The following is a 62,932-nucleotide window of genomic DNA, read 5'->3' as shown; positions in this document are numbered from 1 at the left end:
GACACCCTCCTCTCCAACGCTGGTGGAGGGGGACTTCTATCAACACAACAATATCCATCAGCGTGACAACCACCATCATTTGCCATTATGGATATCGCATGTCTGACAGGGTGGGGTGTCAAACACAATATGAAAAGGATACGGAGGTTAGGTTACACCCTCAGATGCGAAACGTCAAGCGGCGGGGCTATTAGGCAAGCGTCCAACTCCTTCCTTCTTCCTCCTGTAGCTATCGCTCAAAACAGTTTTCACCTCGCGTCGCATCGTGCGTTTTGAGAGGCCACAGGGGTTTCATCAGCTCTGCAACACACACACACACACACACACACACACACACACACACACACACACACACACACACACACACACACACCCTCCTGAGATCAGCTAGGCTGGCTTGCTTGCTTGCTCTCCCCATCAGGTACAGGGCGACGAGTACATTGCAGCCATGAATTAAACATGGGAGCCCGTCGCGGAGAGTAGGTGACAGAGAGATGTTTGGCAAAAAAAGTGTGTGTGTGTGTGTGTGTGTGTGTGTGTGTGTGTGTGTGTGTGTGTGTGTGTGTGTGTGTGTGTGTGTGTGTGTGTGTGCGTGACAGACAGGATGTTGGGTAAAAAAATGTGTTTGTATGAATGTCTGTGTACCTTTTTGCCATGCTCTGTTGCACACAACATGTACAAAGATGAGGGCCAGAGTCTCCTAATTCACCACCGGCATGTCAGATCACATCAGCAGCTGACTTTGGGCCATATCCCTCAACTTCCACCTGGAGATGGGGGAGCGGGATAGGAAAGAAAAAAATTGAATTTGTCAACAGTGTCTGTCTGTGTATGGTGTAGGAAGAGGGACCTGAATATGAAATGCTGGAGCAATATGGATAGTCATTCAAGAGATTGCACTAAGTTGCAGCGTTTAACGTGGCCAATTATTGGTGAACCAACAAGAATATCTCAGGGTCATCTCAAGTGCAAAAGAGCTGCTGTTAATGTAGATTGAACCATGACCCAAATAATATAGGCATTTTTCTTCTATCATTAAAAAAAATCTGAGGCTGTGGGTTGGGACAGTGACACTGTGTAAAACAGGGATGTTAGTATGTCCCTATAGGTTCTAGAGACATTTGAAGTTCTGTCAGGAAGTCAAGAACCAAGAGACATAAAATGAATTATCTTTTACTGAATTAATTTTGGTTTAAAGTGGTCATACTGGTTAATGATGGTTGCCTGGCTCTTGCCCGACCTGTAGTTTCATGCAGCTTCGTGAGCTCTGCTACTAAGTCTGGGAGACTGTAGCAGGATTCCATTTCTCCAGTCAAAAAATAATCAGAGCATTTAGAATTTGCTTTTAATGTAGCCTGTTTTTGAAAAGGATACCAACGCATACCTTTGAGGTGCTGGTTATGGAAGGCCTACTCGTCAGTCATAAGCTGAAGAAGATCGCACAGTCTTTTTATTGTGGATGCCAGATTCTGTCATGAACAATGTTTCGGCCAACAGCCTTTTTCTACGTTTTATTGTAAACTGTATCATGACAATTTGTTAGGCGTCAGCTCACTGGTTTTCTGAGGTCATGTGTCCCAAAAGAAAGCCATCAAGCAGTAATAAACATCAGGGAACTAGAAATGCACTCAGAGAGTGCAGACCTCCACAAAGGAAGCTGTTTGATAGAACATTTGACATTACACCCCAATTTTTTCCCAAGTCTTTCTTTTTTTGTTTGCTTTTCAACATAGACTAAAGCATTTCATTTGACAAAATCGATTTTGTTTTTCCTACGCACTAGTTGTTGTTTCCCCAACCTCAGTTTAGTTTAGCCCTTTGGCTAGAAAGAGAATTATGTAGCAATGAAAATTGTAATTTTTTTCCAAGTCAACACTGCAATCTCCTGCAAACCTAATTCCTGTATCAAGTTTAGAGTCACAAGGTTAATGGCTTCATTAGTCTACAAATCACCACCCAGGGCGGCGTAAAATGCAACCTGTCTCAGTGTGCCATCCTTTGCCATTTACTCTGCCGAAAATATCAAATTACGACAAACAGATTAGCCACAGTTAACAACATTCAGCAGTGCATTCAGCAATGATTCTCCTGTGCTATTAATAATGTTGGCTGTGCTGCTAGCAGTGATTACCTTACTGCAGGTGGGAAACAGGAGAGATTGAGCGTCAGGTTTCAATGGGGTACCTAACCCTGTATATCATCGAACACTTGTGTCAGTGCCCTGATGGTTAGTACATAGTGCTCACAGTGCACTGGGGTCTTAAGTGCATAGTGTCATGGAAAAGTCTGAGCAGGCAGTGACTGGTGAGCATAGCAAAATATTGGTTGGCTACTGTTTACAGTGCACAGTGTGTCATGCTTGTATTTACATTTCCTTCATCCCAACTGGCAACTAAACGCCTATATAGTTGGTTTGGCATGAAAAGGTTGGTGTCTCAGCAACATTACCTACAGTATTAGGAGACTGTTGATCAAACTCTTCTACTGAACTGAACACCACGTTTCTTCCTTTTCATTATCAATATGCCGACCGTTTAGTGTGTGCAGTGTCCATCGTTCAAGCACTGCATTTTTCGCCGTTGTTAGGGCATCATCCGGGTGCTTTCAGTGCACTGAATTAACTGAAATATTCAGCATGAGCGCCCTACGCACTGAAACAAATGCTGAATCTCAAAGTCAGGGAATTTGAGATTCAAACGCCCAGTGATTGCTAGGACGTCAAACGCCCATCAATGCACCATTAATCGACCTCGACCTTCCTCATTCACTTTCATTCAATTGTTTTGCTACTTCTGTCCCATGGTCAGGAAGTAGGGCGTGACTTAGGTGCCCCATATGCATGAATGGCGTGACGTTTTCCATGTGCGTTACACCCTTTTTGGGGGGAAAACATTGGGGGTGGGAGCCAATGCAAGTCAATTGGTGGTGTTGGGAAAGAATAAACGAAAGACAAGGACCTGTAGGCTAGCGTTAATCATGTGCAACATGCCAAAAACACGTTGTGTCGCTGGCTGTTCAAATAATTTAGCCAAAAGCATGGCTGAAGCATGGACAGTGTTCATTTAAGCTGGGCTTACACTGTGCGACTTTTGCCCCGATTTTGACCTGATTTGGCACTCGCACGACTTTTTGAGAGTCGGGCCGACTTCTTGCTCAATCGCAGGTCAATCGTGAGTCTCGCATCGTGCAGTTTACATGGGGTAACGACAAGCGATTTCACCTCACGATCGTGCAATCGCAGGGTCGCAAGAAAATCAAAACAGTTTGAAATTCTGGTCGTGGCTCGTGCGTAAATCGCACAGTTAAAGCAGTGCTACGACCTGATTTGACACTTCACATGCACAAATGAATAGGGCCGTGCGATTCGCTGTTGGGAGAGACCTCATCCCCACCTCAGGTGCGCATGTTCCCTCCTCTGCAGACCGGGGAAACATGCCTGTCGCATCGTACGGTGGAAGCATTTCACTCGCATCCGACTGTCGGCTCGTGTAGTGTGAGGACGTAAGTCGTGAGCGGTGAGCTTTTAAACAGTGAAATTCCATCGTGCAGTGTGAGCAGCAGCTTAAGACCCACGAGTGAAAATATCGCACAGTGTATGCCCGGCTTTAGGGTAGCCGATGTAGCATGTAGTTAATGAGACATTCGGCTTGCTTTCCCCCACAAACGGGCGTAATGCACATTCACGAGCAAAGTACCTGGATGGCCGTTCATGCCCCATATGTGTCAGGTTTTAGTAGTTCAAACCAGATATTGTTATTGTTATTATGCTTTCATTACTTTCGCACATGCATGATGAAATGTGTTTAACTTGTTGCACCCAGCCATAAGCAACCAAAATGTAAACCTGTGGTAGTTCTGCCAGGAAGACTCAAATGTCATGTTTTGCACAGCCGATCAGCGGCTGCCACTTCTATTGTAATGACGTGTCTAACTAAATAAAGACACAGCTTGGTCCAGGTAGACAAAGACACAGCTTTTCTTGAAATCAGAATGTTTACAATGACACTAGGTGAAGTGATAGTCTGTGTTTATTTCGGGACATTTCATCTCATCATGCAGACTTTGGGGTCTATTCCAAGAGAGCCCTATCTCACGCCTTTCGTAAAGTCTTCACGAAAAAAATAGAGTAATTTTCGTGGTGCTTTCACGTTATTGCCCGCCTTTCGTAAAGTCTTCACGAAAATAATAGATTAATTTTCAGGCTGCCTAGGCTATTCACTTGAATTGCCCCACTGATGCTATGAGTATCCAAACGTCTGCAGGGGCGGGGAGGGGGTGCTGACAGACAGAGGTGGAACGTAACTAAGTATTTTTACTTCGTTACTGTACTTAAGTAGTTTTTTCTGGAATTTGTACTTACTTGAGTAAAAATAAAAATGCAGACTTTTACTTTTACTCAATTACATTTTTTGACAATTACTTGTACTTTCTACTCCTTACATTTCTAGGAGAAGACTTTGTTACTAGTTACATTTATCCTAGGTTTTCCTGTTGTGTTTCGTGGATATTTCAGTAGCCTCAGCTGCGGGCAGGGAGGCGGGACCAAGCCCCTCTTCCAAATTGACACCCAGACAGAAAATATACTTTTAAAAACATTAACAGGACTCCATAGTCATGTTCAAATAGAACCGAAAACCGTTGCAGACACTTTTTCCTATTGGATCAAGTAGGTAGACATGGAGAAAGACAGCCATTGCGTGAGTAGGCCTACTTGTACTTTTGTACTGAAAAGTACATTTAAAAGTTAGTACTTAGGACTTTTACTTAAGTACGTTTTTGGGAAACAACTTTTACTTTCACTTGAGTAATTTTTTCGCAGGGTACTTCTACTTTTACTTAAGTACACAACTTCAGTACTTCTTCCACCTCTGCTGACAGAACACTGCTGATACACTCGGGACTCACTAATTCGACGCCCTTTCGGTACTTACCTAACCCTAACCCTAACCCTAACCCTAACCTAACCCTAACCCTAACCCTAAACCCTAACCCTAACCCTAACCCTTATGTCCCCTAAACCTAAACCTAAACCTAACCCTAACCTTAACTCTAACCTTGACCCTAAACCTAACCCTAAATTGCTTGTTTGAAATGTTTGATTACCATGTGACGGTAGGCTACCGAAAGGGCATCAAACTAGTGGGTCGCTAGGCAGCAGTTGGGCAATTCAAGTGAATAGGCAGCGTGAAAATTAATCTATTATTTTCGTGAAGACTTAACGAAAGGCGGGCAATAACGTGAATGCACCACGAAAATTACTCTATTTTTTCGTGAAGACTTTACGAAAGGCGTGAGATACGGTTGTCCAAGAACATGAGGACTGTTCCACCAAAAGGTGCTAGCTGCAAATCTGAGTTCAAGTCGCTAATCTGTGCTATTTTTTGACAGATATCATTTGTCTTGCTAACATGAATCTCAGATGAGTTACTCTGGTAACGTATACTTACTTAGGCCTTTAAATTAATATAAGAGAGAAAGATATGTCAAACCCCGTCCATCCAATGCAACGGAGTGTGCTCAAAATTCGGTCCCCTAAGGGGGCGTTGTTCCTTCTTTTTCTTCTCCTTTTGTGGTGTTTGCACCAGACGTGCGCTACCGCCATCTACAGCGCTAAGGGGACTCCATTTATTCTCAACCTCAAGACTTAGGTCTCCTAATGGGGCGTTCACCCGACATCTCATGGATACCAGAAAAGAACCACCCTGATTTATCTCTCTCTCATATACTTAATATAATATACTTAATATACTCATATGCTAATTATCTGATGTAGCCTAATGGTAGATGAGCCAAACAGTGAAATCACTTGTGTTGAGAACAGGCAGGAGGAAGGAACACTGTACTGTACATGGAAATAGGTAGGAAGGCACTGTAGCCTACTGTGCTCTATTTACAGCTGTCTCAAGATTTTTTCACCAGGTCAGCCATGCACACTAGAGCATTAAATGGATTGATATAACAGGTCAAATGGAGAAGAAAGGTTTTTTTGTTACATTTGCTCAGTTTTCTTGATAAATACCTGTACAGTTGTGTGATAACCCAGCATCTAATCATGTTCAAAATGGAATGTGGAAAAGGAATGTTATTAGCTTTGTTTGTTAGACCTTCTGCTGTTTATGTTGCACACATTCCACTGCATGCCTTGAATAATATGACTATTGATAATAATTGATCCTTGTAGAATTGAATTGAAATAAATGTTGTCTTGTTTTTGCCATAGTGACATGAAAGAAAAATAACGATGTTGTTTTTCACTAGTGAAACTGACACCTATTGAAACCTGACAACCTAATCTCCTCTTTTTCCCACCTGCAGGATCTTAAATCACTGCTACCAGCACAGTCAACATTATTATTAGCACAGGAGAATCATCCCTGAATGCACTGCTGAATGTTGTTAACTGTGGCTAATCTGTTTGTCGTAATTTGATATTTTCGGCAGAGTAAATGGCAAAACATGACACACTGAGACAGGTTGCCACTGCATTTTACGCCGCCCTGGGTGGCAATTTGTAGACTGATGAAGCCATTAACCTTCTGACTCTAAACTTGATACAGGCATGAATTAAGTTAGCAGGGGATAGAAGTTATGAGAGATGGGGGGTACACTTTCTACCAAACTAAGAAGTACAAAACTACTTGAGAAAAATGCAGTTGTTCAGTTGATTTTTATGTCACCATGATCCCACAAAAGGTTTAATGAACTTGTCTCCGTATTCCTTTCTGATGTCCAAAAACACTGTATTTTCTGGCGGGTTTTTTTCCCAGACAGTGAATTATGCCTAGCCTATAGCTTTTCATCTGGGAGGGGATATGTATGACTGTGATATGCGTGTGTGGGTGTGTGGGATTTGCATGCAATTGTGTGTGGTGTGGTTGGAATACGGGTGTGTGGGTATTTTTTGATTATAGGCTACTCTTCCAATATCATTTATTGCTTTACTGACCAAGGACTGATCATTCCATTGTACTAGTTAAAATAAGAAACAAAACAAATAGATGATTTTTTTAAAATACTGCAAGTGCAACAAGCCAGTGAGCTGGTATACACATAAGTTGGCATAATATTGGCTGTGAAAAGCAGCTATAGACATTTGTGCATGCTTTATTTACATCTTAGACACGTTTTGAAGTGTTCATTGAGTCATTGCCCATGACCAAGTTTTAATTAATTCCAATTCCACAATGCTGAAATGCATTTATTTACACAATATCATGAGCTTGTTCAAAAGCTCCACCTTTAAATAGGATCCATGCATACTGTTGTGATGCATAACAATAATATATTAATATTAATAATGACTGCCTCACAAGCTACTATCTCTCACATAACATCCATCCAGCGAATTCAGAATGTGCTCAGGTTTTTTATTTGTTTGAAAACACAGAACAAGATACAGACATGCAAAATGTGATAAATCGATCTAATCCAACACAACCAAACAATGCTGTGACTGTCACTGCTGTTATGAGATGTTAAGTGTAGTTTTAGAGAACTTTTCTGGTTGGAAGCTTTTCCACAGTCACATGATTGCTTCCAGCATGAATTCCCCTGAAGTGTCTCTGAAGATTACTTTTCTGAATGAAACCCTTTCCACAGTGAGAACAGACAAACCGCTTTTCCCCTGTATGGGTCATTTCATGTCTCCTGAGATCACGGGTAGTACGAAAAGATTTTCCGCAGTGACTGCATAGCAATGGTTTTTCCTCTACATGACTTTTGTCATGGGTCCACTGGTGTGCAACAAGGGAACGTTTACGGTGAAATCCCTTTTGACACACAGAACAATGAAATGGCTTTTCTGAATGGATGATCTGGTGGCTCTTGAGTAAATGCTTCCAGCTAAAAGCTTTTCCACAATCAGAACACTGATATGGTTTCTCTCCAGAATGGATCATCTCATGTGCTTTGAGTCGGGTCTTATCAATAAAGCAATGTCCACATTGACAACAACGAAAGGGCTTCTCGCCTGAATGGATGACCTGGGGACCATTCCATCATTGGCGCTGAATTCAGCGGCGCTTACGAGCAAAAGCGGAGTTTCAACTAACAGCAGCTGAAACTTGAGGCAGACGCCGTTCCACCACTGAGGATCAGCTGCGTCTTGGCTAGTTTCACTTCAGCCGCGCTCATCAAAGCTGGCGTTGCGCTCGTGCACGTTGTACATGGGAAGTCCATATCGACGATTGTCGAAAATACGATCATGTTGTAGACTCGGGCATGGCTTTTCAAATCAAGTCTTTGTCAGAGATGTCAGGCGCCTACCTGTAGGCGAGCGGTAACGCAACCGCACTTTGATTGAGAGACCAGCGTTCAATCCCCACCATGCGTAATGACAGATCATAACTCAGTTATCGAAGCGAGAGTCTCGTCCTAACCTCGACTGCCATCATTTCAATGCGCAAAAATAAAATGATTGTGTAGCATGTGGGATGTGTAATCAGAGGAGTATGTTCACAACATTGGGAGATTGGCCTTCTGGCTTTTCTTTTTTTTTGCCTTTACATGTCTTACCTGTGGGTTGGCAGGGCGGGGTGCTAGGACCCAGGGGAAAAGTGGGCAATGATGCATCCCTCACAGCAGCGTAAATTGCACTTCCGGGTTGACCCAGGTAGCTAGACAATTAGACGCTAGGTTTGGCACCTGAGCTCGTTTGAGCTACCTGGCAATTGCTTGCCGTTTGTGCGCTGCTGGTTATCGTGGCAGTGGCGTTGGAGATTTGGTTGTGTGTGTCAACTTAAAGCCACTGGGCAAGCTCTGCTTGTGGGGTCCAGTGGAGATGAAGGACCTTTCAACTCCTAGCCCGCTCTGCCGTACCCATTGAGGGTTAGAGACGCATGTTACTGTTGGGGGCGGGGGGACACCGCCGTCTTTTCCCTGGTTTGTTTTGTTTTGTTTTGTTTTGTTTTGTTTTACTACGAGCTCTTTTAGTAAGCAGGAGGTAGTGAGTGGCTTGTTTTGGGCCTACGCAGGTGTGTACGTTTTCTCACTTTGTGCTGTCTGGCACGACTGGCTCCGGTCATCCACTCCTGGGGCCAGGAGTGAATCACCGGAGACCAGTTGGTTGGCTCGGTTTCATTGTGTAGACTTATTGTGGCGGTGTTGACTCACCTGAATTAGTGCATAATCTCTCATCTGATTGGTTTGATTTCTGAGTATCGCTTCACTGTGAAATATCTTGTGTGCTGTGATTTTCTATCTCTTTTTGAGTTATTTACTTTGGATTTATTTATCAGTTTGGCGTTTTATTTAGGCCTCTATATTTTTCTTTGTGTTTGATTTGCTGTGTGGTTGTTTTTGTAGTTCACAGTGTTGTGATTATTCATTTAAATATATATATTAAGCTAGGCCTTCTCGGTGGCATCAGGCCTCAGCCTTCTGGTTTACACATAACCATCGCCTACTACCTTGTGGAAGCTTGTGTGTGAATATCTAGTGAACTGTACTTGTCCTCCTACCTGCCTACCTGCACCCTTTTTAAAGAAAGACTTGATGTGCAAGGAGAAAATAAAGAGAATCATATGTATTAACAGCTGTGTCCTCGTTCCTCATCCAGAACCTGTCGGGGGAAAATTGTGTATTAACACCTGGGTTGTCTCACCCGTTAACGAGACTGGCGTAGTCACCTTTTAAAACCTAATCAAGTAAAGGTCTGAAATCTTAGGAAACTCCTCTCTGCTACATTTGGCGTAGTCGGCTAAGGATGACCTCTGAGGCACAGCTGTTGGTTTAGAGCTCGTGGTTCTTATTTTTTTTTGGGTTATTTGTTTTTATGCTGGGGAAAGACGGCGGTTGCCCCCTTACAGCGGACACCACAGTTCCACGTTGCAGCCCAGGAGAGAAGCACTATGGAAGGACTGTCTGAGTTGAGGGAGATGGCAGCGCATCAGCGAGGGCAGCTGGATGTGCTGTCCAGGTGGCTGGGTATATCGCAGCAACCTCAACCAGAGTCGCAGGAGGCCAGTTTCACGTGCTGGCGGTGTGGGCAGCCGTGTCATCTTGCAAGGAACTGTGACGAGCCGCGGGTTCATGCTGGGACGCAACCCTCGCCGACACCCTGGTCAAGGGGTAATGGGCGGGCTTCCACGCGCCGCTCAACCAGAAGACAGTCACCAAGGGGGCCGGAGAATGGTCCAAACAGTGGGACTCCAGACTCAAGGAGAATGTCCACGTCTATCCAGCCCAGTGTGACCCCATCCTGTGTTCTCCATTGTCTAGTTGTGTGTGTATGCATGTGTGTGATGGTGTTACTCCAGTTGCTATTTAGCAAGTGATAGTGTGTGTGTGTGCGTGTGTGCGTGTCTGTGTGTGTGTGTGTAGTGATTGTATGGCATGGCAATGTAGTGGGGTGCATACTGCGTGGCACCGGGACGGTGCCATTTCAAAGTGGGGATGTATGTAGCATGTGGGATGTGTAGTCAGAGGAGTATGTGCACAACATTGGGAGATTGGCCTTCTGGCTTTTCTGTTTTTTGTTTTTTACAGGTCTTACCTGTGGGTTGGCAGGGCGGGGTGCTAGGACCCAGGGGAAAAGTGGGCAATGATGCATCCCTCACAGCAGCATAAATTGCACTTCCGGGTTGACCCAGGTAGCTAGACAATTAGACGCTAGGTTTGGCACCTGAGCTCGTTTGAGCTACCTGGCAATTGCTTGCCGTTTGTGCGCTGCTGGTTATCGTGGCAGTGGCATTGGAGATTTGGTTGAGTGTGTGTCAACTTAAAGCCACTGGGCAAGCTCTGCTTGTGGGGTCCAGTGGAGATGAAGGACCTTTCAACTCCTAGCCCGCTCTGCCGTACCCATTGAGGGTTAGAGACGCATGTTACTGTTGGGGGCGGGGGGACACCGCCGTCTTTTCCCTGGTTTGTTTTGTTTTGTTTTGTTTTGTTTTACTACGAGCTCTTTTAGTAAGCAGGAGGTAGTGAGTGGCTTGTTTTGGGCCTACGCAGGTGTGTACGTTTTCTCACTTTGTGCTGTCTGGCACGACTGGCTCCGGTCATCCACTCCTGGGGCCAGGAGTGAATCACCGGAGACCAGTTGGTTGGCTCGGTTTCATTGTGTAGACTTATTGTGGCGGTGTTGACTCACCTGAATTAGTGCATAATCTCTCATCTGATTGGTTTGATTTCTGAGTATCGCTTCACTGTGAAATATCTTGTGTGCTGTGATTTTCTATCTCTTTTTGAGTTATTTACTTTGGATTTATTTATCAGTTTGGCGTTTTATTTAGGCCTCTATATTTTCCTTTGTGTTTGATTTACTGTGTGGTTGTTTTTTTGTAGTTCACAGTGTTGCGATTGTTCATTTAAATATATATATTAAGCTTGGCCTTCTCGGTGGCATCAGGCCTCAGCCTTCTGGTTTACACATAACCATCGCCTACTACCTTGTGGAAGCTTGTGTGTGAATATCTAGTGAACTGTACTTGTCCTCCTACCTGCCTACCTGCACCCTTTTTAAAGAAAGACTTGATGTGCAAGGAGAAAATAAAGAGAATCATATGTATTAACAGCTGTGTCCTCGTTCCTCATCCAGAACCTGTCGGGGGAAAATTGTGTATTAACACCTGGGTTGTCTCACCCGTTAACGAGACTGGCGTAGTCACCTTTTAAAACCTAATCAAGTAAAGGTCTGAAATCTTAGGAAACTCCACTCTGCTACAATTGCATCATCTAAGTTGTTTTAATTTTATCTTTCAGAAGAATTTATTTTATGATAGCAGGCAAGACTAGGTAAAACGTTAGGCAGAGATAATTGAATCATTGCAATACAAACTCCAAGCGTAGGCATCTGCAAGGTGGTTGTGAAGACGTTTTTTTATTGCCTATGTTGAAAATAGCAAAGGTCTACATTTAAGGTAGACCTAGGCCTATTGGTAGACCTAGTGCTTGACATCAAATGAAGCCACAAAGGGACATCAAAGGAGAGAATAGGCAAAAATATGTTATAAAGTTTTTATTTCTAACATGTCGCCACGCAGGACTTGAACCCGGGACGACCACTTATTACGCAGCGCACCTGCCCACTGTGCCATTCATGTCTTCAGTATTATGGAGGAATTGTCCGATATTGTGTTAGTAAATCAACACTATAAATGTTTTTAAAAATGTGCAGATTATCATAAAACCCGCGAAATGAAAGACAATGGTAACTATTGTAGTTTTTACTGGCATTATCACATCATAGACTATTAAAATAGAGTGACTGGTTCGCTTTGATCTCGTAAAATGATGCGGAACGTGCCCGTTGTGACAGCTGTTTCCAGGTTCATGTTTTATGCAACACTGATTAATTTAGCCTGGTGTTAAACCTGGGAGCTACCAGGTTAACGTTGGAGCATAAATTACCGTGGCAACTCAGCTGAGTTTCAGGTTAGCAAGGCTGATGGAACGGATCTCTGTCTAAAAATAGCTTAGTTTACCGACTTGAGCTCGGATTTGGGGTTACCGCCGTTGATGGAATGGTCCCCTGGTGCCTCTTGAGTTCCACCTTTTGAATAAAACATTTTCCACAGCTGGAACACTCAAATGGCTTTTCCCCAGAATGGATCATCTCATGTGTCTTGAGACAACCTTTGCGACTGAAGCTTTTCCCACATTGAAAACATTGAAATGGCTTTTTTCCTGTGTGTGTTGTGGTATGTCGTTTGAGCTCCGAACTATATCTAAACAGCTTTCCGCATTCGCCACACTTATGGGGCCTGTTGTCGTGATGTGTTTTTTGGTGATGCACAAGTTTTGAAGATGACTTTTTTCCTGTGTGTGTTGTGGTATGTCGTTTGAGTTCCGAACTATATCTGAACAGCTTCCCGCATTCGCCACACTTATGGGGCTCGATGTTGTGCGGTGTTCTTTGGTGATGCACAAGTTTTGAAGATGACTTTTTTCTTGTGTGTGTTGTGGTATGTCGTTTGAGTTCCGAACTATATCTGAACAGCTTCCCGCATTCGCCACACTTATGGGGCCTGTTGTCGTGATGTGTTTTTTGGTGATGCACAAGTTTTGAAGATGACTTTTTTCCTGTGTGTATTGTGGTATGTCGTTTGAGTTCCGAACTATATCTGAACAGCTTCCCGCATTCGCCACACTTATGGGGCCCGATGTTGTGCGGTGTTCTTTGGTGATGCACAAGTTTTGAAGATGACTTTTTTCTTGTGTGTGTTGTGGTATGTCGTTTGAGTTCCGAACTATATCTGAACAGCTTCCCGCATTCACCACACTTATGGGGCCTGTTGTCGTGATGTGTTTTTTGGTGATGCACAAGTTTTGAAGATGACTTTTTTCCTGTGTGTGTTGTGGTATGTCGTTTGAGTTCCGAACTATATCTGAACAGCTTCCCGCATTCGCCACACTTATGGGGCCCGATGTTGTGCTGTGTTCTTTGGTGATGCACAAGTTTTGAAGATGAGGGAAAGGTTGTAGAGCACTGGGTGCATTTATAGGTCTTCCTGTCCAGTGAATGCTTCCTGTGCTTGGAGGGCAGTGTCAAGTGTCTCTCCATGTCTCCTCTTTCCTTCATATCCCAACTTCTGATAGGCTGGATTCTTGGATTGATGCCTGCCATGACATAAATAAGGAATGTTTGAAAAAATGTGTTTAGTGTATTGTTCATTGCCCTTGTGTTCCTTCAATATGGCACCACATGCTTCAGGGTGATTTCATGTAGTTGGAAGACCTCATAGATGAAACAGAGCAAACCAAATGCAACTAGGGGGCTAGTCTGGTACTGGTTTTTAAATATAGTTTTTATTTTCATCCGTTTATGGATAAAAATAAAAACTCCATTGCGACAGGGGCGTTTTAGCCTTTTAGCTGGAATATATTTAAATCCAGAGTTTTGAAAATCAGTATTCGAAAACTCTACGAGTACACCAAAGCATTTTCAAAATATCTGTATAGGCCTACGTGTAAACAGCTTCTCAATGCTAAAACATAAATATTTGGGGAAAAAAACAGTGGCAGACACTTAACTCCTTCAGAAGCAACAATTCACTTCAGCCCTCAAGCTGATCATTAATATTTCACACCATTACAACTTCAAGATGTCAGTGTTTTTCATTTGTAAGCACTTAAAATACAATGACCCACATACTTACAGCAGAAATGATTTGTCAACACTGGTGTCCCTCCCCCATCCCTCACATGGAGTTGTTTTTTTTCTATTCAGTGGTACTAGAATTAAAACCAGTAACTAAACTGCCTTTGTAAACTCTAATAGTGCACGTAGAGTGAATGTGTGCTTTGGAAATGAAATTGACTAACCACATGACCTACCTGTTGCAGGACTAAAGCCATCATCTTCCTCCTCTTCTTTTTTAATAATCACAGGTATTATCTCAAATTCTTGGTGTGTAATGGTTGATGGCACATCCTTTTCAGTTTTAAAGCTAACTACTTCCTCCACCTGCTCATTTGTCTGAAGAGGACCATATAGGTAGTCACCAAATTCTTCTTCCTTCCTCTCTTTTTTCAGCAGCTGGGCTGACATTTTATATTGTAGAACACGAGTAAATATTAATATATTAAACCAATGAATCATCAAAAACAGCTTCTTGTGACCTGTCTTGTGACCTTCCTTCTCCCTCTTCTTCTTGGTTTTATAACTGATTAGACATCATCTGGTCTATTACCATCACCTACAGGATGATTAATTCAATTAGCATTCCATCAATCTCTTGCCTGTAGCAATCACCTGTCACACTGGTTGTGAGAAAGTTTTTTTTCTGAATTCCTTTTCCTGGGTCAGGTTAAAATGATCAGTGTCCAGGAACTGCTTACTGTTTTTGACAAAGAGTAGATAAACTGGGCTGAGATCTCTAGGTAGAATTAAGTGAAGCTTACAAAGGCTTTCAACATGTAGCGACAGATGGACTGTGTTGAGAAAGTCAACTTTATGAGTCACTTTAGATAAAAGCGTCTACTAAATGTCATGTAAAAATGAAAGTCCTGCCATTGCCTATTGCTCACAGGTGATAACAGCTTCACAGGTTCACTAATTACATCATTGATAGGGGTCAGCTGGTTCATTGAACTGGCAGGAACAGGGAGTTTACTTTCTGCATTCGAGCATAACCCACGGCCTCTCGTGGCTTATTGCCTAAATTCCTGTGTGCTTGCCTGTCTGGATTCCTTCAGTTCCGTTGAGTTCACAACATAACAGTTGTTGATTTTATCCCCCTAAAACACACTGTCCTTGCAAGCCCCTAGTTTTGGTTTTGACCTGCCTCAGGTCACTGCAATAGCATATAAAACACATGGGGTCCCGAGAGGTATGAAATTCAGAGTTTTGACAAGCGGGAGTCAGTTGGTGATGTGATTCGCATACATTGAAATAGTTGGCAATGGCCTTCTGTTCGCTAGAGACACAGAACCACTTCATAACAAGCAAAGATGATACGAATTACATTTACATTTACCACACTTTCTGTGTTCCTGGAACTAGTGGAACTATGTCAGTGTGTCAAAGGCTCCATGAATAGCCATGTGTAAAAACTGGAACATTAAGGTCAATGGGATTGGCTGAACTCTTATTTCCATGGCTGGCCGTCCCTCAAGCCTAGGTGACCTAAGCATGCACATTAAAGATAAGGTTACTAGCCTAGGTGTGGTCATAGACTCGGATTTGAGCTTTGAGCCTTACATCAACAAGATAACAAAATCTGCTTTTTTCCATCTTAGAAATGTCAACAAAGCGTGCGGCATGCCCCCCCGACAAGACGCTGAGAAACTTATTCATGCCTTTGTCACCAGTAGGCTAGACTACTGTAATGCTCTCTTCTCTGGTCTCCCAAAAAATTAATTGACAAATTGCAACTCATTCAAAATTCTGCGGCAAGAATCCTAACAAGAACCAGAATGAGAGAGCACATCACTCCTGTCTTGGCAGACCTGCACTGGTTACCTGTCTCATACAGAATCGACTTTAAGATTCTGCTGACAGTATTTAAAGCATTAAATGGACTTGCCCCTAGTTATATCTCTGACATGCTCTCTTTTTATGCCCCTGCTCGAGCTCTCAGGTCCACTGATGCCAAGCTGCTAAGGACCCCCACCCCCCGCAAAAGAAGATTGGCGACGCCGCGTTCATTTGCTATGCGCCCAAGAGATGGAACGCCCTCCCTATCGAGATCCGATCAGCCAGCTCCGTCGACTCCTTCAAGAAGCAGCTGAAGACCCACCTCTTCATCCTTGCCAACTCCTAGCTGCCAAGGCGTCATAGTGTCCCAGCTGCCGCAGCGTCCTTACTGCTCACAACCAGCCCTGGCAGGGGGCTCCCCTAGGTGGCCGCTGGTCTCTGCCTGAGGTTTCTTCCTGACTATAGGGTTTTTTTTTTCTCAGACCTCACTGAGCTTTTTTTCCCCCTACAAACTATGATTCAAGCGAAAGGGAGTTTTTCCTCACCCCTGATGCCACCAGGGGCCGCATCTGAGTGCCCAATCTCTGTGTGACTATCTATGACTTATGCTAGGCCCAGCCACTATGGACCTTACGCATCTAAGAATCCTGGTCCTAACCTACGTTGACCTTATGACTCTACAATCTCTATCTAACTCTTCTTCCTCTGCCTTCCTGCTATTTCTGCCTCTCCTCTATACCTCTCCTTTTAAATCCATCTCTAACAATGATGCTTTTTCCCATTTGTTAAGCACTTTGAGTTACATGCCTTGTATGATACAGTGCTATACAAATACAATTATTATTATTATTATTATTATTATTATTATTATTATTATTATTACACAGGGTGTGCTTTCCAATATGCAACCTTGCGTCCTCCACTTGTGCTTATGGCCTCAGCCCGCCTCCTGGCCCCGTCTGGGTGGAGAAAACAATACAGTTTCCCCGCTGTCAGCCTTGCCAAAACAATTTTGGAGGACTATTCTTCATTCACCATCCAGTTTGCAAATGAGAAAATGACTTTACAATTGAGCTTTTGCGAGATATTGAAATATAATGCTGTTGCCAGTGATGTCATCACGACGTCTTACTTCCTGGTACGAGGTCGAGTGAAGGACGCAAGGTTGCATATTGGAATGCAACCCTGGACAGCCCTTATTAGTGTTGATGGAAGAGGTTTGTATGGAGTCCTTTGCTTTTGATCATTAATGAAGTTAGTGGCTAAATGTGCCATTAGGCCAGTAATTTTCTTGCAGTCTCGTGGCGAGTGCCCTTGCGACTTATGGGACCGTTTTCAACTGCCCGCTAGAAATAAATTAACGCCTCTTATTGCTATTATCTGTTCCATTGTTGTCGTTGCAGTGGCTGCATAAGTCTGTGGGGAGAAAGAACTATTTTTAAACCCTGTTAAATTCACAAAGGCGAATAATTGCATATCATTTGCTCTAATTGATGTCAGGAGAGAGAGATACAATCATCAGAGATCTGATCTCAACCTCAAGATTAGCATACGATAGAAAACAAAGCACAAAACAAACACTTTCTAATGACGACAAACACAATAACAACAGTAATTGTCTAAAAAAAAGACCAGTAGCTTAACCAAATGAAGAGCTATTTTGTTTTAATCTGATGTTACATGTATGACAGCATCAGGAAAATTGGAACTGAGTTAATATTTCCATAGCAAAATTTAATTCAAACATTTAAACTGTCGAGAGAGAGAGAGAGAGAGAGAGAGAGAGAGAGAGAGAGAGAGAGAGAGAGAGAGAGAGAGTTAGTTACAGTGGCACTGCTCACGATTCAATTCGATAACGATTCGGGAGGTAGCGATTCGAGTCTACGATGCATTGCAATGCATAACATTTCTACTGAAAGCAAAGCAAATTTTTCATCAGTCATGATGAGGCAATACAAGCAGTCAGACACTGAACGGCATTTTATTGGCTGTTTTCTGTATTAGTCTTACAGTTTTCAATGCTTCGAAGTGCTTTCATTTAATTTAACATCTACTGCTCCGGAAATATCCACAGAAGTAATTGAAACTTGACAAAATATGCTGCATCGATTATGGCACTTGTGCGTGCTTTTGTGTGGGTGTGGGTGTAGGCCTATGTGTGTGTTGCAGTGTGTGTTGACTGACTGAGAGCCCCACCACTTATCCTATCCTATATCCTACACTCTCTGGCAGAGGCTCTGCCTGACAAGCTCCAGCCTGACTTCCCTTCTCCTTGGAGTCGCCGGGGACAACAGGAACAGACACCCATGTGGCCAGCAGAGCAGTGGGAATAGAGAGAGGAGACGACTGCTGACATCCTCGCCACTCCTGGCTGGTCCCAATCCCCAAACAGCTTCGCTCAGTGTGTGTGTGTGTGTGTGTGTGTGTGTGTGTGTGTGTGTGTGTGTGTGTGTGTGTGTGTGTGTGTGTGTGTGTGTGTGTGTGTGTGTGTGTTAGACAATCTGTGGCTGTGTGTGTGTGTGTGTGTGTGTGTGTGTGTGTGTGTGTGTGTGTGTGTGTGTGTGTGTGTGTGTGTGTGTGTGTGTGTGTGTGTGTGTGCGCGCGCGCGCGCGCGCGCGCGCGCGTGTGTGTGTGTGTGTGTGTGTGTGTGTGTGTGTGTGTGTGTGTGTGTGTGTGTGTGTGTGTGCGTAAGCTTTGGGTGTCTTGTCCACACAGTATGTATGGCAGTGAGTTAGTAGAGAAAGGGAAAGAGAAAGGAGCCGCAAAAAATCACAACACTTATTAAAGTAATATCTCCTGGACTGTCTGGCAAGCTGCCTTCTCCCACACAGCCTGAAATTGTGCCGCTCCTGCTGCTATGAGGACGGTTGAGTATGTCACAGCTATTGTCTGGGCACCAAAAAAAATGTGCTTTCTTGTTGGAGCTGATATAGGCGTGATGGTGACTCACTACCTGTGTCAGATGAGCCAGCCACAAGTGGAGAGAGAAGTTATTTTTTTGCCTTTGAGATAACTTTTTAAAATATATTTCATTTTTTGTGTTTTCTCTTTCCAATGAGTAGCCCCTTGCAATGCTGCCTGCCATTCTCGCAGTAATCGCCAGCAGGGCCACTGACAGCTTTGGCTGGGCACGGGACAAAGTCATCTGAAAGGGCCCCCTCACCCAATACATGCAATGTAATAACGACCCAATTCTGGGCCCCCCTTCTCCCAGGGCCTGGGACAACTGACCCCTTTGTCCCCCCTTGTCAGCTTCCCTGATCGCCAATTACGGAGCTCCGGCAGTAATTTGGGTAGCGACTCAAAGTTCAATTCTGAAAGTAGCTGACACCTGACTCCACCGTGGCTTTCTTGCTCCTCTATTTTCTGTCTTGTCCTCTCCTCTTCCTGCATCTCTCTCTCTCTCTCTCTTGCTGTCACTCCCGCTCTCTCTCCTTCTCCTTTCCCCTTCTTTCCTCTGCTTTCACGTGTTCTCTTACTATCTTTCCTTTCTGTCCCGCTCTCCTCTAATTCCCTCTCCTCTCCCCTCCCAATCTCCCCTCTCTCCCCCTCTAACTCACTGCATCTCTCTTCTTCTTTGTGCTTCCCTTTCTTTCCTATTTACTTTCTCTTACTCTTCTCTCCTCTCTCACTCCCTCCCTCTCGTCTCTTCTCCTATATTATATCCTTCTCAACTCACCTCTCCGCCACTCTCTCTCTTCTCTCCTCTTCTCCTCTCCCTCTCACTTTATCTTTTCTCCTGCTCCATCTCTCCTCTCCTCTCCTTTCCTCTTCTCTAACACCCTCCCTGCCTCTCTGCTTACCGTTCTGCTTTGAGCTGCCACGTTGGAGTCTTTTGCCTCCAAATCACTTGGCTCACCCAGCTCCCGGCTCCCCTCCACCTTTACTCTCCTCTCCTCTCCTCTTCTCTCTCAATTTCTCTACACCTCTCCTCTCCTCTCCCCACCAACTCCACCTGCCTACCTGCCTGCTGCTCTTTGAGCTGCCTTCATGGCGCTTGGTTCCTGGCTCCCCTCCCCTCCACCACCTCTCCTCTCTTCATCTCATCTCCTCTTTTCTCCTCTCCTCACCTCTCTGCTTTGCCTGCCTGCTTGCTTGCTTCTCCCACTCGGAGCTGCCTCCATGCACGGCTTCTCTCTCTCTATCTCTCCTCTCCCCTTTACTCTTTTCCTCTCCTCTCCTCTCCTCTCCTCTCCTCTCCTCTCCTCTCCTCTCCTCTCCTTTCTCCTCTTTCACCCCTTCTCTGCTCCAACTGCTTGCCTGCCGCTCCACTTTGCACCGCCTCCGTAGCACTCCCAGCACCCCTTCACGTCCTCTCCTCTTCTCTCTGTCTCTCTCATCTTTCCTCTCCTTTCCTCTGCTCACCCACTGCCTTTCTTCTCCTCCTCTCCTTCTCCCTTCTGCTCCACCTGCCTGCCTGCCTGCCTGTTTGTCTACCTGCCGCTCTGTCGCTCTGCTTCGAGCTGCCTCCGTGCATGGCGCTCGCCTCCCTGCTCGCAGCTCCTCTTCTCTCTCTCATCTTTCCTCTCCTTTCCTCTGCTCACCCACTGCCTTTCTTCTTCTCCTCTCCTTCTCCTGCTCCGCCTGCACTGCCTGCCTGCCGCTCTGTCGCTCCGCTTCGCCTCCCCTCTCCGCTCGCTTGCAGCTCCCCGGTGCCACTTCCTCCCTCCCTCAAGGCCATTAGCTGTGCCTGTGACAGGTGGGGATGAGGCATCGTCCTCTCATTCAATAACAGGCTGTCGCTGGTGGCAAAGGCCTGCACTTGAGCTCTTTTAAATTAGGCTGATGGATCGCGACTGCACGTGGCAAAACAGATTTGCCCGCGCGTGAGGAATGCGCCAGGGCGCCGCCCGAAATGTGGTTTTGATAACAAATGTCACCGCGGGTGCCAAAAAGTTATGGTAATGATTGTAGGGTAATAAAATCAGCATCTATCAAATCAGTGTGTGCGACGGCGTACACACATACACACACACACACACACACACACACACACACACACACACACACACACACACACACACACACACACACACACACACACACCCTTTCGCTCATGCAGCTGCGTGGGCCGCTGCATGCTGTACTGTATCTCTCTCTCTTCCTCTCTTCCTCTCTTCCTCCCTCGCTCGCCTGCCTTCTCAGAGGTGGCCCAGAGCACTGCGTGCTACTGAGGATGACCTCTGAATGGCCTATTACTCTGCTCATATTGTTTTCCATCAGCCGGGAATGAATACAGAAGAAAAAAAAACAAGAGAAAGAGAAATAAATAAAAACAAATACCAACAGCGCTCGGCAACCGCACGCACAGGAAAGAAGCGAGTGAGTGAGTGAGCGAGTGAGTGAGTGAGTGAGTGAGTGAGTGAGTGAGTGAGCGAGCGAGCGAGCGAGCGAGCGAGCGAGTGAGTGAGTGAGTGAGTGAGTGAGTGAGTGAGTGAGTGAGCGAGCGAGCGAGTGAATGAGTGAGTCAGGGAGTGAGCGAGGGAACTCTGATTCTGATAGCTGCAGGAAACATTTAATAAGGAGGCAAGAAGCACCCGGGAGGAGGCAAAAGGATGCCACGGAACAGAACAGAACAGATGTATTGAGCACAGGTGTTTAAGTATAATGCTCACTAAGTGGCACTATAATGGGGGGCATGCAAATGCAGATTGTTTTTGTTTTTGTGGGTTATTTTGTTTTGTGACAAGAACTCTGCAAAGAGAGAGAGAGAGAGAGAGAGAGAGAGAGCGCGCGCGTGTGTGTGTGTGTGTGTGTGTGTGTGTGTGTGTGAACAGGGATTGAAAGACAGTAAGAGAGAATGAGAGAGGGATGAGAGATACATAGAGAGGGGAGCGTACTTATGATCCCCGGGTCCTATGTTCCCCTGTCTTTGTATGGGAGCGGGGAACATATAGGACCCTTTTTCTAAAAAGCATTGTATGCCTATGTTTCCAAGTTTTCAAATTGTGCCCTTCCCAAAACCATCCCTAAACCTAACCTGTCGTAATGCAATGTTTCTGAGTTTTCAATTTGTGCCCTGACCAAAACTATCCCTAAACCTAACCTGTCACAGTTGCAACAGCAACCTGCACTTTGCCGTGTGGCAGCAGTCTACTTTGAAGCAGTGGGGAACATAGAACCCTTTTTTGAAAAAAGGGTCCTATGTTCCCTGGTAGAGGGGAACATAGGACCCGGGGAACATAGGGATGACCCCAAAGAGAGTGGTAGAGTTACAGTGGGAGACAGATACACACACAGACAAGCAGAGGGAGAGAGAGAGAAATAGAAAGAGCAAGAGAGACATACACAGACAGACAGAGAGACAAAAAGAGAGAGCTATGGGGTGGTATGATGCAAACAGACGCCAGATGAGAGGGAGAGAGAGACGAACTGTACACAGACAGAAAGGGAGAGATAGAGAGAAAGACTGAAAGAGAAACTTGCATAGACGGAGAGAGGCGTGAAGGGAGAGATAGAGAGGGCGGATGAGAGGATGTATATGAGTGATTCTACGATTCCCCTACGCTTTTGGCAAAAGCAAAATGTCAATTATCAGTATTTTTTTTTCAACTAAATGACCTAGATGTTTACATAGTGTATATATTTAAGTTTCCAAACAAACAAATTGCCAAGCTTAATCTTAAATCATTTGATAAATACTCAAATGAAAGCGAACATTTGCTTAATTATTTTGTCAACAGTGTTATGGACAAATACTATGTCATTTCAAACATATATAAAAATACTACAGAGTTGAAACAATATATGTTTGAAAGTGCTTATGTCCCTTAGCAGTAATGTTGTCATTAATCTGTGCAACTGATATAGAAAATGTGATTGTTGAGCTTCATAAGTAGGATTTTATGAGTCACTGTGATACAGACTGACACATTTTTCATCATAAATCCCTGTAACGTCTGATTTGAATATAGTCACCCTCCTTACACAAGACTTCCTTCTCCAGAGTTAATCCCTAGTGTATGTTCATAGGATTTTTCCAACACATAAGGGATCAATAGCGCAAAAACACTTTCAAAACAGTCAACGGTGTTACTCAACTGTGTTACGGTCAACAGTGCAGGGGAACAAGTCGGCACTTTTTTAGGAGAAAAAAACAGAGCAGACAAACCCATCTCCCTAGAACACAAATTATTTTGTTTGTTTGTCTGTCAATATGGATATAAATTGGAAAAAACATACTCCTCCTCAACTGTCATCAGTGTTGCCAGATTGGGCTGGTTCCCGCCCAATTGGGCTGCTTAGGATGGCCGTGTGCGGGTAAAAATGGCATCTATCAGAAAAACCTTCCCACTGCCATATAAATCAATAGAATTGGGCGGGTTTTTAGGGCGGATTTTGATCATTTTTTGAGCTGGAAATCATCAGCCTCATCTGGCAACCCTGACTGTCATACTTAATTGTAACACCATTGACGGTAACACCGTTGACATTTCAGCCATTTTTATGGTGTTGTGCTAACTGAGGACCTCAGAAGTTCCACCACAACACCTTAATCAATTCACGTATCTGTATGCTTTATCTGTGTTTTTCTACATGTGATTTCTAATTCAGATTCTTATGAATATGTTGATAACACAGTTGACAGGCAATTTTCCCGCTATGAGAACATTAAAAAGAATGGATTAAATTATGGAAGGATGGAGCTCAAAATTTACCAAAAAGTCTTCCCGTATCCTGCCAAAGAGGTTATGACATCACGTGATGTTATTCGTATGGCCTAAGACCAAACCATTACTGATTTATGGAGGAGGTTTCAGACCGTGACACGGTTAACACAGTTTTCGTGGACACACACAAAATGGCAAATTTCATGTATAATGGAAAGGACAGTGGTCTTTCTGACAGTTTTGTCATATTGTGATGATTACTGTGAATCAACATTTGCAATCGTCTTGGGCAAAACAAGTTTCTTTACATGCTAATATGAAGACTGAATCTGACATTGGGAAAACAGGACGGCATGAAAACGCCCAAAACCAGTATTAAATATTCATTCTTGCTGAGGGAAATAATGCTATGTCAACACTTTCTGTATTATATGAAAGATAAATGTTTTCTAATGTCCAAAACATCATTGGATGCAGTTAATAGTTAGTGGAATTGCCAAATAAAATCCACGGACTTAAAAGTGTAGGCGAATTAGAGAATCACTCCCATGTATCCATCATTTGCATTGACGTCACAATATTACGTAATCGTTTTTGCTGGACGGCAGAAGTACACATTCGTACATAGGAATTATGCAGACGAAGACAACTTTGACCATAAAATACCAAAGAAACACGCAGTGCTTGTATTTTTTTTAAACGGGATATGTACCTGGCGTTATCAGGCTATGTTGGCCACTGTGGATGTGTTCAAATCATAGATTTATTCAAATGTATTCTGCTCCACTAGGTGGCATAACCGGGACGGGTGGTACGGGAAACTGGGGGAAGAAGAGAAAGTTGTTGCTTGCTTCCAGCCATGAACTTACTCTGCCTGCGATGTATTTTTTTTATCCCGTGTTTATTTTCTTCAGTTAAGTTGTGAACTTAAACCAAACCTCTGCATTGGCAAAATACTAGCACCTTTATGCACCGTTTCTTCATTGGTGGCTGGGCACCGCGGAGGAGTAGGGTCTCGCTGCGGACTGCAGCGGGATATCTCTCTCCCCCCTCCTCCCTCTCCCCCGCGGCCCGCGCTCATATCCCTGTCGGCCATAGTCACATTACAACGGCCGCCGGTGCATTAGTACATTTTTACAGAAAAAAGACATAGGGACTAGGGGGTTGTAAAATGTATACATAAATAACTTGTTTTGGCTGTTAAACGTGTCTTTAGGCACGTAAAAAGTAAGTAAATCACTCTAGAAATCTGAAGAATGCTTACTCAGCAAAACCATCAGTTTGAGTTTGGAGAAGAAATTTCAAAGAAGGCGTCTTGTGAGAACGTGAAGACATGTAAGTTGACTAACTTTATGATATTTATTGGTACGTGGTGCACAACAACCTGCTGGGGACTGATAAACTTGTTAAGGGCAGATTATAGTTTAATCGTCGGTAACTGTCGTTCTCAATTGCACTTGAATTAGAACTAGTGAAAGTCGGCCTTGAAAGCTAAATAATCTAGCTAGCTCATGGGTGAACGACAAATCATAGCCAGTCAACGGTGCTTTAAATGTCACATATCAACACTAATGGCTGTTTTTCGATCATTTTTAGTATATGGGCACTAATAATGCGGACACGTTAATACAACAGAACCGTCATGCATATTTGTACAGAGTGCTAAAGAGGTAGCTAAGCTGATTAGCAACTTGTGGCTCCGTTTTTTGTTGACTGTTGTTGGAGTATGTCCAAGCGTTTCCTTGGATCATTGCTTTTTCAGGAGTAGACGAGAGTGCACGAAATGAAAAATACACCATCTGATAAACACGCTGGGAGGGAGAAGGGCTAGCTTCACTCTTTCGTGATGTGAGACACTCGTTTAAACGTGATGAGAGAACCTTGCTTATGCTGCCTAACCTGGTCTTAGGTTGTCATGTCAAACCTGTCATTCCTAGTATTTTCTTGTCATCACAGTATAAATCTATTAACACATTTATTTACAGAAACCACTGCAGTGAGGCTTGACATGATTATTCCTCATTCATTGCCTGGTAATACAGTGGAGGAACTTTGTAAGACTGTCTGGTAATTATTTTATTTTATATTCTGCATGTATTTATTTATGTATGAAGTGAAATGACTACCATGCTAAAGATGCCACCCAACTGCACAACATGTATATTCCCATAACATCTCCATAACCAGTCCACACTTCTGGTGTGAGACTAACACCTGAATAAGATGGGCTTACCCATAAAATAAAATATATGTCATTCTTTCTTAAACCCATGCACATCCTAACCACAAATAAGATTATTTAATTCTTAATTACTTAGACTAAAGGATAAACAGTCATGGGTAAGTTAGAGTCAGATTTGTACCCTGAGTGTTGTCAGTTCGATTAACAGCTAAATTGGAGAGGGTGATTATTAACAAGTGCTCTCCCCATTCCCCACCATGCGCATGGTACCATTCTGCTGCAATGCTCCCCTTGGGCACCAACTGGGCTGCAGCATTAATGTCATTTCAATGTGTGCGGTGTCATAATGACGATTGGACTTTTCCATCGTGTCTTTACATTTTTTTCTCTCTTTTTCTAATCCTCTCTCCGCAGCCAGCCTGCCACCCTTCCCAGCCCTCACCCAAATACATCACAAGATCAAGGTGATCAGTTGCAGCATTTGCATAGTATGAGGGAGTAATGCAACCAAGTGATCAATGTATTGAAAAAGTATGCATACCAAACTCCATTTGGCCCTTATACTTATTAATAGTAATTCAGTGTAACGTGTTATACAGAATCGCTGTGTCTCAGATGGCGCACCTATGCACCTTGAGCACAATGTTTCAGTGCATAACCAATATGGGGTGCCAGGGGTGTCAAAGTCATTGCCTGAGGGCCAAATTCGGTGTGTATGCACTTCGATTTCATACACCTTCTTTACCCATATATGACATTACAAATGTGCCTGCACATTAGTGATGTCCACAATAATCGATTGGGAAAATGCCCAAATTGATGCGGCATATTTTGTAATGTTTCAATTACTTCCGTGGGCATTTCCGGAGTAAATTAACTTTACATTAATTTAAAGCACTTCAAAGCATTGCAAACTGGAGGATTGCAGGACACAAAGCAGCCAATAAAATGTTGTTCAGTGTCTGACTGCTTGTACTGCCTCATGACGGATAAAAATGTGCGTTGCTTTCAGTAGAAATGTAATGCATCGTACAATCGGACTGAATCGATTTGAAATGAAATGTTACCTCCTGAATCGTAATCGAATTGTAAGGGTAGTGCCAATGCATTCCACTACTGCACATATACTGTTGTTGGAGTATGTCTTAAGCATTTTCTTGTATACTTTTCTTGTATCATTGCCTTTTCAGGACTAGACGAGAGTGCCTTGCGAATCCCACTGATGTGCTTTTTGCGCCTGACCAGGTGTGTAGTGTTTCTTATTTGACGTTTCAATGAAGAAGAAAAAAAACCTCAGGTACTGACAAGTCCTCCAGGGTAGTGTGGGCATTACAACTGCATGTTGAAATTGACTAAACTGGTCCTTTAATTACTTGGACTAAAGGATAAATAGTCATGGGTAAGTTAGAGTCAGATTTGTACCCTGAATGTTGTCAGTTCTATTCCCAACCTGCCAAATTGGAGAGGATGATTATTAACAATTATTATTCTCCCCATTTCCCACCCTGTTCATGGTACCATTCTGCTGCAATGCTCCCCTGAGGCACCAACTGGGCTGCAGCATTAATGCCATTTCAATGTGTGCTGTGTCACAATGACGATTGGACATTTCCATCGCGTCTTTAACTTTTTCTCTCTTTTTTTAATCCTCTCTCCACAGCCAGCCTGCCACTCTGCCCAGCCCTCACACAAAACAATCACAAGATCAAGGTGATCAGTTGCAGCATTTGCATAGTATGAAGGAGTAATGCAACCAAGTGATCAATGTATTGAAAAAGTATGCATACCAGTCATGTAAGATTTAAGCAGTAACACCTGAAAAATGTTACCTAATTATATTCAGAAGAAAGAGGTTAAAGGTAAACATTACATATCTAACTCAATGGCAGAATATATCCATTAGCATAAACAGAGATGAGTTGATATTTCATGAGTGCAACCCACAATCATTCAAGTGATTTTAAAGAAAATATAATGGTTTTTGGGGTAATTTCACGTGAAATGGGACACTTTGGGGCCCAACCAACACATTTTAATACAACTTGGTGTGCTTGTTTAGCGGCCAGGTGGTGTGTGTGTTGAGTGTGACGTGTTATACAGTATCGCTGTGTCTCAGATGGCGCACTTATGCACTTCGAGAACAATGTTTCAATGCATAACCAATATGCCAGGGGTGTCAAACTCAAATTGCCTGAGGGCCAAATTCGGTGTGTATGCACTTAAATTTCACACACACTCTTTACCCATATATGACATTTCAAATGTGCCTGCACATTAGTAATGTCAACAATAATCGATTAGGCAAAGCGGGGCAGGCCAATTCAATAATCTATTCAGCAAATGCTCAAATTGATGCAGCATATTTTTTAATGTTTCAATTACTTCCGTGGGCATTTCCGGAGTAAATGAACTTTACATTAAATTAAAGCACTTCAAAGCATTGAAAACTGGAGAATTACAGGACACAGAGCAGCCAATAAAATGTTGTTCAGTGCTTGTACTGCCTCATAACCGATAAAAATGTGCGTTGCTTTCAGTAGAAATGTAATGCATTACAATGCATCATAGAATCAGACTGAATCGATTTGAAACGAAACTTCACCCTCCTGAATCGTAATCGAATTGTAAGGGCAGTGGCAATGCATTCCACTACTGCACATATTGTGCTGCATATTAGTGTGAACTGTTCCATTGGCCTGTGCCCACTTATATTCCTGTGACACCAAATTTCATGTTCATACTATACATTAATGGTGTGTGGGCCAACTGTAATGCACATTTGAAATGACCTTGTGGGCCGAATAAAAGGACTGAGCGGGCCAGATTTGCCCCCCGGGCCTGAGTTTGAGGTCCCTGCAATCTGCCATACACACTGAAACCTAGTGCCTGAGGTCCACAAGTGTGCCCTCTGAGACACAGTATGTGTCTACAATTCACACATGATTCCTGAATTGTTTTGTTTTAGAATGAGCTCCTGCTGTTGACGGACCTCCACCAGGCTGTGCAGTGACTGCTGACCAATAAGGGTTAAAAGGACGGGTAGAGAAGTGGAGGTGGACATGGAGCCCTTTGTGTTCGACTTCGAAATACAAGAGGACATGGAGGACTTCTCGAAGGAGTGCCAGGACACGCAAAACCTAGCCGTACTGGCAACGTGTGCCCACCCTAACAGTCACACATTCCCTAAAGTTTTGGTATCAAGGTCTGTGTCTGGCAGTGCAATGAACTTGTGTACACCTAGTGGTGTTGCGGTAAGCAACCACTTGGCCAACTGAAACAAAGATGGGAGGCGAATTAATTGTTATTATCAAAATATTGTCAGCATTTCAGTGCAACAGTGTTTAGATAAGTACCTAATAAGCTAGTTGAGCCTGTGGATTTGTATTCGATTTATAATGGCTAACACTCATACACAAACAAACACACACACGCACACACACACTCCCAACATTTCCTTTGACTCTCCCACACACTCCAACACAACTCCAGTTGAGAAAATGTTCTTTTATAATCTCACCATTACGGTCTTCCTGGATGATATCAGAATAGCAGCCACTCTTGGAAATGTGTAGTAAATGTTTTATTTATGTACACGTTTATACTTCAATTATTTTCATTTAGTATTGTGTTTGGATGGCATTTTTATCTTAACAAATAAGATGCTTCAGAGGCTGAGAGTGCACATAGTTAAATGTCTGCACATATGTAATTATTCATATTTTAATTAAAAGTTTATTTTTGTGTTGATTTTGTTTGATTGTCCTGGTCCGTCTTCGGTGGATTTGAAGCTGTGTTTGTCTAATAAACAAATTTGATTAAATTGAACCAATTGAAAACATAGGCTACTTTGGCCTTCCCTTGTCTTTTCCATTTGGCTAAGTCTTTAAACAGTAATATCTGCTAGAAGTAGGCCTATCGGGAGTTGTGGATGTTTGGGTGGCCTTTTTATCATGACAAGTTTAAATCAAAGAAAGATGCATTTTATGTTTATATTTGGGTTATCTTTGTTTAACATACAGCCTATGTGATTAATCAAAGGTAAGTGCAACAATAATACTCATTAATTAAGGTTCTTTGCCGTGAATTTTAATGACTGTACATTGTAGGACTTGTGTACACTAAACTTGTCATGATTTAAAAAAAGTAAAATATTAATGTTTAAGTAGGCCTATTTTGCTGATTAGTGGATTTTAACAGACTCTTAAAATTCTGCAATACAATACCCGTCAGTTAAAAGCATCAATAAATGTCCCATGGTAGTTTTAACGATTCTTAGTCGAGATGGCCGACAGGGGTATGTTTTTTTGAACCGTACAACATGATTGCATTGACTGCCTGGGCCAAGATGGCCGACAGGGACATGGATGGGATGCCTGGGCCAAGATGGCCGACAGGGATATAGAGAGGGATATGGCGCTACAGTCCGCAGCCAGACATACTTGCCGCGGATGGCATCCTCTTCTTCGTGGCATGGCACAGGTAAGATAATGCTGCTAACCTAACTTGCTACAAGACGCACGGTACATTTTGTGTCAGGCATTTCGCAAAGTGGTGTTTTGAATAGCATATATTTTCATCTCAGATGTATCTTGTAGGTTAACTTGGATTCACTCGTTTCGTTTCATCCAAGTGGATTTCATTGTTGTTTCAGCCACGTCTGCACAATGTAGGCTATTGTAAAATATATTTCTATATCTTATCTTCTGTTTACATGTCCAATATGTTCATTTGTACTGTAGGCCTATTATTATTGACCACTTATGTTACCAGTCCATCACTGTTACCTGTCCTGTATTGCACTTTCTGTCTGTCTGTAAATTGTCAGTCCTGTCTATGTCCTGGCATGGTACAGAAAAAACGTAATTTCGTTTCCCTTGTATGACCATATGAAGAAAGTGACAATAAAAGCTGACTTGACATACTTCAATGTTTCAAATCGGTGTTGCATTACATTGCACATGTAGAAACACATAGGACAGAATGTCGGTTACATAGGCCTACTTTATTAAATAATTTTGATTTGATTAAATAAATCATTTGATAATATGACCTTCACAAGAGAAAGATAAGCACAACAAACCTGTTATTTATCTTTTATTTTTATTGTTTTGTAATTGCAGGTTCATCAGTCAGGTGGTCAGCACCCAAACTAAAACCATGAGTCATGGTGGCCAGGATGACGTCCAAGAATTGCATCCCAGCAGCACAGGTAAATACATGACTAGTAAGTTGGGATGACTGTTATTTTCTGACATTTTACATCACATTTTAATTCAGACAATATTGCCAAGGGACTTAATTATTCAGTACTGTACCAGTACATTACAATGCATGGCTAGATTCATTTAAATAGCATGTTTGTCTTTTCTTTTTTTTAATTAGATGGGGGAGCCAACGTGAAGAGGTGTCCAGAGAGGCTTCTTTCGCTTGGGCTTTGCAGCAGCACCAGGACCTCACCATCAGTGATGCTGGTCCCCTCATCCATCGGGCCTACCCTTACATTCCTCCCCTGATGCACTGATCACCTGTACCAGTTGTTGGAGTTTTCAGCAGAGCTCTAAATTAACTTTTTTAATCACTAGTAGCCAAAATGGCTAGTATGTTAATCTCCGGTACATTAAATAATGGGTCAAAGTGCCAAGTATGTTTTTTCTTTTCTACCAGCAAAACTTAATTTTCCCAGCATATGGCTGGTTGGCTGGTGAGCCCTGGTTGTCATTGATAGTGAGTAGTTGTGATAATAAATAACTGAAATGATGAAGTCCATCCAGACATGTTTTGCTTATTTTATTGTACTAATACAACAACGTAGAACATTTTCTGTGAACGTGAAGTGAAAGCCCAACTGGGAAACTCCAACTCCCATTGACATTGTGACACAGCACACAAGTGTTCACTGCACGAAATTGCATTTATGCTTCACCCGTGCAAGGGGGCAGTCCCCAATGGCGCCCCAAGTGCGGCGGTACCATTCTCAGGGTATCTCAGAGTGCGTCTTAATATGGGACCTTGCCTCCTCCACTTGCTTCTCGTCATGATGACATCACGGACAACATCATTATATTTCAATATCTTGCAAAAGCTCAATTGTGCAGTCTTTTTCTCATTTGCAATTGGGATGGTGAATGAAAAACAGTCCCTCAAAAGTTGTTGTGGCTAGGCTGACAGCTGGGAAACTTTATCGTTTTCTCCACGGAGGAGGGGCCAGGAGGCAGGACGAGGAGACAAGCGCAAGTGGAGGAGGCAAGGTCGCATATTAAGACGCACTCTCTGTCATGGAGGAGGATGGGGGAGAGCACTGATTAATTAACTCCCCCCACCAACCTGGTGGGTCGGGAGTCCAACCGGCAACCTTTGGGATACAAGGCTGACACTCTAACCACTTACCCATGACCGCCTGTCAATCTTCAGTCTAGTCTAACTAATTATATTGTCTCCACTAAATGTTTATCTCAGGTGACATGGGTATACTGGTATGGGGATAGTGCTGTATGTAAATAATATTAACCCATTTTAGCCGGCACCTGCAAAAAATGCCAGCCAATTGCCTATACCCTTTTTAAGAAAGGTGCCCTCATCCTATAAAAAAAACCCCAAATAACTAAATAAGTCTCTGAATATACATATACAGACATGAAATGAGTTTTAAAAGCCAAGACCATCCTCTTGCATTAGAACATGTTAATTCAGCTCTAACCACATTTTTTATCTAAAAAAATCTAATATGTCATGCCTGAATGCTGTGTCGCTCCAGGCACCTAGGTCAATACAACGTGTTCACAGCATCCAGCATCAATGGGTTGACTATTACAGGCCTAGTTCAACCAATAAGTACTTGCACGTCTATTGTACATGTCCACCCCAGAATAGATATCCCTTCCCATCACCTACATAACCTTGAAATGTATTTGTACTTTGTGTCTAAAAATAAAGTCTTTGAGCCATTGAATGAACTGATTACTACATTGAGTTGGTGTGATAGGTTGAAATCGGCTAAACTTGGCTTGGTGTGCTGGACCTCTGGCTCTTCCATACATCCAATGTGTCATGACATCAGATCATCGCTCTTCTCATCTGGAGAAACAGAAAGATAACACTTAGCTGACACTTCTCCAAAGCAACTTTGTTACTCACAGTGAATTGTTAACTGTCCCTGCAGCATGGGGCTTGGTGCCTTGCTCAAGGGTACTTCAGCCTGGATGAGGTGTAGGATGGGATTTGAACCCGCAACCCTCCAATCTTAATACCACTTCCCAAACCATTAAGCCTCTGATGTGTGTGATTTCAGAGGGCAGGCAATTTGGATGACAACACAACAAAGTGGTGCACTGTATATTATTGACAAGGACAACACCAAGACTGGTGGGCCTATGCATGTCATAGGCCAGCATGGATAAGGTAGGGTGGCATTTCATGACAGCATCATGCTGGAGAGTAGGCCTAAGCTACTTGGGAAATCAGCGCTAGAGATGTACACATGGTTTATTTTTACATTTGAACCTCAACAGTATGAACGGCATAGCCTTGCTATTTCACCAAGAGCTTTATGAATCCCGTGTTTACGTTACAGCCTGCAATATCTTAGCATACGCCCATCATAGCGTAATGATGCTGCTAACGTTAATCATGGAAAGCATCTTACATTGACCTCGCATAAAAAAGCCACTGAAATTGCACATTAGACTTAAATTAACTAGCGTTCACGAATTAAGAGACAAATGATGATATAAAGGATGGCAAATGAGAAACTTACCGTGGTGCTCATCCAGGCTACTCGAGTAGGCTAGTTTGATGGTTTTCCAGTTGGTTGCCGCGATTCACCTCAGCTTTCTCGTTTTATTTTGAGATCCAATGGAAAGTCACGCCTGGTTTGTAACCCTATCTGTTTTTGTAACAAACAGCCCAATGGGTGTTTACGGTGTTTAGTTTATCGGTGATCCAAGTTACGTTATGAGTTACTAAACGTTGCGAGTCCCATACTGCCCTGCTAAGGCAAAAGGCAGTAACTTCAAATTTTTCAAAAATGAGTTTTTGTCATATTTGCAATAATAAGCATCAGTTTTATCATGTGAACAAACATGCAGTTTGAAATCAGTTGTTTTGAGGGTAAAATAAGATGCAAAGTAAAACAAGTTGAAAATCCTTTGGGTAAACTAAGGCAGAACACAGTAACTTCAGTTACTGCTGAAGAGCCTTCTGCTCTGGACCTGCAGAATTCTGGAACTCTGATGTTCCAAACTGAGGCAGAACACAGTAACTTCAGTTACTGTTCATCTGTTAACAGTTAAAACTCCTTCTTTAAATTTCAGGCATGTAAATAATAATAATTTTTTTTTTTAAAATGAAACTATAATATTATGAAATATGATCAGCCTGATAGGAAATGTGTGTAACTACTATTTGAGGTAGTATGAAATACAAATACACACACAAAACCCATTTATTATTATTATTATTATTATATTATAATTATTAACAATGTATATGTTAATAAACATTTTGTCATAATAACTGTAATAGTGTGTATACTGCTTAAATTATATGTGAAACTTGTATTTGTTGCTTATTATTCAGATTTAAAATGGAAGTTACTGTCTTTTGCCTTAGTATGACTAACTATCATTCCGGGGGCCATGCTAAGGCAGAACACAGTAACTTCCAAAAAAGGGTCAAAGGTCAACTGTTTGTAAAATTATTTTTTATGAATAGATGTAGGCAGGCATACACTATAAACTGTGAAAATTACAGCTTTGTGGCTATAACCAGATTGTGGTGACATTCATTTCTTTTCAAAAAAATTTAACATAATTTTTCTCAGTTTCACACTCTGGTGAGTTACTGTCTTTTGCCTTAGTAGGGCAGCATAGGAATCCATTCATTAATGCTGCACTCTGCCGTCCTCTTGCCGTCCAGTGGCCAGTGTTGCCAGATTGGGCTGCTTCCCGCCCAATTGGGCTGCTTAGGATGGCCTTGTGCGGGTAAAAATGGCATTTAGCAGAAAAACCAGCCCAATTTTTGCCATAGAAATCAATAGAATTGGGCGGGATTTGGTGCTTCTAGGCGGGTTTTGAGCATTTTTTGGGCTGGAAATCATCAGCCTCATCTGGCAACCCTGCCAGTGGCCGTCCACTAGAACGTTTGATGTCACATGCAAATGATGGATAGTGTGTGTGTGTGTGTGTGTGTCTGTCTGTCTGTCTGTCTGTCTGTCTGTCTGTCTGTCTGTCTGTCTGTCTGTCTGTGTGTGTGTGTGTGTGTGTGTGTGTGTGTGTGTGTGTGTGTGTGTGTGTGTGTGTGTGTGTGTGTGTGCATGATGCAAGCGGAGGCCAGATGAAGAATGACACCAGGGCGTATGCCAACGCTGACTGACAGGCCTCATAAATAATTCCCTGCCATCCTCCATCGGGCGCAGCTCAGAGAGAGAGAGAGAGAGAGAGAGAGAGCAGCTTTGCAGGTGTCTTACACAAAAATAAGTGGAGGCAGCACGGGAGCGAGGGAAGAAAGGAGGAAGAGAAAAGGGGAAGAAAAAGACAATCGAGTGTGTGTGGGTGGGTGCGGGCGGCCATTTTGCATTTTTCAAATGACTTGCACCACTTGTCAGGTGTCTTGTGGGGGCGTGAGGTGAGGTGGGGTGTGGGAGATGGGAGGTGGGGTCTGTGGGAGTCAAGGACTCGAGGAGATTGACAGGTGATTAATGCGTGAAGGATGCGACCCTGACGTTGTCTGTCTGGCAGCGTGAGCTGTGTGGCACACGGTGTGTGCGTTGCAATATGCGACCTTGCCTCCTCCACTTGCCTCCTCCACTTGATTCTCGTCATGATGACATCACTGACAACAGCATTATATTTCAATATCGTGCAAAAGCTCAATTGTAGAGTCTTTTTCTCATTTGTGATTGGGATGGTGAATGAAAAACAGTCCCTCAAAAGTTGTTGTGGCTATGCTGACAGCTCGGAAACTTTATCGTTTTCTCCACGGAGGAGGGGCCAGGAGGCGGGACGAGGAGACAAGCGCAAGTGGAGGAGGCAAGGTCGCATATTAAAACGCACTCGGTGTGTGCATGTGTGTGTGTGTGTGTGTGTGTGAGAGAGAGAGAGAGAGAGAGAGAGAGAGAGAGAGAGAGAGAGAGAGAGTGTGTGAAATTGTGCATGTGTGTGTGTGTGTGTGTGTGTGTGTGTGTGTGAGAGAGAGAGAGAGAGAGAGAGAGAGAGAGAGAGAGAGAGAGAGAGTTTGTGCATGCACATTTGTGTGTGTGTGTGTGTGTGTGTCTGTGTCCACGTGCATGTGTGTAGTGGGGGGAGGGGGGGGGGTGCAGGCTGATCAGGATTGATGCCACTGGGCACCGTGTGGTCCTACTTCTTCTTGCGCCACAAAAAGGCAAGCAAGGGAGCGGCAACAAACAACACGCTCTGATCTGTGGTCTCCGAAGGGAAAAAGGCTTTTAGAGCCAGCACAGCACTGCACAGCACATGACCGACCGCAGGAGAAAAAACCTCACCCGCCTCGCTTCTCGTATATGCAACACCCTTCCAAAACTTTGCAAGCAACTGATGTCCCACTTGATCCCCAGTGAAAACGAGCGAAACGAACGAACGAAAGGCTGCTTTTTTTCTGCCACCCTCCCTCACACCCACCACCCCTCTTTGACATTGTGAGAGTCTGCAGGGTGTCTTTAAACTTGTGACTTTCTCCTTTTAAAAGTACAAAAGGAGCCAGAGTGATGACATGGCTGCCTTTGACACGGCTCTGGTATATAACACAGGAGCCCATTTGGTGGAATGAAACCACTGACAGGGGGCTGTCTCGGAAATCAAAAGCCTCGCTGTGCGCTGTGCCACTGCCATTGTTGAAGTCAGAAGCCGGGGAGGGGATGCAGTGGGCAAGAATAGATTCCCTTTTCATCACTGTGGCATACGCATTCTCATAATATATACACTCTCTCTCTCTCTCTCTCTCTCTCTCTCTCTCTCTCTCTCTCTCTCTCTCTCTCTCTCTCTCTCTCTCATGCACTCTCATGCACACACACAGAGACAGAGGCAGAGAGAGAGAGAGAGAGAGAGAGAGAGATAGAGAAATACACAAACATACACATTTTCTTTATGTCGGTTTCAATCTGCCAAAGAGCTGCCTTTGAACCTTCCACAAAAATGATAAAAGAATTAGCTGATGTGCTGTAAATTCTAGAATTCCTCTTCTTTTTTTATTAGATCTCTGTAAGCAGAGGATCACTGCATATTTGCTTGCAAATACACGGCATCAATCTTAATAGATGCACACAATTTGATGTGCCAGCTACAGTTGGCAGCCGTTCGCCTTTTGTGGTACAATATGTGGTCTGTTCGTGGACAGTGTCCAAGGGACATTGCTATGCAAAGCTTGGCTTAGAACCAGCTTCCTTATTAACTGTCAACGGAACTGCTTATTCCGAAATCTCAGCTACTGTCCTCTTATTAAACATGTTTGCTTCATTAGTTAACAGATGCCGCCGCGTCTCTATAGACAATAACCAACCATTCCATTGTCGCCAAATATGGTAATGCAATGCAGTTAAGGTTTTTTTGTTTGTATTCATATTCACAGCCAATTTACGCTGCCCAGGAAGCGACGCCATATTTAGAACTCCAATTCAGATGGAATGAAATCAAGTTATGAAGATAATTAAATCTGACTTCCTTATCCAAATACACATGCACAGGATGTGCGAATATAAGGCGCCCTACATAAACAAGAGCAACCAGACAATTGCACGACGACAAAAATAGCAAAAATATTAGTGAGACACAAACAAAGCAAGTCAAGGCATGGCAAGTTTATTTGTATAGCGCATTTCATACACATGTGCAACTCAAGGTGCTTCACAAAAAAACAAATGCAAAAAGAAAGGAAAGAAGAGGGAAAGAAAGAAAGAAAGAAATTAGAGTCAAAGAACATTTAAAACATTAAGATAAAACATAGGCCTATGGTAAAATATAAAAATAAGAATGATATATAATTTAAGCTAGGGGAAAGCATCTGAGAGCAGTTTTGTCTTGAGTCTAGATTTAAAGCTAGTGGGTGCATTTTTTACGTCATGTGGAAGCAGGTTCCAAAGCTTTGCAGCATAGAAGCTAAACAAGAGTGACAAGCACACAAAGCAACATGTCCGTCATTTGCCCCTCTCATAACAATTGTGTCACGTCACATGTAGCCTACTGTACAATTTAACTTCCTTCAGTATAGCTACCATTTTATTCCCCGGCCCCGGGGATCAAAGTAGGGCCCGCTAACTTAACTGTAATAGTCTTTACAGTTGATAATAATATTAATAAAGTCGAGTGCTTGTTCACCCTGTTGTATGGATAAAGTGGCGTTGAGCCGCTGCACCCGCTTGCAAGCTGTTTTGAAACAGCTGGAGATCCTCTTAAGGTAATCAGATTTGCGGCCACACTGCCTGCCATGCCATGCCATGCCTGCCTGCCTGCCTACCACACTGCCCTGCCTGCCTGTCTGCCTGCCTGCCTCCCTACCTGCCTGCCTGCCTGCCTGCCATGCCTGCCTGCCTCCCTACCTGCCTGCCTGCCTGCCTGCCTGCCTGTCTGCTTGCCTGCCTTACTGCCTGCTTGCCAGCCTGCCTGCCTGCCTGCTTGTCACCCTGCCTGCCTGCCTGTCTGTCTATCTGCCTGCCTGCCTGCCTGCCTGTCTGTCTGTCTGCCTGCCTGCCTACCCTGCCTGCCACACTGCCTGCTTGTCTGCCTGCCAGTCTGTCTGTCTGCCTGACTGCCTGCCTGCCCCGCCCGCCCGTCTGCCTGCCTGCCTGTCTGCCTTGCCTGCCTGCCCTGCCTGCCCGCCTGCTTCCCTGGATGTCTCCCTGCCTGCCTGCCTGTCTGAATGCCTACCTGCCTGCTTGTCTGCCTGCCCGTCTGCCTGTCTGTCTGCCCTGCCTGCCTGCCTGCCCGTCTGCCAGCCTGCCTGTCTGCCCTGCCTGCCTGCCTGTCTGTCTGCCTGCCTGCCTGCCTGCCTGCTTGTCTGCCTGCCTTCCTGTCTGCCTGACTGCCTGCCTGCTTGTCTCTCTGCCTGCCTGCCTGCCTGCCACACTGCCTGCCTGCCTGCCCGCCTGCCTGCCTGCCTGCCTGCCTGCCTGCCTGCCTGTCTGTCTGCCCTGCCTGCCACACTGCCTGCCTGCCTGCCTGCCTGCCTGCTTGCCTTGGACGGATCCTTTTCTGGAAAAAGGAGAAGGCGCTCAAAAAGGTGCCTGGGTGCATGGCATTCAACACCCTGCTGTGAACATACCGATACATGGTATGCAAGTGAAAGAGTCCAATGGCAAACATAAAACAGCAGATTATGATGAAGTCATAGTCATGCTCATGCTTGTTCGTTAGGAACTGATCACTTTATCACTATGAGTGACACAATTTTGCAGGTTGAAAGTAGGCCGTTCACAACGGACCATCCTGCAATGGACCACTCTTGGCGACACTGTTCTATTGTACCACTAGAGGCCACTAAATTGCATACACACCAACTCTTAGATCGAATCATCTGCTTTATGTGCCCCGCAAAAACACACAATAACAGCAATAAAAACAAACAGCAGTAAAAACATGATGGGGTCTGTTCCAAGACCTTTAGTATAAAATGAATTAAGTCGTCACCAATATGCTTCCCAAAGCCAAAGTGCAATAACAACGTCAACATTGAAACTGAAAAATGCCTTCAAAGCCTTAGCCAATTTGACATAGCTCTACCTCTAAAGCGGGACACATTTGGACTATAAGAACTTGTCACAAGACAAAGGAAGCATGGCGACCCTTTTCAGTCTAAACTCAGTTTTGGCGAAATATGTAGTTGCTGCACTTTGCCTTTGTAGGGTAGGATTTTCAACCCAAAGATCTAAATGGGGTTGGATTATAACCTTAAATTCTAATGAAAGTGTGCAGCATTATGTGGGTACCCTGAAACGCTTCCTTGCTTAGTGTCATGCATCGACCTATGGCATGCATGCAATGATCATGCATCCTGTTAGTGTATCCATACCTTTGAAGGAATGCTAAGAGGAAGTGAGTAAAATAAGTTCTAAAAAGAAACCAGGGACTAAAGGACTTCCACAAGCAACAAGTCTACACTTTCACTTCTTTCTATCTCATGACAAGACATGAGGAGCTGAAGTCCAAAAACAACCAGCAACAAGATGACACAAGAACCAAGATTTAAAAATGCTTTCTCTTCAACCTATATTCTAAAGTCAGACATCAAAGTAAAGAATAGAATAGAAAACATCTGGCACAGTAGGAATGGGATAGCCTGGCCTTGCCATCCATCCATTTACCTCCACATCTGGGGTGCATATCTCAACGTCATTTCTACTAACTACTGTAAGGTAGCAACTTACTTGGTTGCAATGCAAATTCCTACTGGGGACCAAGTAAGTCGCTAACCTGTTAGCAATGATGATTTCAAGAAACTTGAGTCGGACTAACCAGACAACTACTTATCAGTGAACGGGGGAGGGATGAGAGAGGGCCTGGACGAACGACTACATTCGAGCAGATTACCATAGCCTACATGCCACGACCAAATGTTAGCGATTGAATAAAATCAGACACACATTTCAAACTTCAACAGAGTTCACCCCATCAGTAATCGTGTCTCAATTTGGCCATTCCAGACCCAATATGAGGATACTACAGTATACTTAATATGAACTACAGCTATAGTACCATCTCTCTAAAAGGCAATTAGCTTCAGTTTTAAAACTTAGCAGGGTAGAGAGGAAGTAGATAAAACTGGAGAGTTCCTGTCAACAGCAAAATGAAGGCCTATGGAAACTGCCCAACCTGCTGTTTTTACTGAAGTAGCACTACAGTAATGGTGAACGTGCATGGATACAAAAAAAATGCTCAGTAGCCCACTGCATAGTGCTTTGGAGAGGAAAGTAGTTTCCCAATTTTTAGGCTATATTCATGTGCAAAAGTAATTTATTCAAATTGACAAGTGAGGTCGTGAAGGGTCACCACTCATCTGTTGAGAAGGTGCAGGATTTACTGGAAATTTCTACATAAAAGGAGAAAATCTGCACGCTTCAGATCTTTTCTTGTGCAAAATAGCTTAACAGGACTTGCAAGCTGAAGGTCTTAGACTCTGAAAGCTTGCAAGTCCAGTAAAGTTATTTCCTCTCCTTTTATTCAAATTGACAACAAAGCAATACAATGTTGTATTATTTATAAGACTGAACAAAAGAGCTGTAAATGTTGGGTCCCGGGGGTGTAGCCTCTTTTTAGCACCACCCTAATTTAAATAGTGTGTAGATGTAAGTCTAGCCTATATTTGTATTGTAAATTCAACAGTAAATTAAAATCTGCTATCTACATTTTGGAAATCTTGTTGCACTGCAAAATTGCACTGCAAAATTCTTCACAAAGTAGGTGCACTTATTTACATCGAGCATATATTGTTCGTAGAGCGTTATGTATTGTTGCCAAACTGGGGGGCCATGACCCCCTTACCTGGTGGTGGATCCTCATATTGTCGCCTATAAGACCAAGCTAGCAATGGGACACATGATGCACATTAGCATGCATTACATGGGGGCACAAAGGGGTCAGTTGTCCTGGGCCCGGGCAGAGAGGGCGCCCAGAATTGGGTCATCAATACATTGGGGGGTTAGTATAGGATGAAGTTGATGACTTTGTCTCGGGCCCGACCAAAGCTGTCAGCGGCTCTGATTATACTTTTCCTTTGGAGTGAGTATTGGTGGAGTCAGGGAAGGCGACGGGAGGGACAGAGGGGGTCAGTTGTCTCAGGGTCAAAGAGAGAGGGGGCCCAAAATTGGGTCCTCATTACATTATGGTGGGGGGGGGGGGCATTCTGATGTCTTTGTCCTGGGCCTGGCCAAAGCTGTCAGCGGCCCTGGGTGGAGTTGTTCTATATCCTTCATGCCTTTCCCAACACTTTGAAGGCTGGCTTCTTCTTTGCAGCCCAATCAGGCGATAACATCTCTGCTCCATGACAGTCTAAAGGAAGCACAGATTTTAAAAAATATTCAGCTATTATCACACTATTAATCAGTTCTATTTATGTATTTCCTTAGGCTATGTGCATATCCATGTTGATGAGAACCCAGATAGGGCTGTGATGTCAATGGGCTCTCCTCTGCAAAGGACTGTGTGTTTTTTCTTCTTCTGTGACTGTGGTGGTCTGCACAGATTTTTTTTTTTTAAATGGTTGACAAATCTTCAACCAAGATAGATCTATCATCTTCATCACCCCCAACAACACGCACCCCCAACACACACACACACACACACAGGGGCGGAGTGGCCCACCTTTTCCCACCGGGAGAATTTTCCCCTTGGCGGCCCTCTTTAAAAAACAAAGCGAACAACATGGTTTCCTAACCAAAAAGACAAAAGCCACGAAATCTGCAGTCGTACTACATGTGAACATTAGTGTAGTCAAAATATCAACCTGAATTGGAGAATTTAGCCTACACCTTGATGAAATGCACAGCCAGTGGTGTAGTCTATGTAAAACGCAGGTATACGCACCCATTTCAAAATTTCAGGGATTGCAGTATACCCACTTAAAATGGATTGATCCATTATTTACAATAGCACAAATATATACAGTACACATAAAAAAATGCTCAAATATAGGCCTACAGTATACCCACTTCAAAAAGTAGACTACACCACTGGAGCCATCATCACAGTCCAAAGCATTCATAGGCCTACTAGGTTAGGCTACATCACGCTGCTGTTCCATATGCACTCCACTGTCATTTTGACAGTTTGAAATTGAAATATCGTTTAAGGAAGACGGATGAGCATGGGCACAACGTTTTGAGTGTGGGGATTTTTAGAAGAGTAGGCTCACAAAATATAGTATAGTAGCCTATAGCTTACAAAAAGTCTGTCTACATTGTGCAATAAACCCACCATGCAGCAAATAAGCCAAACCTAGCTACTTCAAAGCACAACTATAAGTCAACAAAATGTATAGCCAAACGATGTAGGCCTACCTTAAAACGCTGTCTTCGTCGCAGCAAATGTCTTTGTTTCTTGCAATTACATTTTAATCCACAGTTTAGGCTAGGGGAGAAGGGGGCACAAAGTAACGGTTTTTGCTTTTGAGCTGATATCTTCACATATAAGGCAGTTACATTGTTATTTTTTATAACACATGAAACGTACACATCTCTGTTACATATTAGCACTGGTGGTTTGTTATAAAAACCTACCATTGCTTTACATTTTTACTGTTTGTGGAGGATGTAAAATGTTACATTTTACCCCACAGGTAGTGTAAGTTGTAACAGGGGGAGGATTAGTTGTAACACATGCTGAAAATATGTATTTAAAACAATTCACTCAGTATAATTTCACCACAAGTGTGTTTGTTTATAAATCTACGATACTTAAAGATACTTTCTTACCAAACACACTAATAAAAATAAATAAATAGGCTTTAGAGGCTTTAATTGTATTAGTCATTAAAAATCACAAAATCCAATCTCACAGTATGTAAGGGATAACGGCCGACGAGGTGACAGGTTATACGAAATTAATGGCGAGGCGGCGGCTCCGAAGTTTGGCGACGCGCGCAGCGCGGAGACAAAGTTGCCTCCGCCAAGCCATTAATTTCTATAACCGGTCGACCTCGAAGGCCGTTATCCCGCTTATCTGCCGTTATGGTGGGGTACTTTTTAATCTATTATCGTCTGTAAAGTTGTAGGAACCATGTTCTATCAAGATAGAATGTTGCTGTGCGGGCGTCCAACTTGACGCGCCTAGAATCTTCGTTTGGTAGCCTGCCGACGCTGTGATTATTTAATTTCCGTTTGGCCATATACCACGGTGGGATGGAATTTTAAAAACAAAAACTTGCGAAGCATTTCTATGCTGAATCGACACATGTCGCATTACGTGTCTATTTCCCCCTGCTGATCATCACAGGCTACCTGTCAACTTCGTGCGTAAAAGAGAGAGAGATAGAGAAAGAGAGAGAGATTCCCCACGCTAGGGTCATTTTTAATAACTCTCCCCTTTCCCCTTTCACACGTGTTCCTTCCCCACAAGAGGAGAGTAGCCTATTTTTTTTTTTAAAAGGATGTTTTCAGATCAATAGCCTACCAAAGGGAAGGCAGCGGGAAATAGCCTACATTTTAAAAACCATGGGAGTGGAGCAGATGACGAGGTGACTCGTTTCGATACAATTGATGGCGAGGCAGGTGCTTAGAATTTCGGTACAGGGTATTTTTGCCATGTATTGCTGGGCCTATCTGTAAATTTGTAACCTGAATTATGCCAACTGCAGAAAAATTTAGTGTGCACGTAATCAGGCGCGCCTCTGTCAGATGCATGTAGGCTAGTAGAACTTTTAGGGCGACAGACTTGACAATCAAATGCGATAGAACTGACGACTGGCTCTTGGCTTGACAACCAAATGCGATAGAATTAACGACTGACTCTTGACTTGATAAACAAATGCGATAGAACTAACGACTGGCTTTTGGCCATAGCAACCTACAGTTTAGAATTAGTAACCTAACTTAGTCGCACGTTTGACGCCTTACAGGTTATAGGGAATTAGTTGCAACCCCATCAGCCAATCAGAAAAGAGGATTCAGTTGCGTAGGCAGATAAAACCTAATAATAACTTTTATAAACACTTATTATGAATAATATTTAAATAAATAGAGCCATACTTCAAATAAAATGTGATAGATTTGCATTTGTGTGCCAATTTTATTTCACCTTTATTTCCCCATTGACAAGAATGAGAATTTCACTGAGATTTACCGTGTTACAACTAGCCCCCTTAGCCTCAGCTATGATTGTTGTCAACCTAGCACTGGCTACGAAGTAGTAACAAACTTCATTATGGTATCATTTTGTAACTGAGAAAACACAGTATCCGGCAATATCGGAATAGTTTTGGTAGCTTGTACCCATGCTTCACTTTACAAAAAACAAGCGGCGTGGAAAAAAATACTTTCAGGGTGCTAAAACACACTTTGTGGAATAACTCAGTGAAATCTCAACGGAAATGTTTGAAATTTTTCCGAAGGCTTCTGTTGACTCAAACAATCGTGTTTACAAAAGTAGGCAGAAAATGATTGGTCCGTCTTGATAAAAAGTCTGTGTTACATCTTGCCCCCCGTTAGTTTGTGCCCCGTGCTCCCCTACACACCCAACACTGCTCACATCAGAATCTTGTATGGTAATTATTTTGTTCCATTTCTTCAGACATTACATAGGCTACATCCTAAATGTGCCATATATAAATATATATATGATATAACATTATTTCGACTGTAAGGAGATATACCTCTAGTTCCAAACCAATGCCATCAAAACATGTACAGCGTGTTTTCCTGCTTAGCTGCAGTTCACTTCCTTACCACTTGGTGGAGTATGTTCGTAACCCAAGTCAATAACCACAGAAGAAGTGAATCTGCAATGGCAGACTGTAAACAGTAACAGTCATGTGGAAATCGGAAAATAAATCACAACTGACTAATATTTCCGTTCCTTGGTAACCAATCTAAATATCACAGGTTCTTGAAATACTGAAAACGAAACTATGTTACTAAGATCTAGTAAACTTCCGCGATCTACGGTGTATGAACATTATCAGTAGAGAAGGGGTGTGGCCAATTTAGTGTTTGACACCGTCACTGAGGTATTGCGGTCGGGTAAACGGTATATATACTCTTGAGTCATCAGGTAAGAAGAGAATTGAATTGTAGCTATATCATATTAGCCGTCACAGTGGAACACTTTCGGGCTAGCAGAGAAGATGATGCACTCAAAGGCTTTAGGGCCGGCTGAGAACGTAATACGGCCGTTGCAATATATTTCGCGGCCGCGGCCCACCGGGACAAGTCCCCGATTTCCCGATGGCCACTCCGCGCCTGCACACACACACACACACACACACACACACAAAACAAGTTTGGCCGTAGTGGTCAAACCGATTATAGTGTTTCCGAGTTGTTCCACAATCACACAGTAATACAGTCCTGAAGGAACAAGCCATGCTCCACAATGCATACAATGCTACTCTTGTCTGCAGTGCAATACAATGCCATGCTTGTTAATTGCACTGGCGAAAGACCTGAACAAGCTGCCCGCAACTCTGAATGAACTTGATCATGAGCTATTCTCCTCATGCTGATGAGAGAAACAACATTTATTTAGCTCAATCAATCAAGCAATGAAAAACAAAATTGACATTTATGTGTCCAGCTTGAAATGATAAAATGATAAGGGTGTAACGGTATAGAGAAATCACGGTTTGGTAATAATGTCCTGGTTCCGGTTTGTGATCCGGATCACCACCAGAATTTAATCACTTGTTCCTTGGGTCATTTCCAACAGCTCCACCAAGTTTCATCCAAATCCGTTCATAGGTTTTTGAGTTATCCTGCTGACAAACAGACAGACAGACAGACAGACAGACAGACAGACAGACAGACAAACCAACACGACCGAAAACATAACCTCCTTGGCGGAGGTAACGACCAAAAACATAATCTCCTTGGCGGAGGTAAAAAGGAAAATACATTCAAACTGCTATTTTGGGTCGGAGATTTCATAAGAAATAGGAATTTTCTCAAGGTCTCACAAAGATCAAGCCTCTACATCTGTATTTTCTTGCATTCTCTCTCAACATTCTGCATATCAAAGAGCCACTTCATGTAATGTGAAAAACATGAACAGAGTAGCTTGTTACTCTGTCTTTCATACAGCATTATTCAGTTCAGTACAGATCAGTGTGGTTCATTACAAATACAATACATTGTACCTTTACAGGCCTATAAAATAAAGTAGCCTAAACGTTGCCATTTCACATACTTGGCAACATTAACTGCCACTGGCCTGAAAATGAATGCCGTGACACAAACGTGCCAATAAAAAAAGGATACACTATGAGGTCTGTCAAAGTTACTGGAGAGCTCCCCCCTTTTAACGGGACCACTTTGTCCTCCCTCTTCCTACAAGTATTGATTTGGGCGGTACTAGCAGTTTTGCTGCAAACACACGAGGCTTGGAGAACAGCCTATGAGGCACAGATTTCTGTTTTCGACAGCCTCAACACATTTACAAGAAATGAAAAATCCATCGCTCCTGATTAGGGACTGTACGTTATTTACCGGGGGGGGAGGGCTGGTGCGCTGGAAGTCCGGTCAAAAAAAAAAATCATGGCCCCCCCCTCCACCTCAAATTTTTTCCCCATGGCCCTCCCCCCACTTCAATTTTGTTTTCCCATGGCCCTCCCCCTACAGATAAAAAAATATATATATTTCAAATTGGTAGATGAACAACCATCATGAGAACAGTCAGAGTAGCCTACATCAAGGGCGGTTGTCTGCACTATTATGTGCTATCGATATCAGTGGATAAGCTTACCTATGAGAAGCCGCAAGAATCTACCTCTGCGGCTGCATGGGATGCCTTTTAACTCCACTGTCACCAAGACAAATTGCCTTCACTATTTTTTTTACGTGTTAAGTGAAAATAATAATAATAATAGGCCTAATAATAATAATAATAATGATAATAAAAAACTTCCATTTCAATACCAATGTCCGAGTTGTTACTACTGTAAACTACAAAGTGGAGAGAGTTTCCCCACCGTAGCTTCAATATTTCCCTGCTCGACAAGCAGCGCCTTTCACAAGGTACGTTTTACATGTTCAGCACAGTAGCGAAGCCAGGGACGCAGGAACTGGTTTTGACCAGGGGGTGCTGTGGAAAAAAAATCTGTTTTTTAGATGCTATTTCCTGCGTTCTAATCAATTTTAGGGTGAGGAATGGCGAATCACATCTGAATAACTTCCTCATGTTTTATGTAGCCTAAACAAGGATGGCTAGATTTAACTTTTTTTTCTTTAACATCTCACTTTGACACTATTAATGTTCTTCTTGCGGAAGTGAAACGCGCACCTGATGTGGAGGTGAGGGCTCAAGAGCAAATCGCGCTGCCTTGACAGTTTGTCTCTTCAGCATGGGCAGTGTGCAATGTGTGAAATTAGAAGAAATGCTTTGACTAGGCTATGCGATGCACTCGTGAGAGGTGACCGGGCTTTCAAATAATTTAGATTTTCTTGCAATTGCGACTGTGGATCAGGTGCATCTCGGTCTCCCAGACCGCGCATAAAAGCACGCACGCACGCACACACACAGGCATAGCTCTACCTTCCCGAATGTAATTACACTCTGACGGCCAAAGAGTTCGGGATGTGATCGGAGCAAGAAGTAGGCTAAGCGCCAAAGCAGCTCGAGCCATTGCTGGCTATTGATACAGGGAGAGTGAGAAAGCCACCTTCAGTTTGCATTTAACGTAGGCCATTAAGACGCTAATAGGTGGTGGCGGTGCTATGGTGGTCAAATCTAGCCTGGCCGCGCCAAAAACCCCTACAGCAAAGCTGTGCAAAATTCATTTTGCGGCCACTAGGGGCGTCTAGATTTCTAGGCTAGGTCAAATCAGCAGCAAGAGACAAAAGGAACAAATTGCCAAAACAGAACCAGTACAACATTCCAAAACATCCAACAATAGCACAGCCATTACACACCGCGGCAATTCAACTTTGACAACTGTGATGATAGACAAGCCAGACACACCATCGGCTGTGCTCTCCTTCAGATTCACCCCATAGCCAACTCCGAGGCTAAGCTAGACTACTTCACCAGCAACAGGCAAGACCTAGCATACCAATACACGCTTCTACGAATCCAATCTCCACAGCAAGAAACAAAAGTCACTTCTTACCTGACACGATGCACAACTTTGGTGACATTCCCTTCTCCCGTCACGCTTTAGCCTAAATGTACATAATTCCTTGCTTAGTTGGTCCGTTTTTGTTCACCAAAGTGATGAGACTTCTCTTCACAACAAGTTAGCTCCTCCAATGGTTTCAAGACCTTATGATGCATGGCCAACACATCGCCGTTAATACCATTTGTATTACTACCTTGACACCACAAGCTAAACAAAACAAACTCGCGTCACTGCACCGTTCTACCAAAGTACGTCTAGGCCAAATGTCTAGGCCTAGGTATAGTAGAGCGGCTACAGGGAAAATCGTGCAAATTATGATACAAGCGTGAAATTCGGCAGGTATGTGCTCAAGACCCATTCGATCAAATCTACCTGATTGGCCACTTGAAATGGCGGCCATTTTCCAAGATGGCCGCCAAAAAAGACCCCAGAAATTGATTTATTGCATAGAATTGACCTAGAAAATTATGATACAAGCATGAAATTCAACATGTATGTGCTTAAGACCAATACGATCAAATCTACCTGATTGGCCACTTGAAATGGCGGCCATTTTCCAAGATGGCCGTAAAAAAAGACCCCAGAAATTGATTTATTGCATAGAATTGACCTAGAAAACTATGATACAAGCATGCAATTCAATATGTATGTGCTTACGACCAATACGATCAAATCTACCTGATTGGCCACTTGAAATGGTGGCCATTTTCCAAGATGGCCACCAAAAAAAGACCCCAGAAAATTATTTATTGCATAAAATTGACCTAGAAATTTTTGATACAAGCATGAAATTCAACATTTATGTGCTTACAACCAATACAATCAGATCTACCTGATTGGCGACTTGAAATGGTGGCCATTTTCCAAGATGGCTGCCAAAAAAGACCTCAGAAATTGATTTGTTGCACAGAATTGAGAAAGGAAATTATGATACAATCAAGAAATTTGACCATTATGTGCTTAAGACCAACACAATACATTCTAAGGGATTTCCCAGTTTAAATGACTGCCATTTTCCAAGATGGCTGACAAAAAATACCATAGAAATGTTTTTTTTTTTGCACAGGATTGATCAAGCAAGTTATTATACAAGCATGAATTTAGCCCAGAAGTGAGCAAGAAAATGATGATACAAGTATGTAAATTTGTGTGTTTGTGCTTAAGAGCAATATAATCAAATCCCCCTCATTTGCAACTTGAAAATGTAATATGGCAGCCATTTTTAAAGATGGCCATCAAAGAGGACACTAGAACTTCATTAATTGCAATTAATCTACCAGATGTGGCCCAAATAAACAATCACTATGTTTGAATTTCCAATGAATTCATCATAGAAGGAAACATAATCAAGCAGAAAGGCACATAACTATAGGTTACCAAGGGTAACCCCGGTTCTCTGAGGGATATGAACGAGACATCTCACTATGGGTAACGCCCTTTGCGTGGCCATTTGCCAAAACTTGCTTTCAATCATGCCGTCAGACCAATGAGCTGCGCAGATGGGGATCCCGTCCCCTCGGGGACAAAGCCCAGGTGTGCCGGGCTCTGATCTTCAATCTGAGACAACTAACCTTTGAGCTTGTGGGTGAGTGTGGCAATCTGGCGAGATGTCTCGTTCATCTCCCTCAGAGAACCAGGGTTGCCCTCGGTGACCTATAGTTCTCTTTCGGTTGAATCACTCAACATCTTACTATGGGTATTGAAAAACTCCTGATTGCGTTGCCAGTTACCTAGAATGCGCAAGCAAAAGCCTGGCCGCAGCACAGACCCTTCCTGCCGATGCCCAGAGCTGTTGAAGGCGGAGAGGCAGCGTCCATCAACGGCGATAAGCGACACGGCTCGCCCAACAGCCACCCAAGGGCCCAAGGGCCCAGGGGCCAGAGGCAAGAGCTGCACCCAAAGGATGCACTTGGACGAGCAGGGGAGGCAAGCCCCTAATCCCTCCAGACAGACACTAACCATGGGGAAAGTTGATACCAGTACCAACCTAGGGGTTAGGCAGGCACTTGACACCATCATTAGAGCAGGCACACCGCCCAGACTCGGCCTACCGGTGTCAATAAAGTGTTTAGAGGGCAGATCCCGGCAACGCTAGCGGGGGAACAAGAAAGAGGCGCAGTCTTCGTTCTGAACCCAGAGGGGGAAGAGGGGTTAAGCACGGGGCGCACAAAGGCAGCGTCCAGACATCCAATACCACGGAAAGCACACAGTGGAGGGAACTCAGGGCACGGAAACCACCCGTCTGAGTGTAACCGATGTGCAAGTGGAGCCCACAGAGGTATAGCGAGGCCCCCAATATCAAGAGGTATTCCCCAATGGAAAACCAGGCCTTGGCACAAGGGGGAATATCCAGCATGTTCAGTACACAACACCTGCAGGTGCAACTGAGAGGCACCATGCCCAAGACCGCCAGGCAAGCTTGAGCTGCCATGCGATCTTGCTGGCAGAAAAGACCCAGTCATTCTCCAGCAGGGCCGCAGGTCCAAGTCGCAGACGGAGAACCGAGTAGCAACCACCACCACAACGAGCCAGCCAAGAAAGCCCTGATAGACACCTGTTAGAGGGCACACGCTCTGGTTCCCAGTGAGACATCAAAGACGCACTTCCCCTCGATGAGGCAGCCTGGTCGAGCAGGGGCCTGAGATACTTCATTGGAGAAGTATGATCTAGCTAACTACGGGACAGCGCTCCAGGCAGCACAACTGACACTCGCGCTCCTGCTGAGCGCATGAGACGCGCACAAGTAAGGGGTGACCGACCCAAGGGAGACACGGGTAATGCGTCCTATTAGGAGAGGCGAGGATTCAGGTGGCCTTGCCACGATCAGTCTTGTGTTCCACAGAACTTGTGCCCGAACGTCAACCACCATTAGCGGAGGTCGGGTGCGCAAAGGGGACAGCACAGTGGCTGGAGAGGGCAGCCAGGGGAGGATGTTCATCTCTTCGAATGTCCCAGTCTGACAAGCCAGAGCAGTTATGTGATTAGCTAAATTAAACATGTTTAATGTCAAGTCCAGAGCGAATAACGCAAATTCATGATTCAAAGCTTGTTTCTGGTGTTCACGCACCTTCTGTTTAACAGCAATATCGAGAGAACCATGAATTGCTGTTATTAGCATATTATTACCACACTGTCATCGTATTATTAGCATGTCATAACCTTGGGGTCCATTGACATTAAGTTAGCTTATGTGTCATTGCTGAACATTTTAATATCTGTATCACTTCATCATCTATGGAAACATATTTGAGGAGAGTGAACAATTATTTCCACCAAATTTGCAATTTGCAAATTTCTAGGGTCTTTTTGGACACATCGTCATCACATTTTAAGTAGTAAATCAAGTATATTTGATTGTAGGCCTATTGGTCTTAATCACATACATGCCAAATTTCATGTCCATCATAAATTGCTTGGATAATTCTGTGCAATAAATCATTGTCTAGGGTCTTTTTTGGCAGCCATCTTAGAAAATGTGACCAATTGGGTACATTTGATTGCACTGGTCTTAATGGCATTAATGTTGAATTTCATGCTTTTATCATAATTTGATAGGTCAATTCTATGCAAGAAATCTATTTCTGGGGTCATTTTGGCGGCCATCTTGGAAAATGGCCACCATTTCAAGTGGCTAATCAGGTAGATTTGATCATATTGGTATTAAGCACATAAATGTTGAATTTCATGCTTGTATCGTAATTTTCTAGGTCAATTCCATGCAATAAATCAATTTCTGGAACCTTTTTTGGCGGCCATCTTGGAAAATGGCCACCATTTCAAGTGGCAAATCAGGTAGATTTTATCGTATTGGTCATAAGCACATACATGTTGAATTTCATGCTTGTATCATAATTTTCAACGCCAATTCTATGCAATAAATCAATTTCTGAGGTCTTTTTTGGCGGCCATCTTGGAAAATGGCCACCATTTCAAGTGGCCAATCAGGTAGATTTGATCGTATTGGTCTTAAACACATACATGTTGAATTTCATGCTTGTATCATAATTTTCAAGGTCAATTCTATGCAATAAATCAATTTCAGGAGCCTTTTTTGGCGGCCATCTTGGAAAATGGCTGCCATTTCAAGTGACCAATCAAGTAGATTTGATTGTATTGGTCTTAAGCACATACCTGCCAAGTTTCATACTTGTATCATAATTTGCACGATTCAAGCCAAATTGACCTTGTAGCCGCTCTACTAGTACTGTTCTTTCCGGTCTGGTTGGGGTCTTTGAAGTTCTTTGAACACAAATGTAAGCACACGGCGGTGCCAATAAATAAAATCATGGCTTACCAGAGGCTGTGACCACCAGTTGACTACAACACCTCTCCAAAATTCCTCTGGAAATGCCCATCCAATTCGTTGTCAAAACTTCCCAAACTGTTTAGCCCATATAGTTCACATCAGCTAGTTTGATATTTGCTCACGGGCATTTTCTATGATGCTCAATGTTCCTCCGTAGCACTAGCAATCCTACAGTGAAAGAGAGTCAGCGCGGGCAATCTTAGCTGCACCTGATAGTTTTTTGACTACAGATACACGCTTCAGTGCTATGTATGCACCGGGACCTTGCATCGCAAAGCGATGTGTTTCAGAACATGTTTTATTATTGTTTAAAAAAATAAATAAAAATAAAATAAAATAAATTCGGGTTTTTTTTCCATGGCCCTCCCCCTAACTCCGATTTTTTTTGCCATGGCCCTCCCCTCCACCTCATTTTTTTTCATCATGGCCCTCCCCCCCCTACGCACCAGCCCTCCCCCCCCGGTAAATTACGAACAGTCCCTTAGATCAATTTATGGCTAATGGGTGATCTCTCACAGCTCTCTCATTCACACACAGACACCCCTGCACACATCGGAAAACGCTCCTCAACGGGGTCATCCCTATGGGGTCCTATGTTCCCGGGTCCCATGTTCCCTGCAACCGGGGAACATATATGTTTCTATAGGACTATTTTTTCAAAAAAGGGTTCTATTTTCCCCGCTGCTTCCAAGTAGACTGCTGCCGAATGGCAAAGTGCAGGTTGTTGTTGCACCTCTGACAGGTTAGGTTAAGGCATAGTTTTGGTCAGGGTACAACTTTACAACTCAGAAACATTGCATTACTGACAGGTTAGGGTTAGGTTTAGGGATGGTTTTGGGGAGGGCACAATTTGAAAACTCGGAAACTTATAATGCGGGGCACATGATAGAACCCTTTTTTAGAAAAACGGTCCTATGTTCTCCAGTCCCATACAAAGACCGGGGAACATAGGACCCAGAGAACATAGGCCTATGCTCCCTCCTTTAGCGGGCTATACTGGAAAGCAGATACAAGAGTGTTGGCTGAAACTTGGCTGAATTTCAATAGATGCTGACCAAGGTAATAAAGTCCAAACGGTACAGTAGTGTTTGCTGATGGAGGCATATTTTGAAGATTTGAGGTTTCAAGCACAAGGTTTGACAGCAGAAGTGAGAGTGAGAGGACAAAGGAGACGTGCACTTTCACAACCTCTTCAGTAGACCACTTCCATGTGCTGTGAGTGTGATATGAGGATTAGGCCTATGTGTTATATCATTCCCGAAATTGTGAAACTGTAATCTGCACTTATTAGCTGTTATGCATATCTTTGAAATGGCATGACAATAAATGTCAATGTAACGACTCATCCGTGACAATCTGAGCATGTTCTCTGTTGTGTGTTCTGTGCATGGTTGTTGAAAATAAATGGGAGATGAAGCAACAAATGAAAATAAAAGATGGGGGCAAGCGGAGACGCAGCGCCCCGGACTGTGGTGTGCTCCAAACGCAATTCTGTTGCCTCTTTCTGACAATCACAATTAAAAAAAAACTTGAGAATAAGACATTTTAGTGATCTGTTGTCTTTTATGTTGGTGAATCCATTTAGGTCAGTAGAGTATTACAACATTGCTTAGTTGCTCTAAAAAAAAAACCTTTTCATTTCTATTTGTTTATTCAGTAAACTGCAAATATTGCTTAAGATTTCTGGTGCGTAAGCATCCCAAAACCCAATTTGTTGGGTGAAAATTAAATATTCTGGAGTATCCAGACTCAGTGACTTAACATATTAGTTAATGTTGTTGATCACTATGAATATTTATATAGGCCTGCTGTAATAGGATTGAATTTCAGTTCTTCACACCACAGTGCATGGGAGACCTCAACAACCCACCACCATGCTATTACTGTAAATATGATAAGGGGTTGAGGCACGCCCATGTAAGCCAAAGCTCAACTGGTCGTTAGGTATCTTTCATTGCCCGGCTCAAGGTGAATGTCATGTAGACCCAGAATAGCGCAGAGTGCTTTACAACTGCTGCTAGCCTAGTCACTACCTCCACAAGACACGTGCTATGGCTGGGGTTCCCTGACTTTACCAGGCCCCCCATATATAGCTTCCAGCCAAGCCCCCCGTGACATGAGTCGTGCCACACTATTTTTGTCTGTGCACCCGGTTTCACAACTTGATGAAGTTGGTGCATTCCTAAACCCATTCATGTACCACAGAAAGCATTGTACATACAGTAGGTCCTATATACACATTGTAAAGAAGAACATGTTTCCACTGGGGTGGTTTTTGGTTCAGTTTGGCTACTTGTATTATTCTATTTATTAAATTATTCATTTTTTTTCGCTATATTTTTCCAGCCAACCTGCCACTACTGTGCTATAGGACTGTGGAGCAGTCAAAAACGGCTTACTAAATTCCATGAAAAACAAATGGACAATGGACACAGGTTTACAGGGGCCTTTCATAACATCTGCTATACAAAGTACAATAGCAGGAATTCACAGGGAAGGACAACTGAAGTGAACAAGATAGTGCAACTAGTCCACAAAAATCACACAGCTGCGGAGAGGATGCTCCAGAAAATGTTTGCATTTTTCAGTTTCCAGTCCTGATGCATGTCTGCTGTGTACACGTGTGTTTGTGTGTGTGTGTGTGTGTGTGTGTGTGTGTGTGTGTGTGTGTGTGTGTGTGTGTGTGTGTGTGTGTGTGTGTGTGTGTGTGTGCGTGTGTGTGTGTGTGTGTGTGTGTGTGTGTGTGTGTGTGTGTGTGAGTGTGTGTGTGTGTGAGTGTGTGTGTGTGTGTGTGTGTGTGTGTGTGTGTATGAGGTTTTACTGGTGCCTACAACTTGTGTGTGTGTGTGTGCTTCTGTGTTTGTGTGTGGTGTGTATGAGTGTGACAATTAACATAGGCCTAATTCACAGACTTGCTCGAAAAGCTCTGCATGATTAAACCAGTGGAGCATATAATCATGAATGAGCCTTTGCATAGGAGGACGGGACAGAGGAAGCATTCAACAAAATGTAAACAGCTTGTAAATTGCCAATGTGATATGCTGTTACTTGTTGTTTATGGACACTGGTTATATCACAAAAGTAGGTTGAACGCTCATTATTTCCCACTTGGTAAAGGGAATAGGCCTATGATTTTGTAGCCTTAATTGCCTTTTTTCATACAGATTTTAAAAGCATATAAGATCTGAGAAAGTGTATCGATTAAATGCACAGACAAAATGCATAAAACTAGAATAATTAAAGTTCCCAACAAATAGCCAACAAATGCTTTAGTAGGCTTAAAGGCCTTAACTTTTGCACACTGCAACACGTCCGCAAAACAGTTCTCCCCTGCGTACATACCATTGGTACACACAGGCCTACGAAGGCGTAGCTTGATAGTGAATACCACTTCCGCATACTCATTGGCCTTTTGTGCGTGGTTGTCTGACGGAGTGGATTTTTTTGGTACCGAGCGGAGAGGAGATGCACACGGCACTCGAGTGAGGTAACTATATAAAAAACCCGATTTGGTTTCATACACTCCCACAACATGGACCCGAGCAGTGTTAACAAGGTGTCGCTAGTGCAGATTGTAATGTGAAGTTAGGAACGATTAATAAAAGTATAGTTTTGTGTTTTACGGCGACGTGTCTTAGCTTCTCTTAGCTTCAGCTAATCAGACTATTTCCTGCAAAGTGTGGTTTGGAATCAAGAGGAAAGCTAACTTTAGCCAGCTAGTGCTGTGTGATTTACTTCTAGTTATTGTGGTCTCCGGTGATGGCTATGATCTGTTGTTGGCTATTATTTTTTTGATTTGGCTATAGAAACAGGGCTGCTAATGGTTCGTGTCAAAGCGAAGCAGGGACTTTTGCGGATATCCAGAGGGATACGCTCCAGTTTGGCTAACGTAGCTAGCGAGGAAAGACAGCCTTTGTATGGGTAAATCTACGAAGATTAGCAGTTAGCCCGCTTGCTACTGGCTACGATTTGAGTCGGATCTGTTGTCTTCATTGTGGTTTGATTTCAGCGATCAGTAGTCAAGACCTGTCTAAACACTTTTGCAATGCCTGTCAGGCAGCCTGAGGTGTGTATTTACTGTTAGGGCAGTATTCAATGTTCTGCGTAACACCATGCTTTCGTGAACATTTCGCTGGTCGTCCACATGCGGTGGGTTTTCCATTAGTCGTTCATCCGCCCACCTTTATCTGTTATGCACGCCACGTGTGGAACTTTTGTACTCCGACCTTTGAAGTAGTATACAGCGACTGGTTTATGCCTACCGTCAGTGCCGTGTTTGTTATTATTGTGCGCTCCTCGAGGGCTGATTTTTATCATGTGGGGCGGCTTGGTAGTTAAGCCTGGGTAGGCTCACGCTGCGAGCCCTCTGTGTAGGTAAAGCGATAAGCTAATGTTGTCGCGACATGTCACGATTGGCTTCGGCACCCCCTCCCTACCCTTGTGCAGCAAAATGACCAGGTTGTCATCATCGACTGTTGTCTGGCTACCCTGTCCCCAGTACGCACAAAGCGCCTGGTGAAAGCCAAGTGACGCCTGGAGATGCTGTTTCGGAACGCTGTCACAGCAGGAGCCATGAATCTGCTACAAGTGCTGCAGTGGTCATCACAGTGAAGTGATTAAGTAGGATGACGACTAGGCAGTTGCCGTTGCTCTTGCAACATTAGGGAATGCTGCACTTCCTATTTGATGTTGTGCAATTCGCTTTGTCACAATTACAATGGCGACTGCAGTTAATGGGCATTGCAGCACTGGTAAAATGTATCGTTCCCCTGTTACGAGCTTCGCGCCAACACTGCGTCATGATCAGTGAGCTGTGAAGACTTTTGATGTCATCAATCGTCCAAGGCCTAGTTGGAATCCGGTTGGTTAGTGATAAAGGAACAATGTTCTGATTGTGGCCGACGCACGGACAGAGCTGCTTCAAATTTTATTGAGAATTTTCATTCAGACTTTCTGTACATGGATCATTACGAACAACGTTCAGTGGGGAAAATATAACTGAGTGGGTCATTAATTTAGGCCAATGATGCAATGGTGATGAATAAAATGGAATGTCATATTTCCTTTTCTGTTTCTTTTTTTTGTATTTGGCCAAATTTGCTTACTTAATCATACCCATTTTCTTAGCTGCCACACTTGCAGCACTTTTGAACTGAATAAAACCAGAGAGAGTAGAGAGAGAGAGGTTCCATTGGCCCATTGTTTCCGGGTTCTATTATTGGGGGGGAAATCCCCCTTTAGGCAGACCTAGGCAGACCTGAGGACTGTTCTATTCAATGCTAGGAGCATTATGACACGCCCCTTTAGGCAGACCGGAACCTGGTCACAGTAGGTGCCCATAGAAACCTATTATGTTGGCATATCTCTATACTTAAAGAATCTCTGATAAAACTCACTGTTTAAAGTAGGTTGCCACCTCTGTTTCTCAAGAATAAGTGGTCATTTCAACAACCCAATATTCCCTGTTTCTTGTAAGCAATCGAGCCATTCATTTGGTGTTCCTGGAAGATTTATATTTTTTCCCTGGACAGAGTGTTATAAACGGGGACAATCCCAAGGAATAACTAGGTGGTATAAGCTTCAACCCAGAGAAGGCCTATAATTGTAAATGGCCTACAACTTCTGAATGTATAAGAAGGATTTCCACCTCTGACAAACATCACCAAATAATCAACCTTTTTGCTTGTGAGCAATGGCTCCCTTAATGTAATGTTATTTCAAAGGGAGGTACCGCGCCTTTTCTCTTGATGCCGGGTGGGTGCGCAGGTTCCAACAGGTAAACTATAGGATCAGGTAAGGGGAACTCGCACACCTTGTATGCCGATGCGATAGTGTCCTTTTATTGCATGTTTCGAAAATAAAAAAGTGCTACCCAAGTGAAACGTTTGCAAAGTTCACTTGGGTAGCACTTTTTTATTTTGGAAACATGCAGTAAAAGGACACTATTGCATCGGCATACAAGGTGTACGAGTTCCCCTTACTTGATCCTATCCCTTAATGTAATGCCCAGGGAAAAGACACCCACCGGGACAGGGCAGACTAAAAACCAGGACAACTGGAAACACTACTAAGGCGTTACCAATATACCAAGAAAGGTCACATGCAGTATTTTCACTTGTCTAATGATATAGCATTAATCTCAATTTCCTCTGACACTGTCAGTTTGAACAGTATTTGACGGCACAGCCTCCCCACACACCTCACATATTGCCTTTATTCACTCCATATAACGATGTCCTAAAACAAATGGTCACCACACAAATAATATTGTGTAATAACAATGGCGAGAGCTTTAGACCAGTGTTTCCCAACCAGGGGTACGTGTACCACTAGGGGTACTCAAGCACACTGCAGGGGGTACTTGGAAAAATGTAATTTGAACAAAGCTTAGTTACATTGGGATAGAGAAAGCGATACAGAACTTGACTTAGGGGGTACTCACGGCGCACTGAAAAGGCTTGGGGGTACACAAGACAAAAAAGGTTGGGAAACACTGGTTTAGGGAATAACTCAATCTACCATAGATAAATCACAAAGTTCCATGGTCAGGTCTTGGTAATCAGTTAGTAGAGAAAACGGGCAGACAATTGTATTTGTCTCCCTCTGTGTCTCTATCAGTGTTAGTCAAAATCCTCAATCCAGCAGATATGTCATTTAACCTTTTGATTTTAACCCTTTGATTCAACCCTTAACCTTTTGATTCAGCCCTTTTTGATTCCATTTGAGTTTAGTCATTTTAAATAGGCGTGTGTGTGTGTGTGTGTGTGCATCTGTGTATCTGAATGAATGAACAGCATCTCCAGCCCCTTCAGTGTGCGTTTTGGAGACATGAAGGGGGAATGGGTCTGACAGGCGTTGAAAATCTCCCTGCTTAGCGGTCTGCTCACACTGCGTTTAATGCTCTAGCTCTCTCTCTCTCCCTCTTCCTCCCTCCCTCCTCATGTGCATTCCTGCACTCTGTCACACACAAAAAGAGAGTAGAAAAGAAAGAAAGACAAAAAAGATGTTGGGTGACACATGTGACTTTGTCCTCTTGTGAGGTTCCTCAAGCACCTGATGTGGTGTTGTGTGGTGGGATGGCAGTGGTACTCGTGCACCTACCCCCCCCCCCTGCGTTTCCATCCACTCATCACATCTTAATTTAGTCATTCTTTAGAGTAGACAGAGGAAAGGTATCAGTCTTGCGTAATCACCTACACTGCCTGACCCCTTGGCTGACCGGTCCAGATGCTTGCTCACACAGACACACACACACAGACACACACACACGCACACACGCACACACAACTCTGCTGGACTTTTTCCCCTGTAGTAAGTCGCCACTTTAGTGGCTTATTAACTGGAATCCTCCTCCACACACACACCCACCTACCCACCCACCCACCCACCCAGAGAACACACACACACACACACACACACACACCCTCCCCACCCACCAAGAAGGCTAGTAGTCAGTCACCTGATCTGAAGGGCTCAAAACATCTAAGACCTAGTCTAGTAGCATGCTTCCCCAGAGGATCTTCAGAACAAGAAAGGAGTACAGGATTAGCTTGGTTTTGGGTCAGGATTTCACGAGGTAAGTCATGGACTTGAAGGCCCATGATGCATGTATGGCCAGGCTTGTATGGACTGTTTATGGGGTTATATCTGTGTGTAGAGTGGTTGGCTGATAAGCCACTGTTTACTAGCTGAGATAAGTTGACAGCCGGCCTGGATGCTGTTTTTTCCCTACATCATGCTGACAGTATTAGAAGAACACCTGCAAACCAAGGCTGAGTGTTCCATGACCAGAACTCTACAAGCAGACTAGCTGCTAGAGTGCTGAGCACGCAACAGACAGTGGGGCGGTCAAGCTTTTGTCAAGATTAATCTTATTATTAGTAGAGTACGGTAAGTGGGTTGGAGTTGTGCTGACAAGGTGCATTGCGGGTGAAGTTTTCATTTGTTATTTCTGTTACTGTGGTAACAAGATTGGCTTGGATTTTTTTTTTTAGCACAATTAGGCCTTCCAATATGGCACTTTGCTCGGGCAGGTGGCTGCTTAACAGGGTTTTTTTGGTTGTTTGTCTGGTTTGGAATTTATTTACTGTGTAGACAACAGAAAAAGACACTGTTAGAATAATGGACCATATGGTTTCCTAATTGATGTGTTATTTTCATGTGTTTCGGTCGGATTACATATCTGGTACAGCCTGAAAGCGATGAAGCTGTAAGCTATCTGAATAGACGGCAGCACCTTGTAAATGTAACATCTAACCCTACCTCTTTGTATTAGGGATGCTTCTCCTCATTTCAAACAAGGAAGCTCCTCACAGAACTGACTTGTCTATGGTGGTGCCGTATGGAGCTAGACAGCTTTATGAAGCCATGTGTGTTCCATCAGACTTGCTCTTATTTGCCTCAATCTCGCAGATGTGTCATAATTTCTGGATTTTATCGAATTAAATAGCTATATTACTAGTTGTTGAAGTCCTTCAGAGAATGCCTGCAACTTTCGAGTCCTATCAGACTCAGAATTTTGGTGTATATTTTCTGAAATGTATAATGTTTCTGAAGATGATGTTGTTGCTGTACGTGGTTGTGGTGGAGTTTTAATTGATGCAACGCAATGCCCATAAGCTAGGGCCCGTCACTGTCGGTTCCAATGGTTGCGTCGTCATCCACTGACATATTCCGCGTGGCGTGGTTTTTTTTATTTAAATCTTGCATGCATCCGCTCAAGTCCTTGCGTTGTGTCTTCACCCAAGAGCTTGCAGTCCCCTTGGACCATCTGCTGCTCGGAGTCCCCATGTGGCATCCGACATCTGCTGTACTCCCTCGCTCATGCCTCAGGTCCCTGGCTGACATATTTATAGGAAGCACGAGGAGGATAAAAAAAAGAAAGAAAATATATATTTTTCTCACGCCACGCGTCGTGCATCAGTCAGTTATTTTTGTGTGTAGCTTCTTCACATTTCAAAGTGGATTGTGAGTAGAGTATATGGGTTGTTGACTATATAGGGTCGTTGAATAAGCTTACAGAGAGCTGGCTCCATGGTCAATGGAGAAGTGACTGACAGGTAAGAGGATGCACGTCGTTGCTGGAAGTGATGTTTGTCAAAAGAGTTGAGCTGGACTAAGGCTATTTCTGGTGTTTGAAGACATGAAGAGGCCCGGTCGATTGCTTTACAGCTTAACTGTTTTGACCACCATGACCCGACTAAAGGTGTTTGATGTTTGATAACGCTAGTCTGAGGTGGGAAAGCTGGGTCCTCACTCAGTGCTTAGAACATGCAATGCATGATGGGTCATTCCGTTTGGATCTTGAGTCATTGCAGAGATAATGTGAGTAATAAGGTGAAATTGTAGTTAAGTTATTAAGTTTTAAGTTATTAGTAAAGTAGTATTAGAGAAGATTAGTCCAACCTGACACTTACCTGCAACTCGTTTCACAATACTGTTGATGTATTCCATGGAGTTTGTGTAATTGGTGGAGCCAGACAAGATTTTTCAAATGCCAAACGCATGTCTGTGACCTTCGTACCGGGTGGGCCACAAAGATGTGACCAAGGTGAACGTCCTCAAGGGTCGTGTCTTTGTGATGTGAGAGACTGTGGCTTCTTCATTTGATTGTGAGAATAGGAAAATGGTTCTATTTAACATTTTTCAAAACCCTTAGTTGGATGCCTGGATACCAGCCTTAGAGACTGTTCGTAATTTACCGGGGGGGGAGGGCTGGTGCGTAGGGGGGGGAGGGCCATGATGAAAAAAAATGAGGTGGAGGGGAGGGCCATGGCAAAAAAAATCGGAGTTAGGGGGAGGGCCATGGAAAAAAAACCAGAATTTATTTTATTTTATTTTTATTTATTTTTTTTTAAAACAATAATAAAACATGTTCTGAAACACATCGCTTTGCGATGCAAGGTCCCGGTGCATACATAGCACTGAAGCGTGTATCTGTAGTCAAAAAACTATCAGGTGCAGCTAAGATTGCCCGCGCTGACTCTCTTTCACTGTAGGATTAGTGCTACGGAGGAACATTGAGCATCATAGAAAATGCCCGTGAGCAAATATCAAACTAGCTGATGTGAACTATATGGGCTAAACAGTTTGGGAAGTTTTGACAACGAATTGGATGGGCATTTCCAGAGGAATTTTGGAGAGGTGTTGTAGTCAACTGGTGGTCACAGCCTCTGGTAAGCCATGATTTTATTTATTGGCACCGCCTTGTACTTACA

General features: G+C 43.5%; 1 protein-coding gene and 2 long non-coding RNA genes across 4 annotated transcripts; 1 reads left to right on the top strand and 2 right to left on the bottom strand.

The window, feature by feature from the left end:
- Positions 1–11,503: 11,503 nt before the first annotated feature.
- LOC134460595 (zinc finger protein 3 homolog) lies at positions 11,504–14,561 on the bottom strand. The gene is made up of 3 exons (XM_063212971.1): positions 14,272–14,561; positions 12,449–13,554; positions 11,504–11,536 (listed from the first exon to the last, which is right to left on the bottom strand). Exons 1-3 carry the CDS (start codon positions 14,534–14,536, stop codon positions 11,504–11,506), a joined length of 1,404 nt encoding a protein of 467 aa, XP_063069041.1. The 5' UTR covers positions 14,537–14,561.
- Positions 14,562–24,566: 10,005 nt separating this feature from the next.
- On the top strand, positions 24,567–30,083 carry LOC134461395 (uncharacterized). 2 transcript variants are annotated; one of them, XR_010037273.1, is made up of 6 exons: positions 24,567–24,798; positions 25,449–25,530; positions 26,060–26,109; positions 26,836–26,890; positions 27,306–27,355; positions 28,611–30,083. It is a non-coding gene; the product is annotated as an uncharacterized LOC134461395 (long non-coding RNA). The 2 variants fall into 2 exon arrangements; XR_010037274.1 differs by having other exon boundaries at positions 26,060–26,176.
- A 1,334-nt stretch (positions 30,084–31,417) lies between these two features.
- Positions 31,418–33,604, bottom strand: LOC134461394 (uncharacterized). Its single transcript, XR_010037272.1, has 2 exons — positions 33,399–33,604; positions 31,418–32,719 (listed from the first exon to the last, which is right to left on the bottom strand). It is a non-coding gene; the product is annotated as an uncharacterized LOC134461394 (long non-coding RNA).
- Between the last annotated feature and the right edge of the window lie 29,328 nt (positions 33,605–62,932).

The sequence above is a fragment of the Engraulis encrasicolus genome, chromosome 13 (genome assembly GCF_034702125.1).
Source record: "Engraulis encrasicolus isolate BLACKSEA-1 chromosome 13, IST_EnEncr_1.0, whole genome shotgun sequence".
Classification (NCBI taxonomy): domain Eukaryota; kingdom Metazoa; phylum Chordata; class Actinopteri; order Clupeiformes; family Engraulidae; genus Engraulis; species Engraulis encrasicolus.
This window is presented reverse-complemented; position numbering and strand designations above follow the sequence as displayed.

Coding starts and splice junctions, on each gene's coding strand:
- LOC134460595 (XM_063212971.1), bottom strand. CDS start 14,536: ATGATTCATTGGTTTAATATATTAATATTTACTCGTGTTCTACAATAT. Junction 13,555..14,271: donor TGGCTTTAGTCCTGCAACAG/GTAGGTCATGTG, acceptor ATGTCATGGCAG/GCATCAATCCAAGAATCCAG. Junction 11,537..12,448: donor AGGGGACCATTCCATCAACG/GCGGTAACCCCA, acceptor TTCCCCCGACAG/GTTCTGGATGAGGAACGAGG.